Genomic DNA, 72,089 nt, shown 5'->3' with positions numbered 1-72,089 from the left:
TTTCATACAGATATGTGATGCATTCTGATAGCTTTCTCCCTTCCCTCCTGGACCTCCTCCCCTCCCGCCCATCTCGGCTCACACTCCTTCCTGTTTGTCCCATTTCCAGATTTACGACCCTCGTCTTTGTCTTTGTTGTGTGATCCATTTAGTTTAAGCAGGGAGATCCATTTAGTTTGTGCAGGGAGAGGCTGTTTCTATTCATTTTCACAAGTGCCTGTTCCCACCTAACCATTCCGACCTCCTCTCGTCTCATTTTGTGTGTGTGTGTGTGCCTTTGTGTCTGTGTCTGTGGCTGTGTATGTATGTGTGCTTATAACTTATCCTGCTTTATTAACTCCAGTTCCTCTTTCATCATCTGGTTTCTCGTTTTCACCCTTGGCTTTCTGCTTTTCCAATGTCTTGCTATTTTCCCATGTGAACTGACATTACCAAGACACTTCCTTGCTTAGGTTCCTAGCTCTACTTGTGCCTTATGGGGGGAAGCTTGTCTTTGAGGAGACTAATTTACAAGTAAAATTGGTTTTAATTCATTGTTCTGAAGATGGCAGAATTCAAGGTCCATGATCACATCAATGAGGGCTTCATGATGCCTGGGAGAGGGTTGGAAGGGAGCACAGGTGGGATCCCTTGTGAGAGTGAGCGCTAGTGCATGCAGAAACGGGGGGGGGGGGGGGGACGCCGACGCCGCCGCCGCCTACAGTGATGCTGCTCTGCTCTCTGCCGGGCCACTTTCACAGGACTAAGCCAATCTGTGAGAACTAACCCACTACCCACTCTTACAAGAAAGACAATCCCTCCTAACGGCCATACCTCCTCCTAATACCACTACCTTGGCAAGCAGATTTCAACACGTTATTTATGAGGGCAGAATATACCCTAACCATTGTCCCATTAACTACACTAGACCCTATCCTCGGTTGTGTGTATCTAGAGGAAGCAGTGCTTCGGAGCCGGGTGTGTTGGGATGCGGAGGGTGAGACCCAGGAGCATTGCTTGGGGGCAGGCCATTTGGCATCCACCTGTCAGTGTTTGTCACTTCGTGATCCTCTCTCACCGCTGGGCTAGCCCTGATGAGCTTTTGCTTTACCCAGGCAACTGAGTCAAGACAGCAAGTAGACGGTTCTATACAACTAGCCCATGGTGCTTTGGCCTCATTCAGCTTATGCTATGGGCTCCTGAAACCATAGGCTGAAATCCAAACTTATTGGAGCCACAAGGGTTTCCCGCAGTTTGAGTTTAGATTGCAGACAATCACAGGTCTTCCCTCTTCTCTGCTAGAAGCCCTGTGCTGCTCAGCCAATCACCCTGTATTTCTCTCCAGGAGCAGTGCTAAGCCCACATTTATGGAAGTCACCTATTGTGTCTCCCAGTATGAATTTGTAGCAGTCATTGTAAATATGAAAACCGAGTTCGTTTCTTAAGTCAACATTACAAGAAACAAAGACATCATGGATGGCTTGTGACTTGATGTACAGTGTGCCAATCATTGCTTAGGAGTTTTGTCGGTGATTAATTGTCTCATATCATCTCTGTGACTACAGTTTCTGTTCTCTTTTTATAAATGGAAAAAAAAAAGGCATGGAGCAATGTAAGGTAAAGGGCATCCAGCTCCTGGAGTCTGTGGTCTGAATCACTAGCTAGATCTGGTTCTAATACATGCATACATACTACATATATATTAGAATGTGTGGGGTGGGGGAGAGAGACTGGTTCAACCCCAATACTGGTTATTTTTCTAAAAATTTTGCCTTCTTCTTCATCTCAAGGCATGGCCAAGTGTGACGGTCTAGATGCATAGCTTTGAGGGTGCTGCTCTGTTCTGCTCTGAGAGCTTCCTTTGCATTGAACTCACAGAAGGTCTTGCCCTGGAGCCCCATTCCACGTCTCCTTGGATGTAGCCCTTTCTACCACTGAATGTGTTTGGGTCTACAGCTTCCCCAAAGTGACATCAGTGGATGACCAGCTCATTAGCTCTCACTGGTCACTGGCAGAAAAATTGAGGGTGAAAGTAGCTTTTGGATTTTGGTGCTTTCATTATTTCGGGATTGATGGCTTTAATAATGAATCTTGCATTAATACCTCAATGGACTGTATACTTTTTATCATGACCTGGCCATATTTGAGAAAATTTAGAATCACAATATTATTCTTGGGTCAGCAACAGAAGTGTGCATAGCCATGAGGGATAGGGAAAGAAATTAAGCCATGAATATGTAAAGGCATAAATATAATTTTTACAATCAGGAAGTAATAATAAAACCATAACACATATATATGTACGTACAGTAAAGTGGGAGCACATTTATGTGTAAGATTCCCTTGAGGCTGCTCCCCAGTGCATTCACATCTTTATTTCACCTTATTACTCTGCTAAGCACACTCCAAGGTCACGGTGCTCTTTTGATGCAAAGGGTATAGGGCAGGAAGCCTGCAGCCAAGGGCCAATTTCCCTTACAACCTTCACTTTCCTTTTTTCCTGGAAAATAGGTCTCTCCCAGCTTGCAGAAGGACAGATGAGGACCGTCTTACTAGTGATTGCTGTGTGACAAAACTTTTCCTGGGGATACACACACACACACACACACACACTATTCACCCCAGACAGGGATCCCATGACAGGCCAAATTACGGATACCAGCAAAGTACAACTTGGAGAACCAATGGGTTTTATTTGGGGTTATTTACAGAAGTATGGGTGAGGGTATACCTACAGGAGCAGAAATGACTCAGACAGGAGCATCACCAAGGCCTGCCCCAGCATGGGTAACAATAAACAAAAGTTGGAAAACCTGGAGCACTCTGTACAGCCTGCAGGCATCTCAACAGAGTGTTCTTTCCAAGTGACTCTGGTCTAAACATTGTAGACGAAATTCTAAACAGTCTTAGTAAGTAAGAAACACAGAGCCAAATACAGCGGTAATAGCCGAAGAGGTCAGAGAATTAGCGAAGAGCCACTGACTACCCTTTAGCTTACCACCAAGCTGTAGTTTCCCACACGAGAGAGCTTCTTCCTGTCTAACCTGCGCTTCTATTGCTTTCCTGTTCTGCCTTCTCATTGGCTCTAAGCCCAGCCACATGACTTGCTCATCTCTGCCTGTACAGACCTCCAGGTCTCTATGGTTGGTACTGGGATTAAAGGTTTGTGTCACCATGCTTGGCTGTGTCCTTGACCACACAGAAACTCTGCCTGCCATGTGATCAGATTAAGGGCATGGGCTACCACCACCTGACTTCTGTTTATGGCCGCTATGTGACCTTGCTATGTGACCTCTGATCTCTAGGCAAACTTTATTTATTAACATACAAATAAAATCACATTTCAGTACAAATAAAATATCACTACAAACCATCTTCCAAGTCTTCTTTACAGTTCAGCTTCATTAATTTGAGAGGGACTTTCAGCTTTTCTTACTTACTCTGGCTGGGAGGGGCCTAGTGAATCTGGTCAGTTTCAGGGACTTCCTAAAGCTATTTTGAGTTGTTTGTCTTCCTGTTCAAGATGGAAAGTTTCTGTTGGGGAAATGCTGTGAGATAATGCTTTTGTACACTAGTTTAATAAAATGTTGATTGGCCAGTAGCCAGGCAGGAAGTATAGGCAGGATAAGCAGATAAGGAGAATTCTGGTAAGAGGAAAGCTGAGTGAGGAGACGCCAGCCCACCATCCAGGGAGCAGCATGTAAGAGCATATAGGTAAAGCCATGGAACACTTGGCAGCATATAGATTAACAGAAATGGACTGAGTTTAAATGTAAGAGCTAGTCAGTGGTAAGCCTGAGCTAATGGCCTAGCAGTTTTAATTAATATAAGCTTCAGATTGATTATTTTATAAGTGGCTGTGGGGTCTGTGGGGATGGGCAGGACCAGAGAAAACTTCAGCTACATGTTTCAGCCTTCAGGACATTGCTACACAACACACCATCATAACCAGCAGTTCAGTTCCTTCTTTAAGCTCTTTTTCTTCAAATGGGATTCATGAATCAAATCCCGTGGAAACTTCTTTTTTCTGTGTGTCTGGAAAATGGGCCCAGGGCCTCCTGCATGCTAAGGACTTGTCCCACCCCTAAGGTCCTGCCTGCCCTAGACTCTTGTGGAAACTTTCAAAGCAGCCAGTGCTTCTTGCTGGAGTGGATGGAACCATTTATACTACTGTCACATAACCTTGACACTTGTTCTAATTTTATTTTAATTATTTATTTTTAAGTATGCAATCTTTAATACATACAAACTTGCCATGTATATGTTACAACGAATAATTAGCCAAAGCCAGACTTTGATCAAGTTTTTGCAAGTGAAGTGGGGTGCTAAGTTGCCCAAAGCCAAATGATCATGTTCCAGGCCCTGTCAGGAAACAGTAACCTTCCCCTTGGGGAAGCATAGTAAGATGTCGGGGCACCCACTGTGCAGTTGAAGGACTTGAGCATCACTTCAGCAGTCCGTGTTCTTGTTTGCCTTCTCTGTCTCCTCTCTCAACCCCACTCCTCTCTCCAGATTGGAGTCTACCAGTCCCTATATAACCCCAAACCCCAAACACACACAGTTCAGTGAATCAAAGAAGTTTCTGGACTCTCTGCTGTCCAGCTCGTTCACTTCTGTGCTTCCGGACAGTGGGGTCATCTGTCATCCTTTGCACGTTCATTGTTTTCAGACACCATTTTCTGTCTCTGAGATTGGCCCTCCAGGTCCTGTATGGCTGTCACGTGTTCATTTTTATAGCTGCATGCCGTTCCAGTCCATTCACTCTTCCACTGTTGGACTTTTGTCATTCTTTTGAGGTGAGGTCCTCTTTGCATTACAAGCCAGGTTTTGTAAGCATCCTTTCTCATATCTCTGAATGCCCAGGCAAGAGTCCCTTGGACTGCATCCAGAAGAGTGGCTGTGTCGTGGGACCTGCTGATATTCAGCTTTATCCAGAGAATTAGAAAATTGTTTTCAAAGATGTGTAGCATATTGTCTTACCGTCCTACTTAACTGGAGCATTACCTAAGGATTTTATTGTTGGCAATCAAGGAGTATAGAAAATACCATCTCAGTGTGCTCCTGGGTTTTATGTCTCCAGTTCCTAACCCTGTGAGTGTAGGGCTTCACTGACACTATGATGAATTCGCACAATCAGTGTCTTTGTGATTTTTTAGGTCTCTTCTTCCCACGGGGATATAATTTTCATTTTATTTAGGTCTTCTTTACTGCTGCATACCAAAATTTTCTTGACCTTAATCTAGGGTAACCATCGTTGGATCACCATACACATATAGTCTATCTGATAAATGTGTTATATTCTATGTAGAGAGTTGTTTGAGATAACAGCATCATTTTTAGTTTTAGGTTGTGTTTTTTTGTTTGGTTAGTTGGTTGGTTGGTTTTGGTTTTCTTGAGACAAACAGGGTGTCTTTAGGTAGTCCTTGTTGTCCTGGAACCCTCTCTTGCAGACCAGGCTGGCCTTGAACTCACAGAGATCTGCCTGCTTCTGCCTCTGGAGTACTGGGATTAAAGGCATGCACCACCATGCTTGGTTTAGGGAGAATCCTTTATAAAATATTTTCCATGCTATTTTATTAACTGTGAGCTTTCTGTTCCTAAAAGATTTCTGAAATTTCCTTAAAACTCTTAAAGTGACCCACACTCCACCCCTCTACTTAGGAGCGAAGTTTTAGCTGCTTGACTTGACCTGCTGAAGGGTGCCAGGCTTTTCCTGCTTTCTGTTCCTCTCGTGTGTTTCAGGAAGTTATATTTTCCTGAGATTGTGTTCACTTCCCCCAATTTTTTATATCTAATGACCTAAAATTGTTAATATTGCCAGCATTACATGATTGGTGTTTTCTGTATTCATATTTTCCCTTATTCTACATATCTTATGTTTTTAAGATGTTTTCTTTTAATCCATTCTTTGAGAAGTTTGTCATATTATTAGTTTTATTACAAAAAGAAACTTTAGAGCTTTGTTGGTCCTTCCTGCTGAGTCTTTCATCTCTGGCTCATTATTTTACATTTTCATATTTTTATTTATTCTTCCCTTTTTGAGGGGCTGATGGGGAGAGAAAAAGCGTGTTAGGTTTTATCGCCTTTGCACTGGCTATGAAGACTTTTCTTTTCTTTCTTTCTTTCTTTTTTTTTTTTTTTTTTTTTTTTGGTTTTTCTAGACAGGGTTTCTCTGTGTAGCTTTGCATCTTTCCTGGAACTCACTTGGTAGCCCAGGCTGGCCTCGAACTCACAGAGATCCGCCTGGCTCTGCCTCCCGAGTGCTGGGATTAAAGGCGTGCGCCACCACCGCCCGGCGAAGCCTTTTCTTTTTCTGCCTTTCTTTTCCTTTTCTTGTTTTACTCTACTGAGACTGCATCCTGCTGTAGAGCCCTGGCTGGTTTGGTACCCTGACCCTCCTGCCCTGCATCCCTACAGGCACACACTACCATGCCATCCCTTGCCTTTCTCCTCAGGATTTGCATCTACATATTCCCATCTAATTATTAACTCTGATGTCCTATGAAATCTGATATGTCATGTTTTCATCATCATTCGACTCCAGCTGCTTTTGACTTTGGAGTCACTTAAAAACGTTTTTAAATTTCCAAATCTGCTGAACTTTAGCGGCTCATTACTGCCACAACCATGACTCAGCTGTACTGTGCTAAGAAAAATGACCTGTATGTCACACATCATCTGACATTTCTAAGATTTACCTTGTAGCTCATGTATGGCCATTCTGAGTAGTTAGAGGTGAATGTGACCTTGATGCTTCTAGTCACTAGGTGATGAGCTCTAAGTCAATCAACCACCCACCCGTGCTTCAATTCTTCCCCATCTGTACTTTAGCAAATGTCCCGTAACACTGGCAGCTTGAGGATCCTTCCACCTTGCGCTAAAGGCACATGGGCAAGGCTTGGGCACATGAGGAGGGCAGGAGACTTCCTGATGTGACAAGAGTTGGAGGAGACGCAGCAGCTTGGGTCCAGGGCAGAGCATCATGGCTGCTGAAGCTGGACGCTCTCTGCTGACTCTCTATGAGGTGACCTCTCTAGCCTCAGGTAAGTTCTAGCCCATTCCTGCATGTTGGACCCTGGGTGAGCTGGGCCAGGATTTGATTTCTTCATTAAGTAGTTGTGATGATGAGCCCATGCTGTGTAGGGCTATGGTGATATTTTATTTGTGCTGAAATGTGTTTTTTATTTGTATGTTAATAAATAAAGTTGCCTGGGGGTCAGAGCTAATAGCAAGCCATTTATCAGAAATCTGGCAGTGGTAGCACATGCCCTTAATTCCGATCACATAGTAGGCAGAGTCTGTGTGTTCAAGGACATAGCCAGCTTAGAGACACATGCCTTTAATCCAAGTACCAACCATAGAGACCTGGAGGTCCATATAGACAGGCAGTGATGAAGAAGTCATGTGGTTGGGTTTAGAACCAATGAGAAGGCAGAACAGAAAGTCAATAAAAAATACAGACACACAGGAAGTAGGCCTCTTTCTCAGGGGAAGGACAGCAGCGGCAGCGGGTGGTAAGAAGGTGGTCTCAGCTCTTGGCTACTGCTCTCTGATCTCTGGACTTTTAATTCTGCATTTGGCTCTTGTTTCTTATTTAATAAGACCGTTCAGAATTACATCTACATGGGGCACCAGGTAAGGTTCTGACTTCTGCCCTCACACACTCACCAGCTAAGTGCAGTGGGAGCCACCACGACATCTGTAACAGCCACAGCCACAGCCACCAGGTTATTTATGACAGGCATGTATGATAGGGCACCTGCTTGTGCTGGGGGCAGCATGCCACACCAGAAGGGCAAAGGCTCCGTGGTTGGAGGCATCAGGCGGTCATTGCAGGCTCTAGCCTAGCAGGCATATGATGGGCTCTGCTCTGCCTTTTCCTCCAGTTCAGCAGCCAGCAAGCTTCAATTCTTAGCTCAGGAAGTAAGTGCAGGTGAACAGCTGCCTCCCTTCCTGGGTAGTACAAACAGGTCATGCCCGGGGAGGAGGAGCAGGCATCAGGCTGGTACCTGTGTTAGCTTGCCATGTGGAAACACTTGAAAATTGGTTGCCAGTACTGGAAAATGTTTACATCAACACAGAATCACTTGAACCATCTTGGTGCTGGGTCTCCTGGAACTGGTGTGGGTGCTGGGAACTGAACCTGAGTCCTCTGCGTGGGTAGTAAGTGCTCTTAACCACCAAGCCATCTCTCACTCTCCTACAGTTTCTTATAGCATTTTCAGAGTAGGTAAAGTATTTTTCCTATACATCATTATAAGAAGGATTATTTCTAGTTTCATAGTTGTTTAGAGAAGCAAGTGTGAGTATTTAATTGTGTGGTGCTGGAATCAAACCTGGGGCCTTGGACATGCCAGGAAAATGCTCTACCACTGAGCTTCATACTCAATTCTTTTTTTTTTTTTTTTTTGATTTCTTTTCAAGACAGGGTTTCTCTGTGTAGTTTTGGTGCCTGTCCTAGTTCTTACTCTGTAGACCAGGCTGGCCTTGTGCTGGGATTAAAGGCGTGCGCCACCGTCACCTGGCTTCATACTCAATTCTTCTTTATTTTTATTTTTGAGGTAGAGTCTCACCACGGAGTCTAAGATGGCCTGAAACTTTCTAACCTTTGTGAAGCATCACATTGGACTATATATTAAGACAACATAAATATGTTAATATGTGTGGAGGTAGGCAGATAGAACATATTTTTAGAGACTAAAATGCTGCAAAAAAGGTGCATTGCTCATGATGTTACCTCCTTTTCTTTCATGTCCAGGAGGAGCAAAAGTGACCATGCCCAAGGTTCTAATGGACATCTGTCCACCATGGTCATCTGACCATCTCTGTTTAGACATCTGGGTCTCTGACAGGATGGTGGCACGGGATGCTGGCTGAGTGGTTCAAGCCCAGCCCTCACACACACCACCTCTGTGTAGACTGTGGTTGGGTTTCTTCCTCTGTCAGAGCCTGGTCAGGATTAACAGTCAACGCCGGAGGCTGTGATGGGCCTGGGACCTGTTGCGTCCTCAGAGAGCACCAGGCACAGGAGGACGTGCTGATTGTAGGCGCTGCCACTTCGAGGTTTGACAGGGGAGCCCAGTGGATGGTTCCTGTTCTGCCAGCTTGTTTGGAGGCTCTACACTTGCCATTGTGCGGATTTAGCATTTAAAAAGAAACATTGCTTACCCACTGAACTTGGAGCCTCCAGTCAGCTAGCTGAGCCAGGAGAGGCGGTCAGACTGGAGCTCCGGGAGCGTGGATGGGAAGCCCAGCACTCTCTTCCCTCAGTGCAGAAGTGTATGGCACACAGCTGCACAGGTGTCACCACGTGGGGGACCGTTAGGAGCAGGAGTCAGGGACTTTCTTTCCCACTCCTGCCCTTGCAGACAGCTAAACATCCTTGGAAGCATGTGGTGGGTGGTGGCGTCCGCCATTGATGAGCAGATCCTGCTGCCGGCTATAAGGTAAGGAACACCTTCTTCTTCATCACAGGTTCTTTTTTTTTTTGGTTTTTTGAGACAGGGTTTCTCTGTGTAGCTTTGCGCCTTTCCTGGAACTCACTCTGTAGCCCAGGCTGGCCTCGAACTCATAGAGATCCGCCTGGCTCTGCCTCCCGAGTGCTGGGATTAAAGGCGTGCGCCACCACCGCCCGGCTTTCACAGGTTCCTTTTAAAAGCCACATTGACACCCGTGTTTCAACGCTGCTGACTCACTTTACAATCCTTATCTACTTTTGTGTGGGCATCGGAAACTGTTACTCGGCCTGAGCCCGGTTGCATACATCTGTAAGCACAGCATGAAAAAGGCCTCAATGGGTGACCAAGAATGTACGTCTAACCTGGGCTACACAATGAGCTATCTCTGGGGGGAAAAAACCAAACAGGAGTCAAGATGTAGCCCAGAGCTCGTCTTTGTCTCACGTGCCCCAGGTCCTGGGTTTGATTCTAGCAGCACAAGACAACAACAACAATGTCTGTCATTCTGAGAGGAGAATAAAAGGCCTCCCCAGAGTCAGAAGCACCCATGGTGTGACTACAGAGTCAGGACTGAAGGGGAGGTTGCCGTCGTGAACACTATGTTCAGGCCCCAGGGATGAAAGGCCACTCAAGGACTGACTTTCTGTACACAGCAGTCAGGTGCTAACCTCCTTTATGACCTTCCAGCAGGGGCCTTTGGGCAAGAAATCAACCTGAAGTGATGCCTCAGTCTTAGAGCTACAGGGAGGGAGCCAGAGAACTTACGGTGACCGCTTCAGGCTCCAGCGGTGGTCCCTCACCAGCATATACTAACTCCCTCCCATCCACACTACCAGGCAGGACCAATAACAGGGACTTCCCTCACCCCTGCCTGCAAAGGGCCAAGAGGAACCCACAGCCTCTGGCTGAGGCTGTGGCTTCCTTCCTTTTCAGTCACGTGGGGCTTGGCTCCCATCCCTGGAGCCTGGGGTCATGAGGCTCACTTGCACGATCTCTCAGGAGCCAGGACAGAACACCACTATGACTCTAGAGTCCCAATACTGAGAGTCCTCCTCTTCCTCGTGGGTAAGTGAAGGCAGGTGGTGGAAGTGGGGGTGGGTGTTACCTTTGCTAGCCTGGGAGCCTCGTGAGCATGAATTTGTAGACGGAACAGCCACAGGCTTCATGTCTGAATCGTGACACATCCCTCAGGATAGATCGATTGGCTGGCTTGGGTGGGATTGTGAGCACTGTCTCCGTTTTGTTTCAGATGCTATTTCCAAACAAATGTTGGCTGAGCTGACCGAGGAGAGGAGGGGTGGTGTGGAGGGAGAGCGCCAGGCTATCTAAGAACAATCTGCTTCGTCTGTGGCTGTGTTCATTACAAACTGGGACGTGCTTCTGACACTCTGAGTTTCAGTTTCTGACCTAATGAAATGGGAGATAATAATGTTCACTTCACAGGCTCGCAAGAGAATTGAGTTAAACTTAAGTGACCCAAATCGAGACGACTGCACAGTAGAGATAGGCAGGTGCCGCCGCCCCATGCCTGGTAACTGTGTGGAGTGGACCCGGGAGCATCTTTATCTTTAGAAATCACCTTTATTGCTCAGCCCTGAAAGGTAGAAGGAAGGAGAGAGGCAGGGGTAAAGTGGTCCCACAGGAAAGAAAACAAAAACAAAATAAAACAAAACAAAACTAGAGAAGCATAGAGAGGAGGAAATACGGAGAATTGGAGAAAAGTGCAGCAAAACTGTTAGAAATATGCAGAGATGTGGGTGGCAGTGATGGGGAGGAGGTCGGCTTTGCAAACTGGATGTCAACTGTTACTTCTTTGGAAGGCAGCTGTGCTCATGCCCACCAGTACACCACTGCTGTTTCTTTGGAAAGACAGCAGCTTATGCTTCAAGATGCCCTTTCCAGAAAACTAAACAAAACTGAAAGCCAAACAGACTGACTCCCGACAGTCTCCTGTCTCTGGAGGTGTGGCCTGAATCCTGAACATAGACAAAAAGATTCCCACAGCTGCCCTCCATGTGTGCCCGTGCCAGGCAGGGGCAGCACAGACCTGGGTCTTGGGAATTAGCATGTCAAGACAGACATGTGGACATGGGTCCCTGACATGTGGAACCAGCAAGCAGTGAAGAAGAGTGCTCAGGACAGCGAAACTCGCTGATCCTGCCAAGCAAAGGGCCAGACGCCAGCAGAATCTCTAACTTCTGCTTTGGGCCAACAGAAATACAGATTAGTCTGTTCCAGGGAATTGGGGAGGGGGGTGTGAATTTAAGAAAACCAATGGATAAAGTAAAATTATGTAAACAGGCAATTCGTTGAAGAATTCAGACTATAAGCTTTGGAGATGCTCAGGCTGACATACTCTAAAAGGAGCAATAGCATGTGGCATGTCTTGGTGCTTTTTGGAGTGCTAAGGACTGGCTAACCTTTACACTGCCTCAGTCAGTCTAGTCAGTCCCCACAGATGCATGGAAAGCCACCTTGGGTACTGGGATCTCTGGGTGCCTTTTTATACTCTGTGGCCCGGACACCCCACCCTTTAGTGCTTTTGTGTAAAGGTGAGGACCGTGAGGTTAGAACTAGACTTCCAGAATGTCACTCCTGGCTCTGATCTTTGCCTTTCCTCTGCTCAGTCTCCTCATCTGTTAGTTGTGGCTAATGGTCTATCCCGCTTCCCAGGGCTGTTGAGAGAATTAACCCTGCTACCACCTTCTGTTCTCTTAGCACAGTGTCTGATTCGTGATGTACACTCAGAATCAGGCATTAGGGGGACTTAATGATTCAGCTTCACAGAGGTATTTGGGGGGCGGGGGAAGAAGCTGTTCACAACCTTTGACCCAGAAATTCCAGGTCAAAGAATTTACTCTAATGAAATAATGGAGTAAAAGCTTCCCAGAGCATTTAACAGGATGTTGCTCCACACAAAGGGGATCTCAATGAAGGGACTGCCCAGTTGGATGGGGCGACGCTGTATCTGCCGGGAACTGTCTTGGTGGTAGATGATGTGGGAGGGGTCACTGTGGGCGGGGCTACCCCTGAGCAGGTGGTCTGGGTTGGGTCAGCTGACCAAGCACTAGGTAGAAGCTAGTCAACAAGCAGCATGTTAGTAAACTAGAACACTGCCTAAGAAACACTTTAAAACTCACCTTATTTAAATGGACTGCATTATTCAAGAGGAGTATCTGAAATGTATTTGTATGTGTGCCATGATGCAAGGTTCTAGTTTTATTTTTCTGTGTATAATAGAGACACTCGTAATATTTGCTTTGGAGTCTTTCATTTACAACCTCTTTGCAGTGCTGTTTCCTTTCAGTCCAAATTCAATGGACGAGTGAACTGCGGGTTCCAGGCCACGGCTCTGGATCTGTCTACGTTTGGATACTGTCACGCTGGTTTAATAAATAGCTTATGGCTCTTTGTCACTCGTCAGTAAGGTTGCACAGTTAATTGCTGTTAGAATCTCCTGGACTCGGAGAGCTCCTTCCTCTTTCCCTGGAACATTTCCTCAAGAGCATGGTGAAGCCCACTTCCTGAGCGCTTAACCCCATGTGGTGCTTCCCTAAGACCCGCCCCGTCAGCCTCATTCACCTCTCAAGTAGAGCCCCAAAGAGGCTGTTCTTATAGTCATGCCCACTGGGACAGACGAGGAAAAAGAAGCACACACTGATAGAACAGCCTCTCAGAGGGCACAGAGCACGAGAGTGGCAGAGCTCAGATTCCAAATGGGACTTTTGATGCCTCAAACTATACAGCAAAGCATCTCCCGGCTCAGAATGGAAAGGGTGTCTCCATGAAAGCATTCTCGCGGTTTTTAAACTGCCTTGTTCAAATTCCCATTTCAAACTTACAGGAAGGCACGAACAATAAGGAGTATACTCAGAGGGGTTGACTGTTGAGAACAGTTGACCCCAGTTTCTTGTTTGTATTTCTTTCTGTGTGTTTTAGTCCATAAGCCATTGGAGGCCAGGCTGTATAATATCAAGGGTTCTCCTGAACCCCTAAAAGCTTCCGAGTGTGTGTTTCCCAAGACTAGAGACAGGCTCAGCAGTGTGGACGGAGCTGGAGGGACATCACATGACCTGATACCACATGTGATCACACCTGCAGGCTCTGAAAGAGTCATCATGAAGAGCAGAGCGGGGTGGGAGGGTCAGAGAGGGGATGGAGACCAGACACAGTACGTGTCCGTGGCAGGAAGTGGGGCTGGCCTTCTGCCATGCAGCAGGTGACTGCAATCAGCAGCAATCTCTAGAGTATTTCAGAATAGCTAGGAGAGTGTCGAGTGGCCAGTACAGGGGCCTGAGAGGAGGGGAGGAAACTCCCAGCTTACCCTAGCTGACCTTTGCTCATTGTACCTGTGTGTCGAATCATTGCGCTGTACCCTATAAATACATGCAAACATAAGATATCACTTGAAGATGAAGACTGAATCCATTCCCTTTCATAACTATAATACAGTCACCAGCCTTAGGAACTGTGGCGCTAATAAAATAATTGAATCATCTGTGAATCACATTTCAATATTTCCCACAATGGTTCTTACCAGCTTGCTGTAGGGGCAGGTGCTGCCTGAGGTAGCCGTAACACTTCAGCCTTCTGTAGGCTGGGGCATGCATGGCCTTGGTTGTGCAGCCCAGTGGTGTTTTGAAGAACATGGCTTCCTGTCGAGCCCCACCCCGCCCCAGCAATCCTCATTTTGGGGTTGCCTGATGCTCCCTAATGCTTACACTTGCATTTTTTCTACTAAAAAGCAACATGGCCAGCACTGTTATTGTCAGCTTTGTGGATGGAGGCACAGATTGCAGGAGAAAGGCTGCAGCCCTGTTGACCTTATGATAAAAGACTCAAAACTAGGTCTTGGAAAGTGGTCATCAAAACTTCTTAAATACCAGATGACCAATATGCTTAATATCTAGTAAAAGTCCTCGGCATTTTATTCGAGGTCCGTGTCTTCGACAGTGCTGCGCGAAGAATGCTCCCATGGACTTGAATTCCAGCAGAAATGTCAGCCATCTGTCTTTGTTTTAATGGTGTTGGAGCATCTGCAGAATTCTATGTATTATTATAATCATGAGAGTAAAAGAAATACAATATCGCTTTAATTACGTTCCAGGGCCTAAAACATCCTTCGCTGAAGGAGCCAGAGTTATTGAAAGAGAGAGGCTTTTTTTTTTTTCCCCACTGCCTTAATTTATAATGAAAAGATGGCAGAGGCCGGGGTAGAGAGAATTAAATTCGTTTTTATCTTACAGAGTCAAAGTCATCACTTTATTCCTTGGCTCTTAGTCCCTGAGATCTTTGTAGGAATCTTTCCTGACAGCTTTTCCCCTGTTCCGGTTTCTTGCCAAGATGATGCTTTAGATTCTGCGGTGAGGAGACGTGTGTGAGAAAGAATCTGAGAAAGAATTGGTGTGTTCCTTCTCCTTTGCAGCAGGCCAGCTACCAGGGCCTCTTAGCCAGTGGGTGGGTGGGGAGGGAAGAGCCTGGGACAGGTGGGTGGGGCCAGTTTCTGCACAGAGCAAGACAGCAGGCTCCACCCCCTTTTCTAACCCAGTTACTTCCCGGCTTGGCTTCAGTCTTTTCTTTGTGGTTGGTTGCTGGGTTTTACTGTCGACTTTCAGGTGTTCTTTGAATCATCTAGATGTGTGAGTGCCATCTGCCAATCTGTGGCTGCAGAATGTATTGAATATTGTAAAGACTTATTTTTTTGTTTGTTTTTTAATTTTTAAGTTAAACATTGGAGACAGGGTCTCACTGTGTAGCCCTGGCTGGCCTGGAACCCACTCCGTAGACTAGGATAGTCTCAAACTCATATAGAGATGTGTTTGCCTCTGTCTTCCAAGTACTGAGAGCAAAGGTAGAACCATATCTGGCTTTATTTTTTGTTTTTAATTATGTATTTCTGTGTATATCTACATGTGTGCATGCCACATGTGTGTTTGTGCTTGCAGAAGCCAGAAAGGGGGAGGGGGATCAGATCCCTTGGGGCTGGAGTTACAGGAGGTTGCAAGCCCATGACATGGGTGCCTGGAACCAGTCTAGAGTCCTCTGGAAGTGCAGCAGGAAGTCTTAACCACTGTAACTCTTTCCAGCCTGACTCTATCTAATGTCAGCGAAGTTTAACTTACTGGGTTACTTCTCTTTGACAGGCTTTTCTTTGATATGAGGCATGAGAAGTTTTACGTTAAGTCCTCAAGATTTTTGTTCAGAGTCTTGTACAGTTTCATGTTTTGCATTAAAATTTGTTTTGTGTCTGTGGGTGTTTTGAATGTATGTGTTCATAAGTGTATACGAGCATGTGTGTGCAGGTGTGCAAGTCATATGTATGAACATGTAGAGGCCACTGTCAACATCAGGTGTCTTTCTCTAGTACCTTCCGTTTTCTTTTTTGGCATAGGGTCTCTTATTGAATCTGAAACTCACCAATTCAGCTAGACTCACTGGCCAGTGAGCTCCAAGTATCTCCCTGTCTCTGCTTCCCCAGCTCTGGGGTTACAGGTATGTATCATTATGCCAGCTTTTGACGTGGGTGCTGGGAGGTCTGAATTCAGGTCCTCATGCCTGCGTACAAGCACTTTATACACTATTCCATTACCCCCGCCCACTAGGACACGTTTTGAGCTGTGTGTGTGTGTGTGTGTGTGTGTGTGTGTGTGTGTGTGTGTGTGTGTTAAGAACTTATGTTTAGGTGTTTTATATTGTATTTGTTATTGTATTTTGTTGTTATTGTTTCTTGACCTACAGGTCTCTGATCGCTTCAACATAGTTGACTGAAAAGAAAAAAACAAACAAACAAACAAAAAACCTATCCTTCCTCCATTGACCTGAATCCATGGCTTTGTCAAAAAGCAGATGGCTGTATGTGGGGAAACGATTTTGGTTCTCCTTCGTGTTGATACATGTCTGTCTCTCGGCCATGGGAGCAGTCTCAAGTCCCGAGCTACAGAATGTCTCTGGTTTGTACAGCAGCCCCTGTACAAACTTCTTTTTCTTCTTCAAAGTAATTCTAGCCGCATGAATCTGAAAAAGCCTTTGGATGTCCACAGAAAACCTTACTGTGCTTTTGAATATGATCAGCATAAAGGTGTGGAGCAATTGTGAGAAATCGGACATCCTTATTATGAATGTATCTTCTAGGAGCTCAGTGTGTCTTCACCTGTTAATATTCTGGGTTCCTCTCCTTAGTGATGTTAGTTTTGGTACATGAATGAGTACATATGATCAGACAAATATCTAAGTGTTTTTGAGTGATTATGAAGTGTAGGGTCTTTCAAGTCTTCCCTTCTTTGCATAGTTGAATGTAAAGAAGCCCTGCTGTTTGTGTGTGTGTGGATCTAAGTTCCATCACCTTGTTGAACCCACTTATTCCAGGAGTTATTGTTTGAGGTCAGGATCCCCCATTCCGAGTGATGTGGCGTTTACTCCCTATTCTCATCTTGCTGGCCTGGCTAGGACTTCTAGTACTGCATTGAAAAGAAGTAGTGGCAGCAGATCCCCTGCCTTGTTCCTGACCCAAGTGGGATGGTACCTTGTTTCTCACCATTACGAGTAGTGGTTCTCACCCTTCCTAATGCTGCAACCCCTTTACCTTTAAAATAGTTCCTCATGGTGTGGTGGCTCCCAACTATAAACTTACATTGCTTCATTGCTACTTCATAACTGTAATTTTGCTATGTTTATAAATCATAATGTAAATATCTGATATTCGGGATCTGTGATATGCGACCCCTGTAGGGGGTCATGACCCACAGGTTGAGAACTGCTGATTAAGAGCACTGTCAGCTGAAAGTAAGTTTGCAGATGGTCTCCGTGACAGTGAAGAAGTTTCTATCTCTTTGTTTGTTTGTTTGCTTGTTTTGTTTTTTTAGACATGGTTTCTCTGTGTAGTTTTGGTGCCTGTCATGGATCTCATTCTGTAGACCAGACTGGCCTCAAACTCACAAAGGTCCGCCTGGCTCTGCCTCCTGAGTGCTGGAATTAAAGGTGTGTGCCACCACTGCCCAGCTCTGTCTCTGGTTTTAAGAGGGTTTTTTTTTTCATGCATGAGAATGTGGCCAAATGTATTTACTGCATTGCACACGTGGTCATGTGACTCTTCTTCTGTTGTCTGTGGACATGGCAGATGGCACTGACTGATGCTCAAATATTGAATCAGTGTATGTCCTAGAAAATTCCACATAGCCATGGTGGGTTTTTTTTTTTCTTTGAGACAGGGTTTCTCTGTGTAGCTTTGCGCCTTCCCTGGATCTCTCTCTATAGACCAGGCTGGCCTTGAACTCACAAAGACCCGCCTGCCTCCGCCTCCGAGTGCTGAGATTAAAGGCGTGCACCACCACCACCATCACCACCACCACCACCACCACCACCACTACCACCACCGCTGCCGCCGCCGGCGGCTAGCCTTGGTGTTTAATGTATACACTGAATCCTTGATAACAGGCAGGGGTTTGGAAACCTTGCTCCTGAGTTTTCCTGTATTGATTGAATCCTTGATAAAAGGCAGGGGTTTGGTAACCATGCTCATGAGTTTCCCTGCATTGACTGAATCCTTGATAACCAGCAGGGGGTTTTGGTAACTGTGCTCCTGAGTTTCCCTGCATTGCTGTGTTGTCTTTGTCTAGATTTCATATTAGGGTGAGACCGACTTCTAAACATGGATGGAGGCATTCCTTTCTCTTCTGTTTTCAGGAAAGAATTATAAAGAATTGCTGTTAATTTTTTAAATTCTTGCTAGACTTATCTCACGAACGAATCTGAATCTACTTGTTCCTTTGGGGGCATTCACAAAATAAGTTCAATTTCCTTAATAAGTCTTAAGGCTATTTAGGACATAGAGTTCATGATGAATGAATTTTGGTGGTTTGTAAGTTTTGAGAAATTGATCCATTTTTCTAAACTGGCAAATTTTGGTCCATAGAACATTTCATAACATTTTCTTCTCATTGTTGTTATTGTTAATTATTGTTATTGTCAGTTATGACCAACAGCAGCATTTTTGATGTCTCAGGCTCCAGAATGATAGTCTTAATTTATCCTTTACTTTGGTAACTGTTGTTTTCGAGTTTCCTTTGTCAATCTTGTCAAAATTTTTCAGTCGGATCATATTTCCAAAGAAACAGTTCTCTGTTTCCCTGATTTTCGATGTGGCTTTTCTGTTTTCAATTCAATTTGTTTCTGATCATGATCCTGCCACTTGCCTCCCTCTGCTTGCTTTGAGCATATGGAGCTGTCGGTCTTTGAGTCTCTTGAAGTGGCAGGTTATGGACTAGAACCTTTCTTTCCCAAGAGTTTAGTGATGTGGTTTTCTCTCTCGGGGCGGTGTTAGCGATGGTCCACATGTTTTGGTGTGTGCTATTTTCATTAATAAATGTTTTATTTCTTTGATAATTCCTTTTGGTGCATAAATTTTTATTCGCTTTTGCGTTTGGGAGTGTCCCACTACACTGCTCATCCTAGTTTCTGGCTGATTCTCTCCCTCCATCTTGCTGGCATTCTTTTCTCCCTGCAGGGTCTCAGTATGCAGCTCAGGTTGTTCTCAAACTTGTGATGCAGGCTGGCCTCAAACTCAAAGTCCTCCCATCTTAGCCTGAAAACTGGAATTAATAGGCATATGCTGCCATGCCTGGATGAGAACTGGCTGTTCTTGGACTCTTATTCGTGTGCCTTCTTGATGTTTCTGGGCTACTGGGTGAATTGTTTACTTTCCTTAACACTGTGACCTAATGCCCACAAAAGCAACTTAGGAGAGAAAGGGTTTATTTTGGCTAGGGATTTGCTAGGATAGTGTCCATCATGGCAGAATTCATGGTTGTGGAGCATGTGGCTGACCAGGCAGCAGCTCTCATCTGCCATCGCCCTTTCAGTCTGGGCTCCCAATCCATGGGAGTACCCCCCATGGATCTTCCATCTCCAGTTAGCCTTCTGTGGGAACTCCATCACAGACACACGCACTGTACATCTTCCAGGAGATTTTAAACCCTGCCAAACTGACAGTGAAGATACCCTTCCCTGCAGCTTTATTGGTGTCTGGTCGGAGAAAGACAATGCAGGAAGAAATCTAAGGGAGTCCACTTTCTAGTTACTCCGGGAATCTTCGAGTCCCTGGGCAGCCTGCCTTCTCTCTACCTTTCAGGTCTCACTTGCATTTGTTTTAAAATATGGTACACAGGAATTTTAGCTATTTTTAGTGTGAGGAACTGGAATAAGTGAGTACATTCCATTTCCCCAGACTCAGAGGAGTGCATTGAGTTTCAAAGCCTGTGGAGAATGGCTGACTTGGAGTGATACTATCCTGGAAGGTGTTGGTGCTACCAAATATCCATCAGCTATACACCCTTGATCCCAGGGCATCCCAAAGGGGAGGAAACGCCCCACAAGGGGGAAAATGAATAATCAGTCAGCTTTCTCACCAGCTCCCAAATTAAACTATTTGTGCTTCCTCCTAATCTCACATCCAGACCCTCATTTATCTACCAGAATTGCTTCAACTGATCTTTTTATTAAATTTGATTCCATTAGCGTCTCAGCAAGGAAAGCTGGGTTTGCTCACTCCTTTGGTCTGCCTGGAGTCCAGCTGTGCCTACCCCAAGACTGGCCAGAACTGTGCAGAGCCATCAGGGCCATGGCTGGCCCCTTGAGGCCCAATTGCACCCCTCATTCATGCTTCCCACAAGAAGTGGTGCACAGACCAGGGCTGAGTGTGTGTCTGAGCGGTCACTTCTGTCACAGCTGATGGTCAGTCAAGGTCTAGCCCCACTGGAGGATAATGTTGGCAGGACAGGCACAATGTTGCTCGGCAGCAGCCACAGGCAGCTCAACAGACTTAGGAAGAATTCTGGAGAGACTTGGTGAAGAGTCTTGAGCTATCCTGGGGCATTGGACATGAGGGATTCCTGTGACATTGACAAGCCCTGATTGCTGAGCAATGTGTGACCCCAGAAGATAGGTCCTTTCAGTCTGGGCTCCCAATGCTAGTGTGAGACATTCACAGAGCTGGGCTGACCCAGGTTCAAGCCTAAGTTCACTCATATGCAGGCATATGAGCCTGAACAGTTTGTGTCTCTTCCTGGGATTACAGTCAACCAGAGAGGACTCTGTCCCCCGATACTGCAGACACATGTACATGAACACACACACACACACACACACACACACACACACACACGCACGCACGCATGCGCGCACACACACATGTAGATGCATACATGCATGCATCGACACACATGCACGTACAATGCAAAGGTACTTTCTCTTCTTGATCTTGCTAGGAAATATTTGCAAAGTTCAGGGCTTCGGTCAGCACTCAGTTGTGGGGAAGGGCATGTGTGGGCATGGGAGCACCCAAATGAAAGCAAAGGCGTATGTTAAGACAGATGAAAACTGGAGGCGAGAGAGGGAAGGAGAGATTGCTTTTCTTTCCAGCCACCAGCAGACCAGATACCCAGGGGGCAGGGTCTCCTCTCTTCAAGTGATGGGGCTGGAACATGATTTAGCAACATCCAGAAGTCTAGGGGAAAGCCAAGCTTGGGTAAGGGACTCTGTTAGGAATCTGTCTCCAGTAGCCCCATCTCCAGTCTCGAGGTTCTGGGATTCCAAGCAACTGGGACCAAGCCTGGCTTCTCCCTGCTCTGCCCATGCTGCCTCTGGAAGAATTACAGCAAAACTCTCTTCAGAAGGGGCGTGTGGGTTTCTGAGTGAAGGGGTAGGGTGAGGCAGACACAGCAAGTGGCTTGATTTATACCTTAAATATTTAAATATGTGACACACCCTGAGTTCTGCAAACATCAGGAGTTGCCTTTAAAAAGATACCTAGTGCAAGATGCCCAGTGCCTAGCAGGGCCTACTCAACAGCCTCTCTTGGTAAATAGAGGCAGATGGGTAGCTGGCAGCCTCACCCTGGGACTCCTATATGGGCTGTTTGGTGCTGCTTTCTCTGCAATGTCGTGGCCCCTTCTCGTGGGCCAGGCCAGCTGTCATCCCACAGCTCTGCTGCCTGGGCATGTGCTTCCCTCAGCAGGTCCCTCAGGACTCCAGGCAAAGCTTCCCAAGGCTGAAGAGTACAGTATGAATATTGCATGAATAATAATAACCCCACCACTTAGCGGTTATGCAGCGCTTTCCTCTTTCCTGATACTTTACCATCATTAATTAGTTATTCTGCACTGAGCCTGCCTCCCTGCTCACTGCCAAGACAGTCCCACAAAGGCAGCTCTGAGCCGAAGCTCCAAGATGGGCTTGCAGACCTTTCTCCGTTCATAAACTGGTCCCCTTTGCCCTGCCTGGGAGGACCGTCCTTCCCAGTCTGAGCACTCCCTTAAGAGCCCCTCCTTCTGCCACCAGGAAAGAAGAAGACACTGTCTAAGTGGGTAGCGTGTTTACAGGTGCAAAGACAGCTGTTGCCTGCCTCTCGCTCAGGGCACACACACAGCCAGGGGATTCACGCAGCCCCACTCTGCCAGTGGCCCTGAGCTCAACACACTGCCATACTCAGCCCAAATTCACTGGTAGAGTGATGGGTGGCAGAATGGGAATTCCTGGTTCCATGGTATCCTCCATGTGCCCCTCTGTACCTGTGGCCTCCTCTTCCCTCCCTGAGTCACGGGGAGGCTTTCAGGCACTCACTAATGGGTTTGGAGATGTGACAAACCTTCTCCCTAGTGAGTGTGGGCCTGCTGAGGGTCAGAATCCCTTGGAGGACACTGCCCTCCTTTCTAGCCTCCACCAGGCTCCCTTTCCTCCAGTGTCTGTCCCCCTCACTCGAGACTTGCACCCACCTCCTTGCTAGGTGTGGTTTGGTACATGTCTTCACCTCCTGGTAAGAATGAACCCAGACCCACCCAGGACTCCCCAGTTTTGCAGAAGTTCTCATTCAGTCCCAAGCCAGCTCCCACCTCCAGCCCCTCCATTAGTCTGAGAAGATATCGATTGCTTTGGCTTCTGGAAGCTGAGTGTTTGGATCCCAGTGTGTGAATCTTTAAGAATTAATTAGCCAAGATTGCTCAGGAAAACAATGTGGGCCCAAGTTTTGATGCTGTCTGGTCACCCACTGTTATCATTCCCCTCTTAATTATGGTGCTATTTCTGGAAGGTGGAGGCACTTGCTCATGTTTCATGGCCTCCCTTGGCCTCCTCGTTGGTTGGGTGGCCTTCTACAGCTTCCTGCTTCTCACTCCTGCCCAGGGCATCTGCATCCTAGCTGGACAAAACATGGGCAAGACCATGCCCTCTGGCCCTTGGGACTGCTGTGGACAACTTAGTAACACGGATCATCAAAGGTGACCTGTGGGACTGTCCCCATACTTGCTTGAGGACACTCATAACAGCCTCTATGTCAGTGCCCTGAGAGCTCTTTGGTTCTCACACTCTCAGTCCCCTCCCAAGCCTCCTGGCCCTCATCCCTGCCTCCTCCTCCCGCTCTGCCCTCCACCCCTCCCACCCTTTTCCTGGGTTCCCATTGGCCCTCCCGTCTTTAATTAAACTGAAAGCTTGTAGAAGTGTCCCAACACCCCAGCAGGGTTGTGTGTCCCCTTGTCCCTCTTTGCTGGCCAATCACTGTGGACTAAATGTACAGTCAGAGTTCCTGTGTAAGACCATACCCACTCACTGCCCGTCTTCCTGGGTCTCAAGTCCAAGGGCTTGGCTAGGTGTGTGGATCAAGAGATTGCTCTGAGTCCCTGGGGACTCTTTCCACAGTTAGGGCTCCCCGGGTCCCGGGGGGGGGGGCAGCCATTGTGCCCCTTGCTGCCTGTAGCCCTCTCTGCTTGCCCCCTCTTCTCTACCGTGTTTTCTCTTGCTCGGATCCACGCAGCTCTATCTCCAATCTGGGTCCTTGGTCCCAGAGAAAGACTGGGGTATGAAGAGCGTGCAGAGGATGTGGGGATATCCTGTTTACTTAGTTTGTCGGCTAAGGTCTGGCTGTGATGAGAGAGAGGGGGACCCAGGAAAAGCTGCTTCTGGTGGTTTTGGGGCTCGTGATGGGGCGCCCGAGGTTTCTGCAAGTTGTGCCATCACAGCAAATTCTAGACCTCAGTGGAAGCCACGCAGACGGTGGGAGGGGAAAGACCACAAAGCCAAGGCCAGATACCGTGTCCCCAGTGTTCTACCGGGACAAAGGCTGAGACATACCACGTCATGGCAGACGTGTGTCTCTGTCGGGTTCATTCAAACAGCCCCGAGGAGGGCTCAGAGGGACCGAGCTGCTGGCCTTGTTTTTCTTAGATGCCCACTGGCTCATGAGTGGCCAGGAAGGAACGGCTGCCGCGCTCACACCACCCAAACAGGCTGACGTAAAAAGCACGCTTTGTGCTCTGCTCTGACCTCCAAGCTCAGGGAGGAAAGCTGTGTCTCTGGCAAGCACTTCTTATATACCAGCGTCTTACGTCCCCATTTTCCCAGGAGAAGAGCAAGGCTCAGGATCAAACAGTGGCGTGAAGCCCAGCTGGATTGCCCCTTTGATTTTTGCATTCCCGGGGTCCTCTCTGAGCCTCTTTCAACTGCTACACAGCTCCAGCCATGTGCCGGCATGCCCCAGGCTCCTGAGGACCCAGCCCACTGCAGAAGATGGAGGTGTTCTTGGTAGCCGTTCCCAGGCTCAGAGTCACACATGCGATGCTATCGCTCATTTGTCTCTGTGGTTGAACTCGACTTCGCTTTTCACAAACTTGATCTTATCACTTCACGACGTCAAGCTCCTTCTGGGTTCACACTGAGTGGCTTTGGAGCGATGGCTGGGTCAGCTGAGGGCTCTTCCTTCTTCGGTTGTTCTCTGACAGCTGGGGTAGGAATCCAAGTTCCAAGGGGGTTCAGCTATCATCCTGGCCCTGGGAAAATAGCTCTTCGTGTCTCATTGGTACCGCTGGTACAACGGGTACAAAGCAAGTCACAAGGGGAGAGGTCTGAGGAGGGGGCAGGAGTGAGCCTGGACCAGCAGAGACTTCCCGAGGACTTCTAGAGGTGACTTTTGTGCTAATTCTTAGAGGTGATGAGGAACATCAGGACAAGGGAAAGCACTGTACCAAGGCCACAGCATCTGTAAAGGCCCAGGGGTGGTAAGAGCTTGCTCTGCTGGCTTGCTCTCACCAGGCTTATCTGCAGCTATCCTAAGTAGTTCCCCACTTCAGCTGGTGTTCTCCATTCCCACCTCACTCCACAGCCTGATTTTCCTTGATGATATATTAGGGCTATCCTCTAAGTTAGTGATGAGTATGGTTTGCAAGGCCATCCTGGAGCCAGTCTTCCCCTGATAAGAATCATGTAAAGTAGCTCCCCAGAAGAACAGCAAGATATTACTAACAGACAAGGGACCAAGGATGGTGGCAGACATTTATTTGAGTCTCCCTGCTCACTCTTTGGCAGCTCATGATCTCCTCAGGGCACTTTGGATTGGCCTGCTACTGGTTCCTTGTTTGTCTGCGGACTCTTTAATGACAGGATGGATGCTGGTCTTGACATCTGAGGTCCATTTCCTCTAGCTGGGAATGTCGGAATTCATGAGATCTAAAGTTAGGACCCACCACCCACCCTGCAATGTTTAAGTACCAAGATGAATGTGGCCAGGCATCAGTTGACAAACACTTAGGGCGTCCACCCCTATTTTTAGCTCAGATACTTATAGAATGACACATGGCGACTAGCCCACAACTGGGAATCACACACCCTGATTCTGCCCAAATAAGGTGGCAGGGAATGCTAGCCCCCAGTGAGGGTGGACCCAACAGGTGGACAGCACAAAGAAGCCCGGATGCCAGGGATGGGCTTTCAGCGGGTCAGATTCCAACAGAGATGGGCAAGTCCAGACTATGCCTTGGGCTCACTCTTCTTGGCTCTCCTGAGGCAGGCCCATCCTCTTCTGCTTGAGGAGAGGCTAAGCCACTTGGTAGAGCCATTTACTCTGGTCTCCTCCCCCTTTTCAGTGCTGACAATGTGATGTGGGACTTCATGCATGCCAAGGAAGTGCTCTACCACCCACTTACCTACACCCCTAGCTCAAGAGCCATTTACTCTTGCAGTATTGGAAGCCACCTGCAGTGCAGGGGGGCTGCAGGGCTGGGGGGCTGCAGGGAGACTGCTCTGTTCATGCCCTCATCAAATTTATCTGAAGTTGCTTTGATATGGGCAGAGCATCAAGCCTAACTGGGGTGTAGAGAGACCTGTAGATGAATTTCTAAACAGTCTTTGTAAATAAGAAACACAGAGCCAAATACAGAGGTAAATAGCCTAAGAGATTAGAGAGTCACGACTACCTTATCTTAACCACCTCAACCACTGTTGCTTCCCCAGAGAGAGTTTCTTCCTGCCTGACTTATCTTTTTATTGCATTTCTGTTCTGCCTTCTCATTGGCTCTAAACCCAACCACATGACCTCCTTGTCACTGCCTGTCTATGCAGACCTCCAGGTCTCTATGATTGGTACTGGGATTAAAGGTTTGTGTCACCATGCTTGGCTGTGTCTTTGACCACACAGAGACTCTGCCTGCTGTGTGGTCGGATTAAGGGTGTGGGCTATCACTGCCTGACTGCTGTTCCTGGCTGGCTATGACCTCATATCTCCAGAAAAACTTCATTTATTAACATACAAATATCACACTTCAGCACAAAGAAAATATCACCATAGAGATCACTGAGTGTCTTGATGTAAGTTCCTCTGAAAGAGAGTTCTTATGTGCAGGATGCCACCTAACCAGTCCTGGAGGCTGTGTGGGCCGCTTCTCTGGAAAGCCTCAGGGTCTTAGCAAGTCCCTCTAGAAGGCAGCAGCAGAGGCTAGCTCACCTCTGTACCCAGCTCATCAGGGACAGTGCTGGGTCACTGTGTGTGTGTGTGTGTGTGTGTGTGTGTGTGAGAGAGAGAGACAGAGACAGAGACAGAGACAGAGACAGAGACAGACAGACAGAGAGACACACAGAGAGACAGAGAGAGACAGACAGACACACAGAGAGACAGAGAGAGAGATAGAGAGGGGGGAGCACTCAACCAGGCTCCTGGGGCGAGTGGTAGCAGGTAACATTTGCCTTAGGGACATCAGTCATGACACATGCATCCGGGCCCAGCCTCTCTGGATTGCTTGAGAGTCTTGGAGCCTGTTCCAGTACTGTGCCCTGCCCCAGCATTGCAAGGACTCCTGCAGCGCATGTAGGCAGAAGCTTCTACTGGCTTTGCTCGGGCTTCCCCCTAGGGTCTCACATCCCAGCGCAGAGCAAGGCATCCTGCAGTCCTCTGGCCGTGCTGGAAGACAAGCCCTGCTAGGGCCATCCATCCTCCAGCTACTTTGCAGAGCCGGGGGCTTGCTGAGGGTCTACAGCCCAAGAGGGACTCCTCCAGCTCGTGACCGGAGCAGGAGGCAGGTCGCCTGGTGGATAGATCCTCACCCAGGGGCTCATTAGAGAGCAGGGTTAGACCTCCCAGTGAGACAGAGAGAGCAAAGGAGCTAAGGCAGATCAGGAGGATTTTTCTCCCTGAGGAGGGGAAAGGCTGCCGCCGAGTGGCCAGAGGGCTGGCTAGCAGGGATTATTGCTCCAGTGCACAGCTCGATCCCTAAATTTGTCTCCAGGAATGTATCTGCTCAGCAGTAATGCAGACCTAAGGGACGAAGTCCCCAACTGGAAACTCCAGAAATTAGTGGAAAGCCTCAAGGCTTAGAGGCGATCTGAGCATAGTACAGAGAGGATGGTGTCTCAGGAACTTGCAAAGGGCTGAGCTGACTACGAGGCATGGATTCCTGCCTTGGGACCCAGCAGAAGTGTGGTGATATAGTGTGTCCCCCAATATATTGTGCACCCTAATAAACTTATCTGGGGGTCAGAACAGAACAGCCACTAGATATAGAGGCCAGAAAATGGTGGCGCGCGCGTGTGCGCGCGCGCGCGCGCACACACACACACACACACACACACACACACACGTTTAATCCTAGTATTCTAGAGGCAGAGATTCATCCAGATCTCTGTGAGTTCAAAGCCACACTGGAAACAGCCAGGCATGGTGACTAACACTTTTAATCACAGGAAGTGATGGCAGGAAGCAGAAAGGTATATAAGGTGTGAGGACCAGGAACTAGAGCCTGGTTTAGCTTTTAAGCTTTTAGCAGCAGTTCAGCTGAGATCCATTTGGATGAGGACTCAGAGGCTGAGGAAACAGGATTAGCTGAGAAATTGGCCAAGCGAGGTTAGCTCTGGCTTGTTCTGCTTCTCTGATCTTCCAACATTCACCCCAATACCTGGCTTCAGGTTTGATTTTATTAATAAGACCTTTTAAGATTCGAGTTACATCTGGTGCCCAACATTCGTGGTACGAATTCATGAAAAAGCTGCTTCCCTGTGGCCTTGTGGGCCCCAGCTGAGACCCGAGCTACACATTGCCGATTGTGGTGGCACACTGGTTAGATTTACTGAAGGAGGCAGAGGCAGGAGGATCCCGAGTTTGAGGCCGGCCTAGGAGGTTTGCTAAGGAGAAGCTGTGGCTGGGGCCGAACCACAAACAGTGGCAGTGGGACCTTGGAGGCAGTGGCTGCTGCTCCAAGTTGCTGGCTGCTTCTCTTCGTGTTGGTGATGCTGCTTCCTGGGACAAAGGGTTTACTACTGCTTGTTCAGAGAAGAATTGCCTGGACCATCGTGTTACAAGAAAGCATCGGCAAAGGTCAGTTTGGAAAAGTTTGGCAAGGCAAATGGTGGGGAGAGGAAGTTGCTGTGAAGATATTCTCTTCTAGGGAAGAACATTCATGGTTCTGAGAGGAGGGAACCATGACCATGTCTAACAGCAACTTTGAAATCTTCAAAAGGATGATGGGACCCCACAACGATGATTCCACATGGACTATGGTAAAGCCATTAAGCTGATTAACACCATGGAAAGATCAACTTTGTACTACAAACTGCTCAGGACAATTTTGAGATGGCTAGCTGAGATGATCCAGATTCACAGACTACTCGAGCAAGGACTTGAGACGAGTCCTACATTTTCCCATTGTGTAGAGACTGGACAACAAATGACAGAGCTACCTCTCCCAGATCTGACAGTTAACCCAAAAAATTTCTTTTCAGGATTCCCTAAAGATGTCTTCGCCCCCAGAAAGCAGGAAGTAATTATAAGAAAACGACGCCCACATTCCCAAGAGGTGGGGTAGGTGTTTTTTTGGTTATTCAATGGCTTGTGGATAATTGCTATTGTTTATGATGGTTGGTTATAAGTTGTTAATTGTTAATGGTAAAAAAAAAAGCTAAACAAAGGAGATTAGATACAGGGTTCTTGTTTAAAAAAAGAAAAAGAAAAAAAATACAGAAAAGTAGATCATTGAATCTACTCTGAAAAAAGGGAAGATATAGAAATGATAAGATAAACAGTAGATTTTTGGATCTACTTAAAAAAAGAATATGAATATGATAAGATAAAAAGGGAGATTATTGAATCTACTTTTAAAAAGGAACTACTTGTTTTAAATAGGATAAGTAATGAAAATTGCTATCTGAATTCGTCAAATGATAATGGACTAGACATTGTTAATGTATATAATGGAGGGGTTTTTTTTGTCTGAATCTGTCAAATGATAATGGACTAGACATTGTTAATGTAATTCTTGACTGTAACCTTTTCTTATTTTAGACAAAATAGGGGAAATGTGATATATTGTGTCTCCCAATATATTGTGCACCCTAATAAACTTATCTGGGGTCAGAGAACAGAACAGCCACTAGATATAGAGGCCAGAAAATGGTGGCACATACACCTTTAATCCTAGCCTTCTGGAGGCATGGATCTCTGTGAGTTCAAGGCCACACTGGAAATAGCCAGGCATAGTGACACACGCCTTTAATCCCAGGAAGTGATGGCAGGAAGCAGAAAGGTATATAAGGCGTGAGGACCAGGAGCTAGAGCTGGTTAAGCTTTTAGGCCTTTGAGTAGCCGTTCAGCTGAGATCCACTTGGATGAGGACTCAGAGGCTTCCAGTCTGAGGAAGCAGGATCAGCTGAGAAACTGGCCAAGTGAGGTGGCTGTGGCTTGTTCTGCTTCTCTGATCTTCCAGCATTCACCCCAATACCTGGCTCCAGGTTTGTTTTTATTAATAAGACCCTCTAACAATTTGTGCAACACAGAAGGAGCCCAGTGTTCAGGACAAGGTGACCCCAGACAGTACTGCTGACTAGGATGAGAGCTGGAGAGGGCAGGACCAGGCTGCTGTCTGGGATGCCTGGGCAGGGAGGGCTTGGGGCTGCCACTGGGCCTCCCCTCCTCTGTCTCTCACCCTTCCCCAGCGGTCTGAGCCGCCCTGTCGCAGCCTGTGGCTGTGGCTATTGGCTCTGCATCCGGCTTTCTCAAGTGTGTCCTGATTTCCTTGTCAGTTTCATCTGAGGCTGGTGCAAAGTATTCACAACAAATGCTCCCATTAAGAGCTATGGTCACCAGAGGGAAGACCCAATGATTGGGCAGCAAAAGCAGGCTGACCCCTAGAGGCCTGTCCTCCCTAGAAGATGACTTCCCTGGCTCCTACCTTCTGTCCAGTACAGACAGAAAGAGGCCTTTCTGTAGGCAGAGGGTGTGGCTCAATGTGAACACAGCAGCGTAGCTGAGGCCAGAGCATCTGCCTGAAATCCTTCTCTTGACCACAGTCCTTCAGTACAGTTCCAGGTCTTTTACAGGTCCACGAGTGGTTCAAGCTAGCAGGCTTAATTTAAGGAAATGTTAATGCAGTGGAGTTTATTGGGGGCCTCGTCCATCAGAGAAAATCAAGGTCATTATATGTAGTGGTACGTGTGTGCACAGGCACGTGTGCGTGCGTGCGTGCGTGCGTGCGAGTGTACGTGTGTGCACGCGCACACGTGTGTGCAAGCTTGAGTTCTGTAGAAAAGACACCTCTGTCTGTCTCCAAAAGGAGCTGTGGTCAGAACAAGTCTGTGAGCTTTTGCTTCAGAATCCCCAGGCTTCGTTCACCCATCCGTGGGTGAGATACAACTTCAAACTAGGAGCTGGGGAGAAGCTCACTGGTCAAGATCCAGAGGACCCGAGCTGAGTTCTCAGCACCCAGGCCAGGCAGCTCATATGTGCCTGTACCCCCCGGCTACAGGGGATCTGACACCTTCTACTGGACTCCTTAACCTTACACATGCGTGTGCCCCCACACAGACACATACCTATACACACAATTAAAAGTGAAGCCAATCTTTCAAAATAAATCCTGTTTACGATGGTCTGTTACGATGATTCCCTTTCCCACTAAACAAAGAACACCTTTGTCCTTCCTTCCTGTAGTTCTGGCTTCATACATTGTGCTGAGTGTCACTGAGGGTGGTCAATGGTCATGGGTGAGCGGAAAAGGTCTTTGCTGATTGGGGAATCAGAGTCTCTGTCCTTTCCACCCCTAGGAGTCAGGAGTCAACCTCCTGGGAGCTCAGGTGGGAAGGGCCCAGGCCACCTGTTCTTGCCCATGGGAGGCCCACTGAGGTGCATGAGCTGAGGCTGAGGCCTGCTTGGCCAATGGCCTGGATGGAATTATGTCCCCCATTGTCGTTGGTTTTATCTACTGGAGTTTCAATCATCTGCAGTCTATCATAATCTGAAAAGCTTAACGGGAAAATTCCTGAAATGAACACTTCATACATTCTAAATAACTTTTTATAGTATATCATCATGATCATCCTACTTTATTATTGGCTATTATTGTAAATATTTTTTATATCTAGGTATATATGTAGGAGAGAAGGTGCATGTAGAGTTTTGGACTCTGTGGTTTTAGTTGCCCATGGGGAGTCTTGGACTATATTTCCTGCAGATATGGTACATTGGCTTCTGGGCTCCCAGGGCAGCCCTGCCTCTTTCTACTTTGTTTGGTCTTTGGGCACATTTTTAAGTCCTCAGTATTTCTGGCTCCCTCCCCATTCATCAAATTGTGATAAGCACAGGGCCCATGTCACAGAGTGATTATTGTATTAAATATATGACCAACTGGACTGCACACATCTGTCTCAGAATAAGTGACTGAGGATTGACCACCTTTTCCAAGGCCCACAATCTTATGTAGCCTGTTTGTGGGACCACCAGTTTGCTACTGAATGGGGTCTCCAAGTCCTGGCTGGAATCACCAGATTCATGAGGCATCTCTGCATGGTGGCCTTACTTTACCGTCTCTATCATTCATTCACTCATTCATCGACGTCTGTTGATACTTCCTACGTGTCAGATGCTGTGTCAAACTCTGGACACTCCTGTGCAGACAGTGGGAGATCACCAAGACACATTCCGATACCTAGCTGAGAAGCTACTAGCGTGGTACCCAATGCACAGCATCAGTATGTAAATGTTGAGTTAGTAGTGACTTAGTCAGTTAGGTTGAGGAAGCACAGGGCTGTTGAGGTCCCAGAAGGGGCAGCTCACCTGGGTGTGGAGAGCCAGGGAAGAAATAACATAGAGCAGAGTGGGGGGAGCAGCAGGGACCAGACAGAGGGAGAGGCCTAATGGCAGAAGACGCCTGGGTAGACTACAAGAGGTGGTGAGAGTGGCCAGGATGTAGGCTGGGGTCAGCATAGGGGTCTTAGAAACCACTCACAACAGTGTGCTGAGCCCAGCAGGACCTTATTCCTCAACTGGGCTTTGGGGAAAGCTTGAGCCTCTCAGGAAGGCCCTGAGACTCTGTGGCAGCCAGAAAACCATTGAGTTCTTGAGGGTGGTAGTCAAGGTGAAGAGGAATTATTTGCCAACAACCTCCCAGCTGGAGCTCTGCCCTCTGTCCCCAGCAGTGGTGGGCTTCTTTTTGTTATTTTTAGTGTGTGTGATATATACGTGTGTGCGTGCACGTGTGTGTGTGTGCACTCGTGTGCACTCTAGGGGTATGCAGGCATGCACTTGTGCATATTTATGTGAAGGCCAGAAGAGGACATTGGGTACATTTGTTCTATCACTCTGCCTGCTTCCTTGAGACGGGGTGTCTTAGTTAGGGTTTCTATTGCTGTGAAGAGACACCATGGCCAGGGCAACTCTTACAAAGGGAAACATTTAAGTGGGGCTGGCTTACAGTTTCAGAGGTTGAGTTCATTATCGTCATGGTAGGACATGGTAGCATGCAGCAGATGTGGTACTGGAAAAGGAGCTGAGAGTCCTACATCTTGATCCTCAGGCAACAGGAAGTGAACTATGACACTGGGCATAGCGTGAGCATGGGAGACCTCAAAGACCACCCTCACAGTGACACACTTCCTTCAACAAGGCCACACTTACTCCAACAAGGCCACACCTAATAGTGCCATTCCCTTTGGGGACCATTTTCTTTCAAACCACCACAGGGGGGTCCTTACTGACCCTAGAGCTGTGCTGATAGCCAGTAAGACCCAGTAGCCATTCTGTCTCTGACCTACTACTACAACACCGGTTACAGGCATATGTGTGACCATGCCTCCCCTCCCTTTTAAAGTGTAGGTGCTGGGGATTGAACTTGGGTTCTCATGCTTATGTAGCAATTGCCCTCACACCGAGGGATCCCCCAGCCCTGGCTGTGTGTTTCTGACGAGGCTTGGGATTCTTTCTTTGCAGGTGTTGGAGGAGCTCAAGTGCTGGAAATGGACAAGTCTGCTGGGACTGCGATCGGTAGGTGGCCTCCCTGCTTGTTCTGTATACAGAGTCGGGGAGAGACCCTACAAAGGATGCAGGTAGATGCTGGTGTTCGTTCTTGCTAGCCAGTACACATCTCGCCCACAGGCCCACTTAGTGGCTGAAATGCTTTAATCTGGGGACCCAGGCCACCTCTGTGTGTCAACTGTCTCTTATCAGCATCCTTAGCTCCCCCAATGCCTTGTCCTGTATCTATGGGCCTTCTAAAACAGTCTCTGCCATTCTCCCTGGTCCTCACCTACTCATTGGCCCCCTTCCCACAGTGCCTGTCCTCCCCACACTGAGGCTTGCCTTTACTAGCAAGGAGCAATCCACACATCATCTCCTCTAAGAAGGCCCTCGGCCCCAGGGCTCCCACATCAGTCCAGACCACCTGTCATGTGACCTTAGTGTGAGCCCTTTGCCGGACTTTCTCGGCAGACTCGAGGCTCCTCTATGACAGTGCAGGTCCTTCCCCATTAGCTTGCCGGCTTACCACATAGCAATAATTTTCATATCCTTGATGGATGAGTCAATGAGTGAATTCAGGGGTAAGTGAGGTAGGATGGCAGGAAGCCAGAGGAGCAAGCTGCCTACCACCAGAGCTCGTGTGGCCAGGTCCTGCTGAACTTGAATGACCCTTGAAGATGGAAACAGTTCTGAGAGCTGAAGAGACCAGGAATGAGGCTCTGGGGATAGGGGAAGGGCTGGGAACGGAAAGTAGAAAACAAGGCTAGCATAGCAGGTTGAAACTGGGATGTTACGGTCCAGGAACATGAGCTTGAACTTCATGTAGAGCCATGGAAGGCCCCTGGAGGCTGGCAGCTGAATCTTGAGTTCAGTTCTTCCCTGTGCTTCAGATTTCAAATACGCCATCATTGGTACGGCCTTGGGAGTAGCCATATCTGCAGGTTTCCTTGCCCTGAAGATCTGGATGATCCGGAGACATTTGTCTGATAATGACTCTGCAGACCTGAAGAACACACCCCAGGGTAAGGGACCTATGACAAACAGAAGAAAGGACTGTCTGTTAGTCTTTTGTGTTACTGTGACAAAATACCCGAGGCAACCAACTTAAAGAGAGGAAAGGGTTTTGGGCTCACAGTTTGGGATTTTGGTCCACGCTCCATTGGTCTTCTTGGTTTGGGACTTGTGGTGATATGACATGCCATGAGTGTGTGGAGGAGGAAGCTGGCTCCTCTCAGAGAGAAGACACTGGGAATCTACAATTCCCCTCAAGGACATGCCCCCAAGATCGAAGGTCTCCCAGTAGGTTCTACCTTTTAAAGGTTGTCCCACTTCCCAATAGCATCATGGGCTGGGGAATAAGCCTTTAACACATGGGCCTTTGGAGAACATTCTAGACCTGAGCTATAGCAGATGGTGCCCTGTGAAGCCACTTAATGTGAAACAATGGGGGAAACTTCATGGTAGAGACAGAGCAAACCCAAAAGCCCACAGCCCAGGACTCCCACAGAGAGAAAATGGGGCATCTCTGTGTCTGTCTTCCCTCTGTGTCTCCCTGCCTATCTCTCTGTCACCATGTACTTCTCTATTCAGTCCCTTTTGGTGTTCTGGGAATTTAGCTTTCTGGAGAAAGATGTGAAGAACTGAAGTTAGTTTCAAGCAGGACTTCTGGTTTCCCATCCCATGGATATGATCAGATCAAATTGATCCTAGGAGGACCTGAGGTGGTTCTGAGCTCAGCTGGTTGATGGGCAGGTTATACCCAGGGCAGGGCAGAGTGGTTGCCTGTGATCCAGATGTGGCTGGGCTCGTGTGAGTCTGTGACCCTGAGACAATGAAGATGATGATGGTGTAATTTTCTGTGGGGTGGATCTGAGGACAAGGAGGAAGGAGGCTTTCTTTTTTTGAAAATATAACATGACCTGTAGAGATCCATGGGAAGGGTGGTGTGGGCCGTAAAGGAACTTCTGGAAGTGGGCATCACTGGTCATAAACATTGGTTTGGCTTTGATTTTGTTTCCCTGCCTGTCTCTCCATCCTCCAGTCCCTGACCTTCACTCTCCTGAGAATGTCAGCTCCTTTAGGAGATTCAGGCTGCAGGCAGAGGGGATGTGGGCCCTGGGCAGTATGGGGAACACTCGGTCACTTGTGTACCAGCCAAGCGGCTCAGGAACCAGCCATGGACAGGGAGGTTCCAGCAGCACTAAGATGTGCCCTGAACCACTCCCCAGTGAGTGGGCCACCCTAGAGCTCCTCCACTGGGCTGACTTTGACCCCCAACACATGTCAGCTGGGCAGAGGAATCACAGGCCCTCCTTGCTAATGCTCTATTCTCTCTGTTTAGACACCATCTTGCAGAAGAAGAGAAGCCCCAGGTAAGGTCAGTGGGTACCAACCCCCGCCCCCAGCCCCTGGCCCCACCTCAGCTAGTCAGTCACCAGAGAGGACTGAAATGCACCTTACAGGTCCTGCCTGCTGCTCTTCCTTCTTTGGACCAGTGGGAGCCATGAGAGTAGTGGCCACAGGGTACAGTAGCCAAGGGGGCCCAGACTTGTCTTCGCACAGCTTGGGTTAGATTCTTCCCCAACACCCTGCTCAGAACCTTCCATGCATGGGACTTAGAATAAAGTCCGCAGCTCCTCCGTGACCAGAGTCTGTCCCAGGTTGAATTCACTCACTGACATCCAGCAGCTTTGTTTTCCTGCATGGAACCCGTGTCTTCTCTGGTCAGCCTCCCCCAGGACCTTTGCACTCACGACTTTATAACAGAGATGCTCTTTGCTGAGATGGTTGCGAGCCTTGCATTTCATTTCCTTTACACCTCTGCATCCGTCAGTGCTACCATTTGATTTTAGACAGCCCACTTTAAATAGGAGCACCCCACTGTGGCCTTCTCTTTCTTTTCCGTGTGTGCATGTGGATGTGTTCATGTGTGCCAGGCTTGTACACACGCATGTGTGCACACATGGATACCAGAGGCTGATGTTGGGTATCTTCCTCAACCGTTTTCCACCTTAAATTTTGAGATGAGGTCTCTTACTGAGCCCAGAGCTTGCTGGTTTGGTTAGGCTGGCTGCAGCAAGGTGCAGTCCACTCTCCAGTGCTGGGTTTTGCATGAGTGTTGAGGATCAGGTAGCTCTTCATACTTGCTTCAAGAACTTACTGACTGAGCCGTCTCCCCAGCCCTGACTATTTTTCTCCACACCTCTTTCCCACAGATGCATGACATGTCACGCCATTAAATTCTGTGCCTTTTTCTTTTTGTTTCTCTCTATAAAATGTGACCTCCTTGAGAGCAGGTCTTTCTTTTCATCTCTGTAGCTCCATCAGATAGCCTAGTGCCTAGAACAGAGTGTGAACCTGTGTCTGTGATGAATGAATGAATGGATGGATGGATGAATGAATGAATGGATGGGCATGCAGCCATGAGACAGGTGCTGGGTAGCAAGAGAGGGAAGACAAGTCCCCTCCAACTACAGGGGTCACAGGTGACAGCCATCTGAGAGTGATGAAGCAGGAAAGGCCTGCATGACCCTGTGGCACCTTGGCGGTGTGGAGGGCTGCACACCCTGCGGGAAGTAGATTGTGTGAGGGTGCAGGTAGAAAGCAAAGAGAAACCCTCACAAGCACAGGAGCCCTGGGAAAGGAGGACACCAGTGGGTCATTTGGCCAGTGAGGGAGCCATCTGGTGAGAGCAGATGTTTTAGTCTACAGTGTGGGGAGGGAAGATGCAGGAGAAGAGGTTTCAGCTCCCTGGGGCGTGAGAGCCTTTGGTTAAGTGACTTTGAACCCTGTCCTGAAACTTCCTGTCCAGCACTGAGGACGGGGGGCGGGAGAAGAGTGCTGGATGGTCACAGTCATCCTCTTGGAGCTAGGAGGAGGGCCTGTGCAGATGGGAGCCCCCTGGAAGTCCCCTGAGGGCTCAGACTCTCTGGGACATCCTCTGAACCACAGCCGAGAGGCTGCAGAAAGAAGACAAAAGTGATACAGCTCTGGATCCTTTGAGGCATGGGGCTGCAGGAGGTGAGAGGGCTGCAATAGCTGTTTGAAAATGACCCTTCAAAAGCAGCAGCCGAGGGCAGTCAAGGGAGGGGGAAGAGAGGCTGCAGCAGAGGGAGGGGCCAAGTTTCCCAAGTTAACACTAGATGAAGTCTGGGGATCCCAGGCAATTCAAGACCCCAGGAAGCAGCTGAGCACCAAGAGCCAGGGCTACCACCCAGCCTGGTCTCACCTTCCGCTCTGCACTAGACTCTATTAACAGCGTCTTCCTCTGTTCCGAGGCTCATCCTCGGTGTCCTCCCTAACAGGAAGGAAGGCTGGCATTGTCCTGGGGGCAGCTGTGGCTCTTCTGCTTGCCGTGGTGGGAATGCTGGCATGAGAGACCTCATGCTTGGACAGCAGTCCTCTAGGACTATGGGAAGTTTTCAAGGGATGATCCTTTGGCCATACTAAGAATAAAGCTGTGCTCATTTGCTCAATTAGAGTTGAGAGAACTGGGCTGTAACCAAAGGAGAGTCTGGTTTTTCTACAACCTTCCTCTGACAGTGGCCGATCTGTTAGCCAATTTAGTTGATTTAACGAAAACAAAATCCCAAACGCCGCTCTGTGTTAGCAGGCTTCCGTGTGTTTGACGGTTGGCTTCTCACACTGCTTTGTGGGGGTTTGAAAGCCTGCAGATGGGAGCAGATGCTGAGGGGCGTGATCTCAGGGTCCTGGTTGAACCTGCCCTTCTCTGGTTCACCACATGCTACTCACATCCCCTAGTTGCCTGTACAGTTCGTGGGCTGAACCCAGTGGTAACTCAACAGCTGCCTGGCATGGCCACCCTAGGTCTGGAGCCATCTCCCATCTTCTCTCCTGTCCTCTTTCTATTTGAAAACAATCTTGAAATCTACAGAGAAGTTGCAAACGAAATTTATATGTTCCCTGCACCTCTTTTTTTTTCTTTCTCCCCACAGCATTGTTCATAAAACTGCCTAAGATTAAATTACATAATGTTCCATTTCCTTTGCTCCCCCCCTTTTTTTGGTGGGGGGTGTTAAGAATACCGAGAGGGGGCAGCATTGCCTGTCTTGCGCTGTCCAGCACCAGAGGTGCCTACCTAACCTCAGCCGGGCTCCCTGTTGGTGACGCTTGTTTTGATGGCTTGGCTAGGGAAGCCATGCACTGTGGAGATGATACTGTTCTGTGTCAATAGCAAATACCCTGAGCTGATGCTTTGTGAGCATAGATTGTCCCCAGCAATCCTCACTCGTTGATTTCACCTATTCACAAGCCACGTCTAAGTCAGTTGTGGCCACTGGTGGTTATGAAAATATTGAGTCCCATCCTGGTACCTCTTCTGCATTTAACACCTGTCGTTCTTTTTTGGGGGGGATTGGGAAGGACTTTTTATACTTCTCTCTCTCTTCCTTTTTAAATTTTTTACTGATTATTGTTATGCTAGACTTCAATGCTTTTTTTTTTTTAAGATTTATTTATTATGTATACAGTATTCTGGCTATATGCATGCTTGCAGGCCAGAAGAGATCTCATTATGGATGGTTGTGAGCCACCATTTGGTTGCTGGGAATTGAACTCAGGACCTCTGGAAGAACAGCCACTGCTCTTAACCGCTGAGCCATCTCTCCAGTCCCTTCAATGCTTTTTAATCTATCACTGTCATAATTCTTTGTTGCTTAAAGTATCCCAAGTTGGGTAAACGTGAGGCATTTTTTTAACCTATTATTTATTCTTTGTGTCTGTCAATATTCATCTTGATCCATTCATCTCTCTGTCCCTTCTTATCTGCCCTCTGCCCTTGCAACCTGCCCCCCCCCCATAAAATAACATAAAATTTAAGAGAAAAGAAGAAACAAGAAGAAAAATCTCATTATATTCCCTTTAGTCCATATGTCTTTACTTGCAAGTGTTCATTACAAGGAGTCCTTGGTCTGGTTCAAGGCCTCTGGTTTCTGCTACACCATAGATACTGGGCCCTCACTGGTTCTCCTCCTGGATATTCTGTTTTTTCCCTGTGTCATGGAGATCCTTCAGCTTTGGATCTGTAGGACATGCTCCAGTAGATCACAGATGGGGTGGATGTTAGTGTGGGCCAACTCATATCCCTGGTTCTGGGCCTAGGTGGTTGCAGGGTTGGTCAGCCCACCAGCTCTCTCCCAGGAGAGCTCTCACCAGGGTGAGCTCTCCAGGACTGCTCCTGCTTGTTTACCCTATGCAGCAAGGAGCAAGGGACAGGACAAGTTCTCCAGCTTTCAGGCCCTCAGGGTTGGCTTACGCATACTTAGGCCACCAGGGCTCGCTCTACTGTGTTGCCCAGGTGAGATGCAGGGGCCACTCTCCTGAGTGCTGCAGCTGGTGAGGGGCAGGGACAGCTCTTCCAACTGCCACAGGTCGAGAGGGGCAGGAGAAGGGGGAAGTTCAAGTCACTTCTTGACGACAAGTGGGCCCCCATGACAACAACCTGATTGTCTGGAGCATCTTCCAGACTAAACACACACACACACACACACACACACACACACACACACACACAAACACAAACACACACATACACCCATATATACATATACATACATTCATACACAGACACATCAATGTACATGCAAACATGCATACATATAGACACACACATATATACACATAGACACACAGACACACATATACACAAATGTACAGACACACATACATACACATACACACATATACACTCACATAGATATACACAGACACATATACACTCACATAGATATACACAGACACACAAATAGACATATACACACATGCATACACAGATATACACACACAGACACATACAAGGACACAAACACACATAGATACACATGGACACACAGACACACACATACTTACACACAGAAACATACACACATACATACACAGACACATGAACACACAAACACATTCATTCACAGACACATGCACACACATACACACAGCACACATAGACACATATACACACAGACATATATGCACTACATACACAGACACATATACTGACATGCATACACAGAGACACATACAGACACAGACATGCATACACACACACACATACACACACACACACCACACACACACACATACACACTCACAGACACACACACACACACACACACACGGTATCTCAGGCTCCTTCTGTACTACTCTCAGCCCCTCACCACTTTCCTTGGCTTTCCTGTGTTTTTATGGGGGTTGATTTTTAGAAATCTAAATTTGGACAGACTGTGTCACACTCGTGGTCACCCGCATGTCGTTTCTTCTGGGTTCTTTCAGTGTCTGTATGGAAAAGGCAAAGCCAATCCCCTGGGGCTTTCCACACCTTCCCCTCTGCATTTCTACGTCGCCTCAATGACGTGGAGACCTGTTTCTCTACCGAGCAGGATTTTGACCCCCTTGCTCGATTCCAGTCGCCACACGCAATGCTTCCCGAATCACAGCAGTGTCCTGGCACAGCCTGTCCTGCCAGCACGTGTGTATACAGCCAGAGCCATATGTTCAACTTAAATAATAATGTTCTCTGTGTGGGTGGAACTACCAATTTGATACAGAATTAGAGATACTGCTCTCGGGGCCTAGGGTAGCTTAATGTTTTATTTAAAACCCTTAATTTTATTTTTGAGCAGGTAAAAGAGGAACAAAAGTCAAAGATGAGACTGTTCAAACATAAATGCAGAGAATCCTTTCTCTCCAAACTGTTGATACATCTCTGCTTCGAGGTCACCATCTCAGTGGCCCTGCCCTTTGACCCTTTCACAAAAGCGCATTGAATTTTAAACATTTACATATAGTCAGTTTTAATTTTATATCTATTCATGATATTTTATGATATTTGTATATAATGGTATTTTTTTATATTTATTCAGATACGTTTTTGTGGTATTTTAAGATGTTTTTTGTCTGTTTGATTCGCTGGCATTCACTCTGGTGTGTGAGATGAGCTATGGACACATCTGGTCTTTTACTCAAACACAACCTCACTACAGACCTTGGTTAAGTATAGTGGTGCATGCCTGGAATCCCGGTGTGGGCAGGATTGCCAATGGGAGTCCAGCCTGAACTAGTCCCTGCCTCAGAAACGAGCGGAAGGTGCTGGAGAGATGGTTCAGCAGGGAGGTGCTCACTGCCCTCCTGGAGGACCTGAGTCCAGCTGCCGGCATCGTGTCCAGTGGTTCACAACTGCCTGGAACTCTGGAACTCGAGCTCCAAGATGATCTGATGCACTTTTCTGACCTCCAAAGGCACGCACGCGCACACAGACACACACGCACACGCACATGCACACATGTGCATATACACACCCACCCACAAAATAAATCAGTCTTAAAGAAAAGCGAACCAGAAGGACAAACAGCCATGTTGGCCCCACCCTCTTTTCCCATTGTCTGATTTGCTCTCGGCTCCCACGCATGTGTGGATGCTTCTGGACTTGGCCACCTGTGGTCAGCAGTGGGCAGGTATCACACTGTGACTGTGGGGGGTTCCGGGTATGCTTCGCCATCTGGCAGGCTGGCTCCTCCCACCCCCAGCAAACCCACACTTCCCTTGCTCCTCAGGGAAACATTTGCTAGTTTAGTTCTGGTAGCTTTAGGCAAGACTTTCCGGTCAACTTCAGAATTTTACTGTGAAAACAGATGTCTTGGTATTTCATTGGGGATATATTATTTTTACACATTAGATTGGAGCTGATTAATTTCATTGTTGACATTAACCAGAAATCCATGGGAGAAATCTATTTTAAGTTTGATTAGCAAATGGGTTAATCACACATATTAGTGGGGTTTAGTGTGCTGTCTCAGTGCATGCATCTAACATTCAAATCCAGCTTGGCTTTATCCCTGCCTCTAGTACTCAGTAGTCTATGCTCAGGTTAACTTTTTTCTTAGCATCCACCTGTGTTCAAGAACATGTGATAGCTTTCTGTGTCTAGCCCACTTCATTTAACACCATGCCCTCCAGCTCCATCCATGTTTCTGCACACCACAGGCTCTTTTTGTTCTTTATGGCTGCATTTCCTGTGAACATACACCATGGTTTTGTTATAAAGACACTTAGCATGTCCCTTCTCATGTGCTTCAATGAAAGCTCTTGGGTTTTATTCATAAGGTTCTTACCTTTCTTGCTAAGTTTACTCCTAAGTATTGTGAATATCTTGTGTGCTTATGGTCTTTCCCGTTACTTCTCGGGCCCAGCCATTGAGTAGGGATCACACTGGTTGCCCTCCTGGATGCTTGTGTCATTTAGCTTGGTTTCTCTTTGGTCCCTTTGACTTTTTATGGCACCCCTCATCTGCCCAAATGCATCCCTTCTTTCCCAGTTTTTTTTTTGTTTTTTTTTTTTTGTTTTTTTTTTTTGGTTTCTCTGTGTAGTTTTGGTGCCTGTCCTGGATCTCACTCTGTAGCCCAGGCTGGCCTTTAACTCATAAAGATCCACCTGGCTCTGCCTCCCGAGTGCTGGGATTAAAGGCGTGCGCACCACTGCCCAGCTTCTTTCTCAGTTCTTATGACACTAATTGCTCACTCTTCTCTGATGCATCTTAAATTGACACTGTTAGTGACAGCAGACACAGAGCACTACATGCCTTGTGCCTGATCTTGGCGGACAATCTACTCAGCATCCACTGAAGAGCAAGCTGGGTTTAGAGTGGGCTGTCAGGGAAGGACTTTATCAGGACATTTAGTGAGCCACTTCCTCATCAGTGAGACATTTCTGACAAAATCCAAGACCCGTTCCTGTTTTCAAAACTCAATAATAAATGCTCCCCTTGGCTCACCAGATGCAGAAACACATATTGATTTTATTTATCTATTTGTTTTTCCTTTTCTTGGTGACCTACTTGTGATTTCTTTGGAGAATGTGGTAGAATATTTTAGCTTAACAGTCATTCTAATTGTATTGCGTCCAAATCCTTTTATTCCCTCTCTTCATGCCAACACATGGCGAGCAGTCTAATTCCACTACTCACCCAGCCAGCTGATGTCCCCTCCTCTGCCTAGCTTGCCTTTTACTGCAGATTGTGTCTGGCTCCTGGGTGCGGTTGACACCCACACATTCATAGAGTTCTTACTCCTGTGACTTGGTCCAGGAGACACTCCCCTGCCTCAGCGCTGCCATTGCAAAGAAGCTGTCCTCCTTGTCTACTTGGGTCATCAGTATCTTCAGCACTTGTGCTGAGTCGGCCCAGGCACCCAAAACCCTCTCCTCAACCCTGAATTTAACTTGTGGCTAGTTAAACTCAACAGAAGGAATCAACTTTGTACTCAGTCTTTGCCTGTCTAGACCAGCCCCCACAGACTCCATGTTCTTTTGGACCATTATCCTTTTTAGCAAGACACACCAGCATTTAACAGCCATGGATGCCTTCTCCTATATTTCCTTCTTCAATTGTCCCCACTTCCTCCACCAGATCTTTCATTTTTAGTATTTTATTAGTGTATATTAATATTTTACAAAATAATGGGTATCTTCTTTTCATTCTAGGAAGCCCAACAGTGTACTTCAATCAGACCAAACCCCACACTCGTGTTCTAGGTTGTTTTCTATTGCTGGGGTGAAGATCATGACTAAGAGCAACATGGGGAGGAAGGGTTCATTCCATCTCACAGAGGGATGTCAGGGCAGGAACTTGAGGCAGGATCCTGGAGGCAGGACCTGGAGCAGAGGCCACAGAGGAAGACTGCTGACTGGCTTGCTTTTCAGGCTCATCCCATAACCCCCTCCTGCAGGGTGGCACCTCCAACATTAAGAAAATGCCCCCTGACTTGCCTACAGGATGGAGGTATCTTCTCATCCAAGGTTCCCTCTTCCCAGATGACCCTTGTTTATGTCAACAAGAAACTAAGTGGCACATCCCGTCACTCTTCTGTGTGCCCCCACGCCATTCTTGCTCATCATCACTGTTGGTTCACCTCTCACTAAGCTCTGTAAGCTTGAGCCTCATGGGGGTCCTCAGCCCTCAGACACAAGCTAGGTGAAGATGTGCTGTCCCTTTTATGGCCCTTGACTTGACTTGCCCCATGCATGTTCCATTCTGCTGTCTTCCTGCCATGGTTCCTCCTACACTATGCTGAGATGACAGACAAGAGATTGGTACTGAACAGGCCCAACTAATCACACTTGCTATTAGGGAGCAGTCAATGCAGCATGAATGTGGCATTCTGTTATCACCATAGGTAAAGCTTATGGGAAACTATGGTGTTAGTGTGAACTCCATCTCCTTCACGGAGATGTTGGCGATCTCTATGAAAATGTCCCATAGCCCAGAGCTTTGTATCTCAACCTCCAGCTCCAGGTGTTTGTGTCAGAGCTTGGTTTGGTGACTTCATCTTTTCTTCTGTTTTCCTCTTTAAAAAAAAAAATGCATGGACAGTGCCTTCTCTCCTGTCTCAGTTGGTACATGTAGAGTGTGATGGTTATACAAGTTGGTACAGCTTGTGATATAGAGCTGAGGGCATCATCTTTTATTACATTTCCATAGGCTTCCCTACCTTGTTCCTCTTAGCCTCTGCCTAGATCTGAACATGTTCTTCATATACACTTTCCCCATATAGTCTGATTAACCCTGAGGAATGAGTCCCTGACACTTTCTGATAAACCCTGAAGAATGAGTGCCTGACACTACTGTATTGATGTGGCTGAAGTCTTGTGGCCTTGGGTTTGGCAGGCAGAAACAACCTCATGGCTGATATCTGGCTTCAGTGCTGGCTGCAGGCATCTTTCTGTGTCGTTTGAGGAGAGGCCCCACGGTGCTGACATCTGCTGGTGATCTCCTCACACCTGCTCACTGTGCTGCCTCCACACAAAGCCAACCATAAGGACACAGTCCCTCTAACAGCAAGTCTTCCGATGTTTCTTTCCCTTTCTAGAGATGCCCGAGTGATTGAGCTGTGAGCAGCCAGCTACACTGGGAGAGCTTTAGGTGTCTGGGGTCTGAGCGCCCAAGGCTGATGATGGATCATTACATGGACTCAGCATAGCAGCAGGTACTAAAAGGGCTACACTTGGTGGCACCTCTGTCCTGAGGGAAGATGTCACTCCTATTCTGCAAGTGTCTGCGCAGGGGGAGGATGTGACTCAGCACCAAGGAAAAAAGAAACCCCAAATCCATATTTCTCAGCTTATGTGCCCATGTAGGAGCTATGCAAGTTTCTACAAAAGCGTTGTGTCCACATCAATGAAACCCCACCCCAACATGGCTGGTGAAAATGGGAATGAAGCCAAGACAGCTTCCTCAGCACCGTGGGGCTATAACCATCTAGACTCAGGCCTTGAAGTCTTAGCTGCCAGGAGAATCCCATTTTCAAGATGAACCACGTAAGCATCCAGAGGAGCGTGGAGCTGATGAGCCAGTGTCCAGTGTTATCCATGGAAGCCTGCCCTGGGAAGGGAGGAGAGGACTGGCATCAGCAGCCCTGGGAAGGGAGGAGAGGACAGGCATCAGCAGCCCTGGGAAGGGCCTTGCAGCTGCAGCTCTTCAAATGAGCGGGGTGGGGCCTCACCTAGAGCTGCAAGAACGCGGGCTGGCATGGCTACCCTCACGTAGTGGTTCTGCGGTGATGGTTGCCGTGTACAAAGTGCTTGCATGAAAGGCCTCAGGAAACCCGCGTCTTGCTACTCTGGTCATCAACACAAGATTCGGGGCACAGGCTCTGTGAACATTCGCTTACTCGAACCATTTCTGTCTTGGAAGACTCTGCTTTTCTGTTCTTCGGAAAGACAGGTGGCCGTATGGACTGGGCCTGCTCAGCTGGGGTTATCTTCATCATGTTGTGATGAAAGAGAAGCTATTTTTTTCAGAACAAAGTGCTGTGTTATAATAATGTCTGGAGTCCCAGGGTGTCTTTTGTCTGACTTGATAACAGTGCTACTCATTAGCAGCTTTTGCTAACTGATCACCTAAAGCAGTTACATGATACTCATAAGCAATCTTCTGTGTGTGAGATAGAATAAATCATCGTGTACTGGAGCTGGTAATTGATTTGTTTCTTTTAGCAGCATTTTAATTAAAACATCTGGTTTGTGAATGGCGGAATCACTTGTGAGCGAAGGTGAATGGCTTTGGATTCTCAGTCCTTGTTTTACGTTTTCTACACACACTGTGGGGTCCTCCCCATCACTGCATCTCATGACATATTTTCCAGACATGAGTGTGGTTTTGCTCCTTGCTCCATATAAAGTTTAACAAAGAGAAACATAGTCACGTGACACTTGATTCTGGGGAAGCTCTGAGGAAGGCATCACTCCATGCTTCCAACCTTAAGTGGGTGCACACAGCATGTTTTATGTAAGGCAAATTAAGATGGCTATAAGGTCGCTAGATGATGCAGTCTGACGGTGCATTGTCATACATGCAGTCCATTGTTGACTGAAATGCCGTTGCACTGTTCTCGGCTGACCAACATTGTTTCCCCAGATGGCAAGAGGTTGATGTCCTGGATGGGGAGTCATTGGCAATGATACCCCTCTGGCTTTCCCCCCCACCCCAAACTCCAATGGCTTCCTTCTGGAAGCTCTTCTAGTTTTAATGGAAAACTCTCAGGCCCTTCTTGAGAGCAGCTCCCAGAGATGGGATTCTAGGCAACAATACCTCTTGACAGCTCCCCTTCTTAGGAGCAGCTTCCAGGGAGGACAGTAGCTCTTGGAGATATCGGGGACAACCACAACGAGCCACTGTGTTGGGTGCAGTGTCTTGGGGATAGGACCATTCAGAGCTGGTTGTCTCACCCTCTCATTTGGGAACATTGGAGCAGAGGCCATGGACAAGGTAATCCTTCCTTTCCTGGCCTAGGAGATCATGGACTCCCAAAGCACATGTAGCTGCCCCCCATTGCTCCTTACAGCATGGAGAACACCATGCTTAAAGATACCAAGTAACTCAACCTAGCTGTGGTGCAGAACCTGTAGGACTCAGTAGTTGAAGGAGGAGAAGGGGAGGTGAGAGAAGTCAGCAAATTAGAAATTATCCATAGATGTGCCAATCTACTTAGAAGTTAAAACTATTGCTATTTCATTCCTAAATAAACTCAGGACATAAAGATAAATGTCTGCACATATATGTTTTCCACTGTGTACTAAAAGTACACACAGGAAAGTCTGTCTAGGAATTGTGTGAGGGTTTGTAGGTGATGCTGTAGATCTCCTTTGTATCATCAAAGGCTAAAAACAGCTACATATGGACAAGTTACACAGGTAGACATGGAAACTGTCAGGCTGATTTCCAAACGAGTCAGTATCCTTCTGATCCTTGCCCCAGTCCAAGCAGGAGGGAAAGGTAGTTGGGGCTGGAACAAGGCAGCAGTGATGAAGATGGATTGGTTGGGGAAGAATGGAAAGCAGGAAAAAGAGGAAGACAGCCCCACCCCCAGGGTCAGCAGCCTCTGGCTTGAGCTAGACCCTACCTAGCTAGGAAAGGTCTGCAGCTGAGTCCTGGTTTTTAAACTGATGCTTGGAAGCCAGCATGGGGATGGTTGCATTTGGACAAAGTGAACCTCACGTTTCCTGCAGGGTTTTTGCAAGAGTTTTGTGGAGGTTGTGCCTGAGAATTAGGGTTAAAAACATATGTGGATCTTTATTCTGGAATATTCTTAGAGATCCCTGAGTAGGTCCAGTGAGAACGGGAGAGGGGAGAATCAGACAGGAGAAGATGAAGGAGGCAGGAGGGAATTCTGAGGCAGAGGGATGCTGAGCCTTGTAGATCCATGACATGAACACAGAGAGGTGGCCGGTGACAGCAAGTCTGAATGAGGTGCTGCCAGGGCTGCTCAAAGCACAGCCTGGGAACTGATTTTTTTCCCCTCCTGGGTCATTTGTCACAGTCTCAGACTTGGGATACTAATTAATCAACCTTCAAAAATAGGCTTTTTTCAGAAGCGTGTGACTGTGAGATGACAAGTCAGTGGCCCCAGCTATGAAAGCTGAGTGCAGGAATGTCACTGCGGCGTCACCAGCCCAGCCTCCCTGGTCAGTGTACCTTAAGTCCAAGTGCTCATGGTCCTGAGTTTCAGCCAACGCTCTGTGTGTGTGTGTGTGTGTGTGTGTGTGTGTGTGTGTGTGTGTGTGTGTGTGTTTCACTTGTGGTTCCCTGCCTGCGGAGTACAGGATTGTGTTGTGGTATTCTGCATGATGCTTTGCAAGCAAGACAAACCATCGGGGGCTTTCCTCATCTATACAATGAGCAGAGAATTATGCCATCTGTACTGACTTTGGGTTAACCAAATAAAGATTGTGCACATAAAGCTCTTCGCCTGCTGACACTCAGGTGGCCCTCAGTCAGCACGAACTGTTACTTACCATTGCTTTTGGTCTGTTTCTACCAAATTCAGAAAAAGTGAGACTAAGGAAGTTTCCATTTATATGAATGTTAATCTTTTAAAAGTTTTAGGTTTGCACATCTGTTGGGAAGGCTATTAGCAGTCCCACATGATGTTTTCTCTCACCTCCTATATTGTTTGCATCCCACGTTGGTGTGGTGCACATGCCACGAAAAATGAACTGATTACATACATGACGGAAAACTGAAACCCACACATTTGATTTCCTTAGTTTTCACCTAATGTTGTCTTCCTGACCCAGGACTCCATCCAGGATCTTGTATGGCTTCTCAAGCTCCCCTCAGTTGCAGAAGATTCTCAGAATTATGTTTGATGGTTTGGACAGTGTTGAGGATCAGTAAAGCGCTTTGTAGACCATTCCTCAGCTGGAATTTATCTGGTTTTTTTTTGTTTTGTTTTGTTGTTTTGTTTTTTGAGACAGGTTTCTCTGTGTAGCTTTGGTATCCCATCCTGGAACTCACTCTGTAGACCAGGCTGGCCTTGAACTCACAGAGATCCGCCTGTCTCTGCCTCCCGAGTGCTGGGATTAAAGGCATAGGCCACTACTACCCAGTTTATCTGATATTTTTTAATGATGGTACTGTTTTCAGAAATTGTATTACATTCTTATTTATTCCTTTTGTGTGAGCCTCTGTGTGTACCTATATGTGAACATGTCATAGTGCATTTGTAGAGGTCAAAGGACAATTTTCACTGAGTTGATGAGTTCTGGGAATCTAACTCAGTCAGCTTGGTAGTAGCCACATTTACCTTCTAAGATGTCTTGTCTTTTTATGGCCCTAATATAAACTTCTTTAAAGCTAAGTTGGAAACAAAATTGAGTGGAATCATGCAAAAACTAAGTGTTCATTGATCTTTGTCATTTCTGAAATATATAAAATTAAACAAAAAGTTAACAAACCCCATTTATATTTGAACTGGATAGATTCAACAAAAAGGAAGCTTCTATTGTTTAAATAAAGCAAATAAGGGCTGGGAGGGTAGCTCAATGCTAAAGAACCTGCCTAGCAAGTATGAGGTCATGGGTTAAATTCCCAACAACCCAAATTATACATACACGTGATAAAGTAAAATATGATCACCATATAGGCAAGGGGGTACTCTCCTTAGCACTGAAGACCAACATGAGTTTTAGGGAGCAGCAGAGATCAGGGGGCTCAGGACCTCAGCCAAGTAAGGGAATGTTATCCTCTCATCAAGAAAAGACTGGCTCCTTCCCATCATCTGTGGGCAGCGGAGGCTCTAGAGCCATCTGGGAAGATGGACCAGAGCTGCCCCTGAATTTTCTCTACAAAAAGAGACCCATCGGGAAGCACTTACTTATAATGCAATTCTTTACAATGTGGCTGCTATTTTTCCTGTATTGTGTTTACATCAAGAGATGGCAGCAAGTTGTGAGTCTATCACAGAGGCTACACAACAAGCAAAGAATGAAACCATGGCCAAGAGCTACTTCAGTGTTTCCTGATAGGGTGTTTACAGCCACCAGTTCTGTGATGGTGATCAGTAGCTTTTCCCAAGGGGAGATGCTCCATGGACTCACCCAGGATGCCTCTCCTCTGCATGGCACAACATGCCCCTCTTACCTCCATTAGCTTTTGGAAGCCAAGACCTGTCACCTGCTCCTATATTTCAGGTTAAACTGAGTCTGCTCTATGAGTGAGTATGTGGAACTCATGGTCCTCCAAAGGCCCTTGTATTAAATATGTGGCCATCAGCTTGATGGGATCTTTAAGAGTTGGGGTCTAGAAATCAGTCCCCCGTCAATGAAGGTGTGCCCTTGAGGGGGATAAGGGGACCCTGGACCCTCCTCTTTCTCTTTCTTCTTTTCCACCCTGGCCATGAGGTAAGTAGTTCTGCCTGCCCCATGGATGAGCTGCTACAGGCCCACAGCAATGGGGCCGACAGACGGAACTAACACATACCTTCTTTTTATAACTGTGGGCCAGAATGACTCTTTCATCATCATATGTTGGTTTATCTCAGGTGTTCATTAGACAGACAGGAAATTTGACTGGTGCAAATAGCTTCACAGAAGTAACGAGTCTCAGACACAGATAAAATAAAAGAGTGATGGCCATCTTACACTGTGGCTACCTCGCTCACGCACACCCCTCCGGCTCTATCTGTACCTCCAACCATATCTTGTCTAGGTGCACAATTGGTTTTCCACACTTATAGGTCTACATTTATGGGTTCAAATAGTCATGGTTTGGACATTTTCAGAAAAACAAGTTGTACTTGTATTGAACAGATACAGAAAATAAGGTATAATTATTCACATTACAAACTCTTATATCAGGTACTATAAGCATCTGGAGATGACTTAAATGGTTGTACAGCTTATTTGCAGATATCATATTCTTTATATAAGGGACCTGAGTACTCTCTGACTTTGGTACCCAGAGCTCCTACAGATTCCTAAGGGCATCTGGAGTTCCACTCACTGTAACAACCCACCATCACTGGCGATGTGCTGTTTCAGGGATTGACTTATTTACCCAGCAGGGGTAGCAGTGTGGACTCTAGCCTAGCAGGCTTAAGTGAGACCCTGGAGTGATTCTACTTTATCCCAGATGTCTCCTATCTGAAATGAGGTTGATGACCATAGAGGGCTAGGATCTTGTGATCACTGCTGTGTGTGAGACATTGATCACTGCTGTGTGTGAAACATTGATCACTGTTGCATGTGAAACATTGATCACTGCTGTATGTGAAACACTGATATTGCTGAGTGTGAAACACTGATCACTCATGTGTGTGAAACACTGGTTACTACTGTGGGTGAAACACTGGTCACTACTGTGGGTGAAACACTGGTCACTACTGTGGGTGAAACACTGATCACTGATGTGTGTGAAACAATCACTGCTGTATGTGAAACATTGATCTCTGCTATGTGTGAAACACTGAACGTATCCAAGTTTGTAAATGATCTACACATGTGCCCTCCGCTAGACACTGTGGGGAAGACACAAAAGATAGAAGCAGCCCTTAGTCAGAGGAAGCTCAGGTAAGTAAGAAAGCGTCATTATAGAGGGGTGAACGGGGTGCTGTTTGAGCATAGGAGACAGAGAGAGAAAATCCTAACCACCAACATAGTAGCCTCCCACTCCAGCCTGAAGGGCTTTGCTCATAAAGAAAGAGTCCAGGGATCATGTTCCCTGGAATGCACAAAGTTACAAATGTAAAAGACCATAGCAAAACTAAAGGGCAAGAAAGCCAGGTGTCTGGAGCTTAGACTTCAGGGAAACCCATGGTTACAGAAGGTCCTGCCATCTTGGGCTATTTGGCTGTCTCTATTCTGTGAACTTGGTTTTATTGTTCAGAAATATATTAAGTGACTAGTAATAAAAGATCAGAGAAGTGAAGGAAAGATCCAGCAGGTCTAATACGTGTTTAGAAAGTGTTCTAGAAGAGAACAGTTAGAACCAAGAAAAGGGTAGCTCATAAGAAAGAATCAGGACTGAGGTGGTGACTCAGAGGATTCAATGCTTGCTGTGAAATCTTGAGGAGCAGAGTTCAAACCCCAGAATGCACATCAAAAGTCAGTCTTGGTTGTACAGGTTTCATTGTATCCAGCCCTGTCATCCTGCGCTGGGGCTGGACACAGGAGAGTTGCTGGGGTTTGTTGGCTGGCAGCCTAGCTCCAGGTTTAGTGAAAAACCCTGTCTCAGGGGACTAGGACACATTATATCCTCTTGTGGCCTCTGCACAGCAGACACATGTGTATCACACACACAGACACACACAGACACACACAGACACACACACACACACACACAGACACACACACACACACACACACGAATCAACCATACCAGAGCTGTAGAGGACAGGAGGTTGTGACGTTGTGACGTTATCCTACTTCTCTCAGTGGCAAAGCCAATGAAAACAGGGGAGCAGTATGTTCAAAATTTTTAAGCCCCAGAATATCCCACACCAAAACAGCAATCTATCACTAGGTGAGAAGGCAGAGTCAGATGAGCAACAAGGACTTTACAACACGAGCCACAGAGATTTTACAACGTGCAGGAACTCAGCGTTTACCGTCCAGATTATCTGCTGTGAAAGGAGATGAACTCCAGCACAGGGGACTTTATTTATTTTTTTTTACATGTCTCTTCTGTAGCCCAGGCTGGCTTTGAAGTTGTGACGATCCTCCTTCCTCAGTCTCAGTGTTGGGATTATAGATGTAACACACACAGCTGAAAGATTTCAGAGGTGGATGTGAGTAAGGGAATGTGGGTGAGAGAGGAGGCCAGTAGTGCTCACACTCATTGACAAGCATCTGGACACAGCAACACCAAACCCATTCATTGAGGTTCCTGTGATCTCAGGACGGGAGCTGGTACCAGGCCAACAGGGAGAGGAGGAAGAGCTGCTATCAGGAGCAGAAGGCAGACTGTTGTGGGGTGCACTACGGAGGACTGATTCATGCTCAATTGACTGACAGCAGATACAGTGCTGAGTTTGTGTGGTGCCAACTGAAGATGCTAAGAAGGAAAAGAAACTGCACAGGATGCTCACAAACAACTACAGTCCAGAAAAGGTGGGCGGACAGGAGGGAAAGGGGGAGGAGAAACACAGCAGATGATGTCATCCAAAGGAAGTGGACGTGGACACAGTGGTGCAGGCCTGAAATCCTAGAACCTAGGAGGTAGAGGCAGGAGAATCTACTTTATCCCAGATGTCTCCTATCTGAAATGAGGTTGATGACCAAAGAGGGCTAGGATCTTGTGATCACTGCTGTGTGTGAAACATTGATCACTGCTGTGTGTGAGACACTGATCACTGCTGTGTGTGAAACATTGATCACTGCTGTATGTGAAACACCACTGATTATTGCTGAGTGTGAAACACTGATCACTGATTAGGAGGTTAGGGATATCCTCAGCTACATGGTACCTTGAAAGTTAGTGTGGGATATATAAGATCTCATCTCCCAAATTAAAACAAACCAAGAAATTAGGTGTAAATTGGTTAAATTTATGAAATTCACCTACAAAAACAATTACTTTTAATTTAAAATTGAGCAACGTGTTGTTTTATAGGAACATAACTAAAATTAAAATTATATAAAAATTATAATGAGTTTGCAAATAAGAAAATGAGACTTAGCACATATAAGGCCTGAGATGGGTCCATTACACAACACATATGGACATGTAGACACAAGGACACACAGACACACAGCACAAACACACAACATAGACAAAGAGGCACAAAACACAGAAAGACACACACAATGTACACAGACACACAAAAAGACACACTAACACATAGCACACCCTCAGACACACAACGCACACACATACACAGAACATTTACAGACACACACACACAGATGCACAATACAACACAGACCCACAGAGACATACACGCACACAACACACATAGGCACTTATATAACACACACACACACACACACACACACACATATATATACACAGCACACACAGACACACAATACATACATACACAATGCATACAAACACCCACGCACACACAACACACATGCACACCACAATGCATAATATACACATACATTCTCACATACACACAACACACACAGACACACACACACAAAACACAGACATACACAGAGATACATACAGACACACACACATACACAACACATACACACATACATAACACACATAAGCACACACAGGCACATACACACACACATACTACACACAGATATACACACATCACACATATAGACACACACACAGACACAGAAAGCACTGATAGGTAGTTGATTGTTTTTACTCTTTTACTCTTTGGGGGACCCTCCACCCAGCTCCCAAATAAATCACACACAGAGACTTATTTTTAGTTATAAATGCCTGGCCTTAACTTGGCTTAGTTTCCAGCCAGCTTTCCTTAACTTAAATTATCCCATCTACCTTTTACCTCTGGACCTTTCCATTCTCTTACTTCTGTATATCTTACTTTCACTCTTACTTTGTGGCTGACAGGATGGCTGAGTGGCTGGTCCCTAGCGTCCTCCTCTCCTTGTTTTCTCTCCTTGATCTTCTTTTTCTCCTTCTATTTATATTCTGTGCCCACCAGCCCTGCCTATCCTTTCTCCTGTCTTGCTGTTGGCCATTCAGCTCTTGATTAGACCATCAGATGTTTTAGACAGGCGCAGTAACACAGCTTCACAGAGTTAGACAAATGCAACATAAAAGAATGCAACCCATCTTTGCATCATTAAACAAATATTCCACAGTATAAATAACTATAATACATCTTAAAGTAGTAGTTCACAACACTGATACATGGACACACATATACACAACACACAATAAACACAGTATAGACACAAATCACACAGATTCACAACACATATACACACACAACACACAGAGTGACAGGCATACACACTACACATGCTAGAACAAAAATACTTATTTACCTGGAAGTTGCAGGACACTAAAAAGTAACGCAGGATTCTAACGTTGGGGATGGCCTAGTTTTGCCTCATTCTAGCCCTTTACCAGTGCCCACAATGTACTCCGTACAAAGAGCAGGGAAAGAGCCTTTAAAAGGCACCAGAGGGCCACTCCGAGTGCTGAAAGCGGGGGAAAGCAGAGAAGGAGCCTCAGAGGTACCCAGTGTCTTCCCAAAGATACACCCCAGCTTGCACTGCACACAGGTGGGTGTGGGTCTTGATGCCCTGTCCTTACAGCTCTCAGGATTTGGGGAACAAACCCAGAAAGGAAGCCGACTTAAGGATGCAGTGGGTCTGCTTTAAAATCCTCCAGCTCTTGGTTGACCCCCAGCCTCAGTACATAGGTGAAATAGTCAGGATTCAGAGACAAATCACTCTGGAAGCTGAAAGGAGTTGAGCAGAGGGGTCAGCGGCTGCCCTACAGCTGATAGGAAGGAGAGCATGAATTCAGATCCTGCCACCTTAAGGGATTTAGTGTGATAGTTAATTCTAAGTGTATGTCAAAGTATCTGGATATTTGGTTTAGCCATTTTGAATAATCCCATGGGTTTGTTCGTGGGTGAGATTTCCTTTTAAATTAGTGGTCTTTGAGTAAAACAGATTTCCCTCCACAGTGTGCGTGGGCCTCATCCAGTCAGTTGAAGGCCTGAATACAGCAAAAGAATGATATCTCTTGAGCAAGAAGAAATTCCATAGTAGACACCTCAGACATGGACCACACATCAGCTCCTTCAGGGTCTCCATTCTGCCAGCCCACCCTGTGGATTTAGTACTTGCTTAACTCCAATTTTTGCTTAAGCCAACCTCTTTCTGCACACAAACTCCGATGTTTGTGCAGAGTCTTGACACACTTAATAAACACAGGAGGCTTCTATTCAAAGCAGGAACAGGCTGGAAACAAAACTGTAATAGACCAACAAAGCCTTCCACCAGAATCATGGCAATTTCCCAAGGATTTAACGTGCCAGACCAATGGCCTGTGTCAAGGTATTAACTTGTAAAGATGCCAGACAGAGTGGCACTACACGGAATTTGATGTCTTTGGAGAGTATTGCCTACAAGAAAGGCACTCACTGTGTCGTGCATGGCAACATTTGGTGACAGGATGTAGGAGGGAAGAGTTAAGTGACCACACTTGGTTCAGAAGGAAGTTGGAAATGATACAGGCACTACAAGGGAACTGAACGTGGAAACGCAGCAGCCACTGCTTCATTCTTCATGGTGGAGTCTGCACCCTCCATCCCTCTTCCCAGAACAATATGCCTGTGGTACCCTCTCCACACGCTCATATGCCCATGGGACCCTCTCCACACACTCATATGCCCGTGGTACCCTCTCCACACGCTCATATGCCTGTGGAACCCTCTCCACACACTCATATGCCCGTGGTACCCTCTCCACAGACTCATATGCCTGTGGTACCCTCTCCACACACTCATATGCCCGTGGTACCCTCTCCACACACTCATATGCCTGTGGAACCCTCTCCACACACTCATATGCCCGTGGTACCCTCTCCACAGACTCATATGCTTGTGGTACCCTCTCCACACACTCATATGCCTGTGGGACCCTCTCCATACACTCATATGCCTGTGGAACCCTCTCCACACACTCATATGCCTGTGGGACCCTCTCCACATGCTCATATGACCGTGGTACCCTCTCCACAGACTCATATGCCCGTGGGACCCTCTCCACACACTCATATGCCTGTGGGACCCTCTCCACATGCTCATATGACCGTGGTACCCTCTCCACAGACTCATATGCCCGTGGGACCCTCTCCACACACTCATATGCCTGTGGGACCCTCTCCACACACTCATATGCCCGTGGGACCCTTTCCTCATTCTCTTAGATGCTTCTTGACTCTTCAGCCATCTGCCATTTTTAATTGATTTAAATAATTTCTTGGTCACAGGAAGCTGGGCTCCATGGCTTCTGCACCCAACATCCAAAAAGAAGCAGCGTCCTCTCTGGCCTCTGAGTTTATAGCACAGGTTTGACTCCATGGACAGCAGATGTTATCCTTTGCTCTCCTTTCTCAAGAGCAAATAAGTTGGTGATGGCTTTATTCTCATTGGTTAGATCAGCAGGCACGAGAATGGCTAAGAGCCACATAGGAGTCTCTGTGTCCAGGCCCTGAGCTGGGGAGGCTCTGACATTCCTGGTAGCTGTAGATAGAGCTACACCAGCTCAACCCTTAAAGCAGCCAAGTTATGGCGAGCTGTGTAAACACTCCTGAGCGGGGAGTGATACAGTACTGAGTTTGTGAAATGCAAAATGATAAAGTCCAGGTTGGGGGGCCTGACTGCTTCCCCAGCGGGGGACAGGTATGAGGCCTGACACAAAGAGAACCTATTCCCCAAAGACATTTTACACACCCCACAGGAACAACACATTTTAGAGAGGAAATAATGTCTGCAGAGGAACTACAGGAAGTTTCCCATTGTTAATCCACAGTGCCCCTTCAAAAGGCGGATGGATGCCAGTCAAAGCAAGCCTCAGGCAGCCTCAGGCAGCCTCAGGCAGGGTGAACTGATCCTATTCAGTGACTTTGTCATGAATGAGCATTAATAACCAGGGTGAACTGGTCCCATTCAGTGACTTTGTCATGAATGAGTGTTAATAACCAGGGTAAACTGGTCCTGTTCAGTGACTTTGTCATGAATGAGCGTCAATAACTAGGGTGAACTGGTCCCGTTCAGTGACTTTGTCATGAATGAGCGTCGATAACTAGGGTGAACTGGTCCCGTTCAGTGACTTTGTCATGAATGAGCATTAATAACTAGGGTGAACTGGTCCCGTTCAGTGACTTTGTCATGAATGAGCATTAATAACTAGGGTGAACTGGTCCTGTTCAGTGACTTTGTCATGAATGAGTGTTAATAACCAGGGAAGAGAGGTGGTGGAAGGGCAAGGGAGAGATAGTCACAACAACCTGAGGTGGAGACGGGAGGTAGCTTGGACTTCAGGCATGTGTGGGGTACTCTCAGATCCTCGGAAAGCCTCTGGAACTACAGGGGCCCTCTCAGTCCCCTCCCCATTCTGTGTGAGAACCTGTATCTGAATTGCTTCTGATGGCAGAGAGGGGAGCAGAGGAAGAGCATGTTTGGGTCCAGGCAGGTGGGAAGACAGGCAAGCGCTTCAGCTGTTGTCCGGTGACTCTGGGGTATTCATCTCCCAGGGGGAAGCGTCTCCTCAATGAAGAGTAATTTCCCATACTGTCTAGTGCAACTTTAGATAAACGCCATAACGTGGCTCTAGCTTTTTAGACTGGAAACAGAGACTTCCCACTTCTGAGAGACTGTGAGCCAAGGATGCCTTTAGTGTGCCTCACAGTTTAGCAATCCATCGTACTTGGGAGGTTTGGGATTGTACTCTCCTTGGCTGCTCAGCTTCAGAGGAGGCCCAGGCTAGGTGTTGCTTTCCACCATTGTGAAGTCACAAGTGTGAGCCGTAGCATCTCAGGCTGGGACACCAGCAGCACCGTGTCTGGCTTCAGGCCAGCTGTCCTGGAGACTCCCTTGCCCAGGAGTGGGTGGGAGAGCTATGCTTGGGGACAGGTGTCTGGAGGAGGAAAGGCAGGAGGGGCTGGAAAGCCCCTGGCAGCAAGACAGTTGTCTGTGATACTGACATGAACCTTTAGTGATGATGTCCACTCCATGGCTCAGCCGCTGTTTGAGTTTGGAAAACAAAGAAGAAAACAGGGGTTGGGTGGGGGTTGAGGAGGCAAGTGCGCCCCCTAGGGACTTTCCACTCATGTGCAAGGTCACATGACCTATTTTCCTTTCTGTTGCTATGACAAAATACCTTTACAAAAAGCAGCTTAGGGAAGAGAGAGCTTGTTTGAGCTCACCCTCCCAGGTTAGAGTCCATCACTGCAGAAGTCAAGGCCGGATCTTGAAGCAGCTAATCACGTCCGTAGCCATAGCAAAGAGACTCAAATGCATGCACGGCTCCTGTTACTCAGCACACCCTCTCCACTCTCATACAGTCCAAGACTCAACCCAGAGAACAGTGCCGTCCATATCCAATTACCCCAGTGCCCATTTGGTGGTTGGTGTGTGCTACAGCTTTGCTGCCCTGTGGGGGTGAGGCTGGGAAGACATCTAGGTGAGCCTTCTCCCAGCAGCCAGAGCAAGCATGCCTCAGGTGCCTGAGCTGGTCATGCCCAACCTCCCAGGCAGTGTTGAGTTCTAGGCCAAGCTCCGCAGTCCCCACAGCTGGAGAGACTACTCTGACCTCCAGAGCCTACTTGGCCAAGCCCACCCCTGGGCGTGACTCTTCCCACAGCCCAGCTGGCTTCCATTAGGCTTTCCCCAGCATGTACTGTCTTCATTTGCTCTTGTTTATGTTTTCTGGCAAATGCCTGTCATGGCTTTCCCACAGGGAGGGCCCTATTCTTGCCTGTTAGGTTAACCCTTTGTGGCTGGGGCATTTTAACCTTTTGTGGCTGGGGTAGGTCTCCTCAGCCCAGCTCCAGGAGCTGTACCCACGGGTGGGGAGCTGTTCTTGATCCTAGCCGGCTGGTGATGATACTAGGCCTCTGGGTGGAGGGGCCTGTGGGAGGGGCTGGTGCTGAACCTCAAGTAGACCAGGGTCTCTCACAGGAGACTTTGCATATCCTACTCATGAGCCTGTGTCTTTCCCCCAATCTCATAGCATTCAAATAAGCGAGAGGTCATTTATTGTTTATTTTCTTATGTAAGCAAGAATTTACAACACAAGGCTATTGTTTAGGATGGGCACCTAAACCAGGCAAAAACAACCAAAAGTAAACAACCAAAGACAAACAAACAAACCCAGAAACAACCAAAAGTAAAATGCAGCCACTGATGAATTCCCATCACCATCAGGGTCCCCAAACTAAGTTAACCAAAATCCCAGCATGGTTGAGGTGGGGATGCTCATGGAATCTCATCCCCAGCTGAGGAGCTATTGGCAATCAACAAGGGAAAGTCAGTTTTCCTCAGGGACACAGCCTGAAAGACTCCCTGTGTCCCAGGAGATGATCCCACACCCATGCACACATGGGCAGCATTAAGTGGATTCAGTCGGTTAAAAAGGGAAAAAGCACCTGAAGTTGGGAGGAAATATCGGTGGGAGGCATAGTGGGCAAACTGAAGTGGAGGAAATGAGGGTGGGTTTCATCAAAACATGCCGCGTGCACGTACAGAATTCTTAAAGCATAAGAAAACAAAGTGAGTTCTTAAAAGGGTGAGGCCACCAGTCCATGGATAGCAGTTTCTCCTTCTGCCTCTTTATCAGGCTATGATGCACCATGCTGTTCAGATTCTGGCTACCGGACTCATGAGTCAAGTAAGCCTCTTTTGCTTATAAGATATGCAGCTTCTGGTATTCTGTTATAGCAGCACAAACAGACTGAGCCGCTGTCTTTTCCCATGTGAGCAAAGCTGAACTTCTACGACACTGGCCAGGGTTCTTTCTCCTGTTAATGGTGCTGGTTGGTGGAGGTGACACAGGTAGATTGGTGGGAGGGGCTGCTCTGGTCTCTTCCACCCGCTTCCTGTTGCTGTGGATGTGTGAGATCTCAGTTTTCCCAACCGGAAGCCATTTCCTAGCACCTAGCACCTAGGATTAGACCCCCTAAGGAGCAGAATTCCCAGGTCTCTGGGCTAGCATGGTGTGCCCGATGTTCAGCCAGTCCCATCACACTGCAGAGGATGCAGTTGACAGACAGTGGGCAAGCCTGAAAGCCCTCTTCATGCTCTATTCTACACCTCGACATTTCACATGACCTGATCCAGCCTTCCCAGAAGTCCCCACTCCCACCCTGCTTCATTACTGAGGTTTGGAGTTTTATGTTGGGGATGGGACAGAGCTGTGGGACCCCTCTCCACCTGTACCATCTCTCTGAAGAATGGTACGAGAACAGACTGATCTTAACGCAGATCTTTGAAAGCGGAGGATTTGGCTCATGATTCTGGGGGCTGGAAGTACGGGGGGAGTCCGTAACTTCAGGTCATTTTCCTGCAACACCACCCATATGCCTTGGGTGTGAGCCAAGGGTACAGCACAATGCATGGAAGGACTTGGACGATAGCTTAGTCAGCCTTCAGGACTGTCCAGTCCAAGTACAAGATCGTTCCAGTTCATTCAGCAAAACCTCGGCCTGGGAGCTGGGGGCTTGGCTGAGAGGGAAGACACAGTTCCATCCTGGAGGTCCCGGTGTGACTCTCTAAGAACACACAGAGGGTGTGGTCAGCTGCAGGGGCCCCGCTCTGGGATCGCGTGCTGGAGTCCAGCTGTTAGAGAGAGGCGCTTCAGCACGCATCGGAGCCCCATTAAACAGCAGAGTTCCACTGAGCTTGGGCTGAGCAGGAGGAAGGCAGGCTCTTGGCTGGACTTGTCCTGCCTGAGGGTTCAGCCGCTAGACGGAGAAAGCCTAGGCTGTTTGTGCAGGAGCCCCAAAGTGAAGGTCAAAACCTCAAAAAAACCGTGTTCAAGGAGCAGCCTGTTAACCAAACCGGAAGGACGGACGCTAAACTCTGCGCTTTCTGCTCGCTCTTGCCTGGTTGAGACCTGACTTTTGGGGCTGCATTGCTAAGTGACGGACTTTCTCCATGTGGTCTACAAACTCATTTAGAAACAAAACAAAACAACAACAACAAAAACCCTCAGGCGAAGCACTAGACAGCAGCTCCAAGGGCAATATTCCTCTGCGGGACCTCGACTTGTCTGATCGCCCTGACACTTTCTCTGTCCACATAACACAAGGGTGAGGTCATCTTTAATCCCTCCACTGCTGACTCTGCTTCCCCAGCTTTGCCCTTGCCCATACCTGGCCCAGTTTCTGACGCTGCTGCCACCTGCCCCTCTCCCTTGGCTGCTAGGTCTTGCTTTGGGGAGGGGCCCCAGAAGTCCTCACTGCTGGGAGGGAAGAAAGGGTCCCTCGTCACCACCGGAACACCTTTACACTCTGGCTGGGTGCCAGAAACCCCCCAATCACAGAGCCAGAGCACAGACGGCCACACCAGGCACCAACAGGCTATTCCTGGCTCTGGTTGTGTGGGATGGGTGATCTGACGCTCCTGTAGCCTATTTCATAGCACAAGTCTCACTGGAATTAGAAGCCCAGGCAAGGCAAGTGTGGAGCCTCTGCTTCCTGCATGGCTCTGGCTGCTTTGCTTCCTGTTGCCTTCTCAGCTGAGAGGATCCCAGGCCGGGAGGAGCAGGGTTTGGAAGAAAGGGTTGGAAAATACTGCAGGCTTTCTGGACCAGGCTTACAGGCTCACATGCGATGTGTGCAGAGGGTTGGCCAGGAGACGGCCAGAGCTCCAAGAAAATGCTGTGCTGGGCCTTTTGGGCTTTTGCACACCACCCCTCCTGGCTGCCTCAGAGAAGCGGAGAGGTTCCTGGCGAGGCTGAAGACCCAGCTGGAAGCCTTTGGAGCTGAGGTGGGGGGGTGGGGGGGGTGGGGAGACTAAGCAGTGCCACGAGGGTGTTCTCTGCTCAGTGTCTGTGCGGAGGAAGGGAAGGCCCTCCCCACGGTCAGGAACAGTCCGAAGGGGGCCCCTGGGACAGTGGAGGACAATTGCACGCTATTTGTAGGGTTTAAGCAACCTAGGAAGCAACCTCGTTCGTGGGCCACTCTAGGATGGCCTAGCAGAGCCGCCTTGGCCCGCACACCTACGGGATCAGAACCCCTCCACAGTCCCCGCCTGTGCCTCAGCCTCCATATGTGGAAGAAGTGTGAACAGTGCCTTCCTGCTGGGACCAGGGACAGGACTGCAAAGGTCACATGGAGATTCTGGGAGGAGGGGAGGATCTGACTAGAAAGTCTGGAAAACATTCTTGTGACTAGAAACTGGGAGACTAAGGACAAAACCAAGTACCTATCAATCATGTCATCCAGCTGGCAGTTTCCTGTGAGATGGGGTTCATGGTGCTGAAGTTGTTGACAGGAACACCGGGTCTGAACAGAAAAGCACACTGCAGAAGTATCCTCCCAGGCTGTCCTGGAAAACCCTGATGATCACCTGGTGCTTAGTGGTCACCTGCTTCCGAAATCCCCTGATGGGTCCAGGGAGGCCCACAGAACCAGATGCTGGCAGTGAGCTCTTTCATCTGGACATATTTAAACACTAGAGGGAACATCAATGCCTACTGAATCTTTGTAGCTGGGTAACTAATATAGTGCACAGGAAACAAGCCCCACTTATTGGGGGTAGAGATTCAGACAGGGCAAGGAGAAGAAATCCAGGGCCCCACCTGGACCCCAGCTGGGCAGCATGGTCATCTAAAGACAGTCTGGCTCTTGCATTTAGTGGTTGACAGAGACCCACAGAGGCTGCTGCCTGGAGTGTCTGTGTGGCCTTTCTACATGCTCTGAGCGTTCTCAAAGCATGGTGGATGACTGGGAAGGAGAGAGGGGAGGGTGGAGAGGAGAGGTGGCCTCCTTCGCTAGCCTGGCCCTGGCAGTTGGCAAGCTCCTCTCCTCCACATTGTCCTGCCCGAGGCAACTACAGAGTCTCCCCTGGCCCAGCCTGTAGGACCCTGTCACACTATGCAGGAAGAGCGTGGAGGCTGAAGTTGGTGTGGCATCTGTGGTGTCTGGAGTGAAACGTGTTCCGTGTAGGCTCATGTGCCTACCCTTGGCCCCACTTGGGAGGGCTCTTGGAGGAGATGATGGGACCTTTGGGGCATCTTAGGGTTTCTCTTGCTCTGATAAACACCATGACCATGAGCAGCTTGAGGAGGAAAGAGTTCATTTTGTTTCCACTTCCGCATCACAGTCCGTCAGGAAGGAAGTCCGGGTAGGAACCCAAGGCAGGAGCCTGCGGGCAGAAGCTGAAGTAGAGACCATGCAGGAGCACTGCTTACTGGCTTGCTCCTCATGGCTTGATCAGTTTGCTTTCTCATACAACTCAGGACCACATGCCCAGGGGTAGCACTGCCTCTGCGGGTTGAACCCTCCCACGTCTACCGTTAATCAAGACGCCACAGACTTGACTACAGGCCAATCTTAGGGAGGTGCTTTCTCACTTGTTGGTTCCTTTTGCCAAGTGGACAGAAAACTAGCCAACACAGAGGTGGAGACTTGCTGGAGGAAGAGGATAGGCCTGAGGCATGCATAGTCTTGGTCTGTTTCCCGTTCTTTCTCTCTGCTTCCCCTGTGTGTATGAAAATGTGATCAGCCAGCTGTACATGCTGTCGTACCTTCAACTGCTGCAGATTCTGACCCCCTGGAGCCATACACCCAAACAAATCCTTTCTTCACTAAGGTCATGCTTTAGGTCATGGCATTTTATCATGCCAACAGAAAATTCACTAGTCCACCATCTGTGGGAAAGTCAGTCTCCCATAGTCCAACTAAATTTTCTCTTCTGAAGAGGGCTGCTCACACTCGGGTGTGTTGTTTTCGAATCCTTTATAGCTGTTCAGAGCAGAATTCTATTTGGGGCTTTTGTGGATAAGGGCCCACATTTAGTTTTCACCCAAGTGAGGTCATCACTACATTTGATTGCTAGTAAGCGAGGCTCTCATTATGGAGTGGTGTTACATCGTCTGGGCACACTGTGTTTTATTTGACCATTTCTTTCTTTTGCTGACTTTCTGGATGTTTCCTGCTTTTATTTTTTCTTTCTATCACTAGCCAAAACTGAAATCAGTATTTCTCATATGTGCTATTTTACATAATGCAGATGTGGTCCTAGGAAAGAGATGATGGTAGCGTGTACAGTGTGGAGCATGCCCACTGACATGATGGTAGCGTGTACAGTGTGGAGCATGCCCACTGACATGATGGTAGTGTGTACAGTGTGGAGCGTGCCCACTGACATGATGGTTTCATGTACAGTGTGGACCATGCCCACTGACATGATGGTAGCATGTACAGTGTGGACCATGCCCACTGACATGATGGTAGCATGTACAGTGTGGACCATGCCCACTGACATGATGGTCTCATGTACAGTGTGGAGCATGCCCACTGACATGATGGTAGTGTGTACAGTGTGGAGCATGCCCACTGACATGATGGTAGTGTATACAGTGTGGAGCATGCCCACTGACATGATGGTAGTGTGTACAGTGTGGAGCATGCCCACTGACATGATGGTAGCGTGTACAGTGTGGAGCATGCCCACTGACATGATGGTAGCATGTACAGTGTGGAGCATGCCCACTGACATGATGGTAGCGTGTACAGTGTGGAGCATGCCCACTGACATGATGGTAGTGTGTACAGTGTGGAGCATGCCCACTGACATGATGGTAGTGTGTACAGTGTGGAGCATGCCCACTGACATGACGGTAGCATGTACAGTGTGGGGCATGCCCACTGACATGACAGTAGCATGTACAGTGTGGAGCATCCCATGGAGAGCTGTGACGGGTGAAATGTGAAGTTTCTGTGTTAGTGGGGTGACTGCTCCCCGTCTTCCACAGCCCTTGCTATCCTCAGTCTTTCTCACTTTGCCTCTTCTCAGCGGAGACTGATGCAGTGGGCAAGTGAGCGGCTCTTAAGCGGCCAATGATGGATGGAATGGCTTCTCACACATCTCTCAGCTCTCTGTTTCATTCTGGGGGGCAATGCCTATTAATTTCCTTTACCTTTCGTTTCATTTCGCTAAGGCATAGAGAAATGGAACTACAACTTGAAATGTCGTTTTTTGCATTTTTTTTTTTTTTGAGGTAGGATCCCAGGTTAGTCTTCAACTTCTAGTTTTACTCACTCTGTCTCTCAAATGCTGGCACTCTGGGTAGATAACACTTAGCACTGTGAACAGTAAGAGGTTTCCTGAACACTGATGTGATAAGGCAAAGATGACAAGCAGTCATGGAGATGCTCAGTGGGTAATGGCAACGGATACCAAGCCTGACAACCTGAGTTCAACCCCTGGGACCCACCGGGCCGAAGGAGAGAACTGATTTCTGTAAGCTGTCCCCCCAATTCCACACACCTGCCGTGACACATGTGTATCACCTTTCCCCGCCCCTCCCACACGCAAAATTTAATAAAAATATAACAATAAACAATAAAAATATAAAAATAAAATGTAATAAAAATCTAAAATAAAAAAGACCCATAGTGCTTGTGTGAGCAGATACTGCTTAGTAAAGCCACCCTAAAATTGCATATAAATTATTTTCTCTCTACACACTTGTTAAAATGTAACAACATTTTAACTGTATGAGCTGTATGAAGAATATTCTAGTTGTTCCACATGAGGAGGGACCTAAGTTCATCTTTTTCTAGTACTAAATACAAATTTTCAGGATCGTTTACTGATCCAGTAATCTTTCCCACCAGACAGTTGTTACTTGTGTTATCGCTTAAACGTTCTAACTGCCCTCTGCCCCTTGATCCAAATGTTGTGGGTATCCTTCGTTTCTCAGAAGGCGTGCCTTTGTTTATACGGAAAGATGGGGCATGCAGTTTCCTATTTCAACTGCGAACTTGCTGCAGGTGTGACTTCCTGGCTCAGGAGTTTGCCAGGATGTTGGATGTGTGGGGGTGATGTTAGGGCTGCTTTGGGAAGATTGGGGTTCTCATAAATTACCACCTTTTGTAACTGCTGAGAATCTAGAACTGAAAGGACTGAAGCTGGTGAGACTGAGTGACCAGTGCGCCTGCTGCAGGAAGTGCATGCAAATGCCAGGTTGCTGGAGGAGGGGCAGCGGCAGGCGGGACCGGGCTAGGCTGTTGGTGTAAGTGGAGATTCCCTAAGTGTCTACGTGAGAAGAACCAGCATGCCTGGGAGCTTCAGGGCTTTGGGGTATAGAGAGCAGGCAGGTGGTGGGTTATGGCCTCGTCAGCTCAACATAGTCATTGTTCAGTCACTAATTCGGCAAGTACTTCTGCAGCACTTGGTAATGTGTTGGACGGTGCTTAAGTATGAGCCATGTAATGAGAAAGATGAAGGACATCTCTACTCAGAGTTTGCATTTGAAGAGAGGCTGGATCTGGTGTGGTAGCAATCCCACCACTCAGGACATGAAGGTGGGAGGATGGGTAGTTTGAGGCCAATATGGGTTGGTTAATGTGGGCTGGTTCAGGGTTGACTTCAGCTACATGGGGGGAGATCCTGTCTTCAAAAACAAACAGGAAAGATAATTGTGTGTGTGTGTGTGTGTGTGTGTGTGTGTGTGTCTAATGTCATCAAGAAAAACAAAGATCTTAGGATCTGGGACAGACAGGAGTGACAAGGTCAAGAGCCCCGAGCCCAGGAGAGGAGGCTTCCAGCGTGTGTGGGCAGCCAAGAGGAGGTGAAAGTATAGGAAGTGGGCGAGGTGTGCAGAAAGGGACAGAGTAGCAGAGTGCTGGGGAGCCTAAACTGGCCAGGTGGGCGCTTTAGAGACAAGCTTCTGACAAACTGTTTCAGTGAGGTGAAGTTAGGCCATGCTGATGTTAGGTGATGGCTATCCATGTGTGAGCATATCTATGATTCCGTTCATATGGTGTGAGATCTTGTGCATGGATGTATGTCTATGTGCCTCATATGCCTATGTGGATGTCTGTCTGTGTGTATGCTGTAATCATAAACTAATGTACTGTGTCTGTGTGGACATTCACATTTATGTGTGTAAGAACCTATGTGTTTGAATTTTTTTTTTCTCATTTTATGTGTGTTTTGCCTGCCTTTATCTCGGCACTTTATGAGTGCAATACCCGCAGAGGCCAGAAGGCGGCATCGGATTTCCTGGGGCTGGAATTACAGATGGTGTCATGTGGGAATGAAATCTGTGTGCTCTGGAAGTATAGCCTGGGCTATTATCCCTGAGCCACCTCCCCAGTCCCTGTGCTTGGCTCTTTGTGTTTGTGCACATGCTTGAGAGCATGTGCCTGTGTTTTTGTGTTTGTGTCCCTGAGAACACACCAGGCAGGGAAGATCACAGAGGGAGAGGAGCTCACACTGGGCCCCTTTCCTGGTAACCTGGCAGAGACTTTACCCTTGCCAAGGGTCACAGAACAGACCCGTGTCACTGATGACATCACACAATAAAGCCAGGATCCTAGTGATCATGTGGCCACTCAGGCTGGGGCTGGCTGGAGGGCTTCAGCACAGCCCACACCAGCTCTCACCTAGATTCTGGGTGCTGGTTTGAAGTCATGAAACGCCATCTCAAGGAGAGCAGGAGAGAACAGTCACCAATCAGTGGGACCACTATCAGCATGGCCAGCCCAGAGTCCACAGAGAAGAGCGCAGAAGTGTGCTGGCCAGGTGGCCAATAGATGGAGAAGGGACAGGTTGGTCTCTGATGCTGTTATCAAAGGGGTATGTTGCCATACAAAGCAGATAGGGGAGGGCTATGAAGAAAGTGATCTTCGGGGAGGCTGGTACTTCCTAGTCTGTTGTGCATCTATGGGAGGTATTTCAGAAGATATGTAGAGGAGAATGTAACTGTTCACTTTTAGGTATTGATTTTAATGTGTTTGAAAAAAAAATCACATCAAAATTCTGTGAGTCCTGTAGTAATATGAACATTCCTTCATAGTACGTGAATGTGAGCTAATCTAGACTGCCAACTCAGTGGCCACCAGGGTGTGTCTTCAGGAAGCACTTTAGGATAAGATCTGCTCTTGGAGCCAAGCGGCTCTGCCAGGCATGCATGTCCTCTTGGCCTCCATTTCCTTATCTGCTGAATAAAAATCCTAGTGAAATTCCATAGGCTTGTTTTGAGTCTTAAAGGCATCGAGGCCTGGCATGCGCTTCGATGGTGACAGGGCCATAGTGTGTGTCCAGAGTGGCTGAGAGGTCCCTGGGTAAGACAGACCTAGGTCACAGAGAAACGGAAGCTGGGACAGATGCTCGGCAGAAGCACAGCTCCATTCTCGATTTTCAAGTGGGTGTTATTGACCTGGTGTGTCTGCACACGTGATGTGTACCGTGGAAAGAACGGTGACACTGGTCATGTGAGTGGGAGCCACAGCCAAAGCACAAGAGGTTATCATGACCCCAAAAGTTTCCTAAGGCACCTTTATGTCCTGTGCGCCCCTCCCGCTCTTGGTGATTGTTCTGTCTCTGTAAGATTTGCTTTTTCTAGAATGTCTTCTAAGTGGAATTGTGGTAGCTTTTTTCATCTAGCAGCAGCATTATCTTCTGTGTCTATTCCGCACACATTCCTGGTTCATTTATTTTATCCATGAATACAACTGCATCATGTGGTTGTACCACAGTCTACTTTTCAGTCAACCAGGTGTTGGCCTTTTACACAATCAGTTGATAAAATTTGTACACTCTTTTATCCTTATCTCCTCATGAGATAACATTATGGTCATCTCTGATGAATAGCAGGCACCTTCCCCAAAGCCACCAGAGTCTGCATGATTCTGTTGGTGGCTTCTCAGGCAAGTTATGAGTGGAGCCTTCTGAAAGCACTGATAAGACTGTCCTTCCACTTCTCAGGGACCATGAGGAGGAATGAGTCATCTCCACGGCCAGGGCCTGCCTTCCTCCCAGAGGACATCTACTTGGCAGCCCGGACACACGCAGTGCTGGGCTGGAGCAGCTCTCCGTCATCCCAGTCGTCCTCAGAGTACCAGTCCTATTCTCCGTACCAGTCCTGGACCTCCAGCAGGTTCGATGAGCAGCAGGATGCCCCACCCGAGAGCGTGTGTGCCCTGTACACCCACGTGCAGACCGTGCGCGGTGTGGCAGTGGCTTGGGAGACTGACGATGGCTTTGAGCCAGTCACCAGGAAGCCCCTCATCCGCGAGGCCGAGTTCATCAAGCGACAGCGGCGGAAAGGCTCCTCCTTTGAGATGGCCTCCAATACAGACCTGCACTGGGAGCTGGAAGCCTGCAAGCACTACTGCCCGCAGGCTGAGGACACTGTGGACTGCTGCTTGGAGGAGCTGCGAGCACCACCAGACTGGCTGGTCACCACCAACCATGGCCTTCGCTGCGTGGCCTGCTGCAGAGTCTTCCCCACACTGGAGGCGCTGCTGGAACACGCCCAGCATGGCATCCGAGAGGGCTTCAGCTGCCAGATATTCTTCGAGGAGATGCTGGAAAGGAGACGGGCCCGGGAACAAAGGCGGGACCAACAGCCTGTAGAGGAGGAGGAGAGCTCTTCTGACAGTAGTGAATGCTTCAAGCCCACCACGAAGATGCTTCCGCAACAGCAGCCGCAGCCGCAGCCGCAGTCGCAGCCGCAGCAGCAGCAGCAGCAGCAGGAGCAGGAGCAGGAGAAGGAGCAGCAGAAGCAGCAGGAGCAGCAGGAGCAGGAGCAGCCGCCGCCGCCACAACCACAGCCGCAGCAGCCGCAGCAGCCGCAGCAGCCGCAGCAGCCGCAGCAGGAGCCAGAGCAGCAGCCACAGCAGCAGAAGCCAGAGCAGCAGCCACAGCAGCAGCCACAGCAGCAGAAGCCAGAGCAGCAGCCACAGCAGCAGAAGCCACAGCAGCAGCCACAGCAGAAGCCACAGCAGCAGAAGCCACAGCAGAAGCCACAGCAGCAGCTACAGCAGCAGAAGCCACAGAAGCAGCCACAGCTGCAGAAACAGCAACAGCAGCAAAAACAACATCCACAGCATCCACGTGGGAAGTAGAGATCGGAGGTGAGGTGCCCACCCTCCCTCCAGCATCATGGGTTGCTGCTCCTTTTCCAGCCAGCAGGACCAGAGCCACCAGAGCAGGGGGAGAGGACCAAGGTGGTAGGGGAAGAAAGCCATCCATGTGGCATGTGGAACAGTAAGGTGGGAGGGGTAGGAGCCTTTCCCCAAGGTGCAGCTTTCCACCAGAGTCCATTTCAGAACCTGAATTCCAAGAAGAGGTCTTCAAGAGTTCCTGATGGTGGATACAAAGTAAGAAACGTGCAAGCAGGTGGTCACAGGGATTTGCATTTTTGCTGAAGGATCAAGAGCAGTCCATATCTGCTGCTCAAGCACTCGTGACTCACAGGGAGCCAACTGCAAATGAAGTTTCGGCCCTATTTTTTTCATTGTTAGGCATCTGTCATATGCCCTAATTCTATGTCTTATGTTATTGGGATTAAACTTGAATAAGACAAAGTGGTAAGAAGTGTCTGAGTGAACCGTGCGACCAGGTGGGGCACATAAGTGGTTGTTGTGTAGATGACCAATTAACAGATGTGGAGAGACATGCAGCTTTGCAAAAAATGGTGTTTGGGTCCTTCTGACCAGTCAGCTCAAATTCATGGTCTGCACCCTCATAACCAGTACAAAAGCTACAGTCTTCAAACAAAGATACCAGTCAGGACCACTGGGATAGGTATGTGACTGATGCGGCCCATGTAGGTTGAGCAACCCTTATTAAAAATGCTTGGAGTCCAAGCATTTCACAAATTTCCAGAAGTGTGACCCAAGTGTAAACAAAATCAACCTGTCTCATAAACACCATATACATGTATCCAGAAAGGAGTCTATTTAGCATCTGTATGGCCCCTGCTTTTCATTGAGCTCAATCACATGGGGTCAAGTGTGAAGTTTTCCACTTGTGACATCATGCCGGTGCTCAGAAAGTTTCAGACTGGGGAGCAGTTCACAGTTTGGATTTTGGTTTCTGGGGTTGGGGATGCTCAGTCTGTACACAAGCTCCATTATGCCCATGACAAAGTCAATTGCAAAGCGAAGGGTTAATCTCATCAAGAAAGTCCAAGGACCCAAGAGGAGGGGCCCTAAGTCAAACTGGTTGATCAGAAAGTGCTCATACATAGTATAAGTATCGGGCAGAATACTATGCAGGAGGGTTTCACAAAGACAGCATTGCAGACACTGTGCACTAAATGGTTCTTTGTGGAGGCCAGAAGTATTCCTTCCCATGACAATCAAAAGTATACCCAGGGAGTAACTGCTGTAGAGGTGAGATCACCCCAGGTCAAGAACCCATGGGCTAGGCAAAATGAGGACCTTGGGAGAGAGAATGACTGAGGGTCATTCTCCAGCTGCAAGGCTGGAGGTATTGCTCCCCATACTTTCAGTGAAGCCTTAACACCTACCACTTGGCAGGCGCCAACCAGGCACAGGAGCAAGAAGAGGATAAAATAATGAAAACAGCTGTAGGTACTGTTTGGGGGACCATGTGGCCAGTGAGTGGGGAACTGATTAGAAAGAATTGCAAAGGTGCTTTTCCCTGACCTTCAGGGCCCTGCAGAGCTCGCCCAGGGCACTTTCCATCTGCCTCAGCACTACTCGGCCTTTCTTAAAGTGTCTAAGACTTCAAACCTCACAGCCTTGGCACGTGTACTCTGGTGGGATGTAGTTGCCTCCCTGTCTTCTGGCTGAAAGATTGCTCTTTGGAATTTTCTCAGTCACATCACCTTAGCTCATTCCTCATCCTATGTGCTGGTTTAGGAAGATGGATGTGACAGGATCAGGTCCACATGTT

At 47.8% G+C, this 72,089-nt stretch overlaps 1 protein-coding gene across 1 annotated transcript; it reads left to right on the top strand.

The window, feature by feature from the left end:
- Positions 1-28,528: 28,528 nt before the first annotated feature.
- Fam170b (family with sequence similarity 170 member B) lies at positions 28,529-70,177 on the top strand (the record flags this gene model as incomplete). Its single annotated transcript, XM_037208723.1, has 4 exons — positions 28,529-28,545; positions 32,944-32,997; positions 35,312-35,342; positions 69,150-70,177. A coding segment is annotated over exon 4 (1,023 nt), but the record flags the coding sequence as incomplete, so codon positions are not given.
- Between the last annotated feature and the right edge of the window lie 1,912 nt (positions 70,178-72,089).

Source organism: Peromyscus leucopus, chromosome 9 (assembly GCF_004664715.2).
Source record: "Peromyscus leucopus breed LL Stock chromosome 9, UCI_PerLeu_2.1, whole genome shotgun sequence".
Classification (NCBI taxonomy): Eukaryota; Metazoa; Chordata; class Mammalia; order Rodentia; family Cricetidae; genus Peromyscus; species Peromyscus leucopus.
Note: the sequence above shows the minus strand (reverse complement) of the source record. Positions and strands in the feature narration are given on the sequence as shown.